General features: G+C 37.7%; 3 protein-coding genes across 3 annotated transcripts; 1 reads left to right on the top strand and 2 right to left on the bottom strand.

The window, feature by feature from the left end:
* Positions 1-18501: 18501 nt before the first annotated feature.
* On the bottom strand, positions 18502-26864 carry LOC147640803 (serine carboxypeptidase-like 43). Its single transcript, XM_086815358.1, has 10 exons — positions 26383-26864; positions 22250-22357; positions 21656-21748; positions 21487-21579; positions 21312-21397; positions 20829-21164; positions 20585-20721; positions 20360-20452; positions 19249-19366; positions 18502-18934 (listed from the first exon to the last, which is right to left on the bottom strand). Exons 1-10 carry the CDS (start codon positions 26666-26668, stop codon positions 18791-18793), a joined length of 1494 nt encoding a protein of 497 aa, XP_086671484.1. The 5' UTR covers positions 26669-26864; the 3' UTR covers positions 18502-18790.
* Positions 26865-49615: 22751 nt separating this feature from the next.
* LOC147640802 (uncharacterized) lies at positions 49616-50781 on the top strand. Its single transcript, XM_086808993.1, has 2 exons — positions 49616-49997; positions 50093-50781. The coding sequence occupies exons 1-2, from the start codon at positions 49790-49792 to the stop codon at positions 50680-50682; spliced, it is 798 nt and encodes a 265-aa protein (XP_086665119.1). The 5' UTR covers positions 49616-49789; the 3' UTR covers positions 50683-50781.
* Positions 50782-65417: 14636 nt separating this feature from the next.
* Positions 65418-66080, bottom strand: LOC147640801 (mavicyanin-like). Its single transcript, XM_086811025.1, has 2 exons — positions 65765-66080; positions 65418-65669 (listed from the first exon to the last, which is right to left on the bottom strand). The coding sequence occupies exons 1-2, from the start codon at positions 65819-65821 to the stop codon at positions 65418-65420; spliced, it is 309 nt and encodes a 102-aa protein (XP_086667151.1). The 5' UTR covers positions 65822-66080.
* Between the last annotated feature and the right edge of the window lie 6009 nt (positions 66081-72089).

Genomic DNA, 72089 nt, shown 5'->3' with positions numbered 1-72089 from the left:
AGGTAGAGCTAGACCTTAAATGCAATTCTATCTCCACCACATGGTAGAGCTAGACCTCAAAGCATTCTATCTCTACAATGTGGTTTAGGTAGAATGCAACTCTACCACAGTTACATTCAACCTCAGCTGATTACATTCATTGAAGTCTAGCTCTATCACATGGTAGAGCTAGAAGAATGCATTCTAGCTCCACCACATGGTAGAGCTAGATTTCAAAGCATTCTGGTCAATACATTTATTTATCTTGCTCTGCCACCTGGTAGAGATAATATCCATTGAAAAACCAGCACTAGAATACTTTGAAGTCCAGCTAGAATGCATTTATCTAGCTCTACCATGTGGTAGAGCAAGACTAACAAATGTATTGAGATCTCCAAGATGGAAATACTCTTCATCTCCTTCATAGTGTTTTCATGGATATATATTGTGATTTTTGAATATGATATTTTAAGTTTTTTTAAAAGTGTAAGAATACAATAACTATAATTAACAATTGTGGTTTTTATCGCAGGTGAAAGATGTCTTAGAAAAGAAAAGTGGTGGAAGTTTCGGACAGTGTTAACTTTGTCTCAATGACGATAGTGATACTTAGATATTTGGGGTCTTCAGGGTTCACAATTTAACAAAATTCATCTATTTGTTGCTAGTGATGTGGGCGTGGATACTTTTGAGGATCTAGGACCAATGACTCTATCTTATATTTTTGTAGTTGATTCTCATCCCGATATTGAATGCATAAATATTGGGATACCTGGGATCCATGAGTATCAACTAGATCCCAAGGCATTCATTATTGAACGAATAGTAAGAGATAAACAAGATACTATGTTCTCTCGAGGGTGGAAGTTAGACTGTGCAAGTCAAGAAATAACTCTTGAAGAGTTGCAAGCTTCCATTGCTTATTGTGTGAAAGGCAAACAAAAAAAAGAGAAAATGCCCTCTAAAAATCCAGTTCAAAAAAAGGCAAAAAGCAGTACATGTATTATGGATGTAGATGAAGCAGTTCTTAAATCTGCAGTAGAGAAAACAGGCTTGGAAAATTCAACAAAAATAAGATTTGTGGATCCCAAAGTTTTGGAAAATGAGGTGCAAAAGGCACTAAAGAGTGATACAGGGGGTATGGAAAAATACTTTAAGTGTTTTCCATTCAAGTCCAAAGAGTATGAGATCCCTGTAGATCAATGCTGGCTAGCTCCTGATCACTATAACTCCCTTCAAATAGAACCTCACCGTGTGGATGAATGCGTGTTATTTTTTGGTGCAAGTGCAATCAGGCCAGGAGCGTGTGCATACTTGATGCTTGTAAAGAATGCTGGCAAAAAGAAAGGAATTCCAATGAAACTAAGTGAGGTAACAGAGGAGAAACTCACCGAGTATTCATATTGGATTATTGATGGTGGCTAACATTCCATCTATGCTGCAAAATTCTTACGGTATCAAGAAATGAAAAAAGATGGTCGTGCTCAAGACTTGATACAAGTGTATGAAAAAGGAAGGCTTGAATTGTTGTAGATCCAGAGCCACAAGTTGCGACGGCCATATCTGCTATAGCTAATGAAGAGGCCCAATCATTATATGTCAAACAACCATACTATGATGTCTTGCAGCACTTGAGAAGTCAGTGGATCTTCAATAATTCTCTGTCAAGGCCAACATTTGGAGTAACAGAGGGCTCATCATCTCGTGTAGACTGGGATGCATGTCCATATCCCTTGCTCTCTTATAATTATATGTTTTGAAAAAAATACTTGATTTTGATCTTTTTTTCTTTTATTTCTTTGCAGAAATTTTTGCGAATGGCTAGAATTACGGTGGGAGCATCCTTCATTTCAAAGCAGTCTCACATGGTTATTTACTCTGATGAAGTTTTCAAAGGCTGGCTTGAAATCATGGAGAAGCAAAGCAAGAAACCAACTGCCACAATTTTCAGATGTCTTGCAGGGCTAGATGAATAAGAAGTCAAGAAATACAATCAGAAATCAAGTCTGGAAAAATTGTTCTTTCAAAGGGTACTATAAGGATGTAGGTGTAATTGACATGCCAGAGCGTATCAAGCAGCTCAAGCAAGATAAAATTATTCAAGATGCATTGCTTGTAGAGTTCAACACTCTGAACAAGGACAAACAATGTCAAGATTGGTCAGAATTGACTATCACCGATAGCATCAATGAGGTTGTATACTCAATTCTTTTGAAGTTATGTGATGTGTATATAAAGTCAAAGCTACAGGTTGGATCAAAGAAGATTGATTTTCCAGTAGAAGCAAGGCAATATGTGGAGTGGAATATCAGCCTTAGCAAAGAAAGTTCAACCTTGTCCTTGGATCTTCCTTGGTGTATTTATGCTGTGAGTCTTCCATTCGATGGGAGTTACTACTTGAAGCGCCACCTCAACAATCCAATTTCCATTGGTTTATGTGTTCTGGATAACACTGAAGATTTGGGAAGAAATATGCATTGGGATGTGGAATCATTTTACAATCTTTTGAACGGCATTATGATCATTACAGCAGCTGGTAGATCTTTGCCATCCCAATATGTGTTACTTACCTTTCTAAATATTATAGATTTTATTCACTTGCAAAATGCTTTAAAAATTTGAGTGGCATAGCAAAGGAATAGTATAATAGGGCATTGCATTTTCGACGTGACAACTGATGCATTGGTGTAATAGAGTTCTTCACATCCCTAGTGTTTTTCAGCAAGGGAGATGCCTTTCAAGGACTAGCAGATGTTCCTGATCCAGGTACATAAGCGAAAATATTGGATACTGGACTTCTTGATATAGATAATGAAGATGTTAAAACTATCCCAGACATTGAGTTTCTAAGAATCAAGAAGAATCTTTTGATCAAGCAATGTATTCGAAAGTATTGCAGAGAAGGCTGCAAGCTTGTTGATCTTTTCAGTAATGGCTATATCGTCGAGCTAGGGCTAGCACTAAATAAGGAAGTGATTTGCCTAGTGGAGAGTATTGAGGTTCAAAGAAAGATGGGAACAAGGCTTCTTGACTTTGCAAAGTCAATAAATGAGCAACCAGTTTCACCTATTACTAACAATCCAAGGAATACCACGGAAAGATCGAGACATGGTGAAGTTCGTTGAGCTCGAGATTTTTTGGATTTTGAAGACAGTATGTAACTTCTTAATGGGCTTTTCTTGTATCTTCAATACTTTGATTTGGTGATGTTTTGACTTGTTATATCCTTGGTTCATTTTTTAGTAGTATTTAGTTCTTTTGATTTTATACAATGCTTTTATTATTTTTGTAGCTCTCTCCAAATGAGCTTTGGAATCTAGAATCACCAAGTTATGGATCCTAACATGTTCATTGAAAAATTCACTTTTTACATAACCAATTGGTGAATTTGAAAAGCCTACTTAGTGGTCGCACAATGGCCAGCTGGTGAATCTGAAAGTCTTGCTTATAAATCTAAGATGATAGAGCTAGAGATCCTCTCATTTACTTCAATCCTACCACCTTGTGGTAGATCTAGATTTCAATAGGTCTACATTTTGGTGGAACTAGCTACCTCTTCAAAGTGGTGGACCAAGAATCCATTAAAGTCTACCTACCTCTTCAATGTGGTGGAGCTAGGCCAATGCACCCCCCCAAAGACAGTTTTTGCAGAGCATCCATTTAAGTCAAGCTCTACCATATGGTAGAGCTAGGCCAATGCATTTCTAGCTCCACCACATGGTAGAGCTAGTTCAAATGCAATTCTAGCTCCTTGGTTCTTGTCACGCGCGATGAGCTAGAACCCATTGAAGTCTAGACCTAGAACCTATGGAAGTCTACTGGCTCCACCCATAAAGAAGCTATCTTGATCCCCAACTCAACCACGTGGTAAAGCCAGACTTATAAATTCTTGCTCTACCATATGGAAAATCTAAAACATCTAAAATTTTAGCTTTACCATATAGTTGAGTGGTTTTGTGTTTCTCACCTCCACCTACCCTTGGAGCTCAAGGATGGATCTCAAGGCCTACTTCCAACAAGAGCTCCCTTGCAAATTGGCTCTACCAAACAGTAGAGCTAGAATAATGGGTGTATTTGAAAATCCATTTTAAACCCTCCAATTCTAGAGTGAGCAAGTAGAATTGATAATTGGTAGCCAAACATGATTTCTTTTTAGATTACACCAATAAACATGTGTTAAGAGTGAGTGTTACAATTGTAAATTCTTTTAGTTTGAAAGATTGTTGAGTCAATGTTACTTTTTTTTCTTTTAGATCCCGAAATTGAGATAGTAGCACCAAGTGAAGTAGCTACGGAATGCCACAATCAAACTTTGGATGAGAGCTTCTCCCACACATTCAGTGATGTCCATCCAGAAGGTTTAAAGACAAATGCTGACAATGAAATTGGGGTACCTAAATCTCCAACAAATGAAGCAATGGGTGAGAGTTTCCGGCCCGAAGAAGAAGTACCAAGAAGTATCGACACTGCTATCTCCAAGAAATCAGTGTTGACAATTATGTTGGACCTGAATGGTCTACTACTGAAACATTGTCAACAATAACCATCTTCAATACATGAAACTATTCAAATGGATTCAAAACGATATATTGTACTAAGGCCAGGATGTATCCAATTCTTGAAGATTTTATTAAAAAATATTAATGTTGGGATCTGGTCAACAACACAGACAGTAATGTTCTTCAAATATTGAGAATATTACAAGATAGAGCAAGAGAGATATTGCCTTTTTTTGTAGTTTGGGCTCAAGAGGCTTGCGAGAAGGATAAAAGTGGTAAAATAGCTAGACCTGATAATCCAACAGTTCAGGCAATGTTCAAGCCATTATAAAAAATCACTTCATTTTTTATTCTGATGCTCGTAGAACGGTTCTTATTGATGACTCTCCATACAAGGGATGTGCTTCTCCTGATAATAATTGTATATATCCTACAAAGTTTGATGAAGAAAAGATGGTCGACAATATTCTCATTGATGAGCTCCTCCCTTACTTATTGCAGCTTGATGAGAGTGAAGATGTGCGTGAGATCATTGGCTCTAATCGCTACATACAACCTCCAGTATCCAATGAAAATGAATACAGAGGTGTGGTAGATTTTTGGAGAAAGCGCAATTTAAATTGGTCACAGAAGACAATCTACACTGATAGGCTACCACTATCAGAGATTATACAAAAGTTTATCGACAATCAAGAGGTATTAGCGAGACAATATGAAAACAAAAGAGAAGAGATAATAGAAATTATGCCAAAAGAACGAGTCAGTATTGCTAGCATGAGGGGACCACAAGTGATTTCTCTAGCCAGAAAATTGGGTTCTACCACAATGCAGTTGAAGGCAGCCAATGCAAGGGCTTTCATAAACAAGGTGTTAAATGAGTACAATCTTCTCCAATGGGAAAGAAATAACTAAGGTATTACCCAACATAATGATAATTATAACCAAATACATGATTTTATACAACAATTTTGTATTCACAAAATGAAGAAACTTAATTTATGATGGTTTCTTATAGATTTATTTCAAGGATATTGTTCCAAGGAGTATTCACTTAAAGAAGCCATTTTGTCACAAGGATTGTATTTTTTTTGGAGGAATTTTATCTTTTTGTAATCATGAATTGATAAGAAATTTTGTCCTATTTTTAAAGTAGTGGCAAATATATTACTCTTCAGATAATTTTATAAATGTTGGAGTGCACTCTACTATAAGGAGCCTCCTAATTTGAAAATGTATCGAAGCTTGATCTTTGCCTTATGATTTTAATTCCTACATATTTGGACTATGGTAGAGCTAGATCAATGCCTTCTAGCTCCACCTCATGGTAGAGCTAGACTTCAAAGCATTCTAGCTCCACGACATGGTAGAGCTAGACTTGAAAGCGTTCTAGCTCTACCATATGGTAGAGCTAGATCAATGCATTCTAGTTCTTCCACGTCACCACATGGTTGAGTTGGACTTCAAACCATTCTAGTTCTACCATGGGGTCTAGCTAAAATATTTTGATACAGCTCTACCACGTGTGCTAGAGCTGGACTTCAAATATTATTTCTAATTTTGCCATGGGATCGAGCTAGAATACTTTGATATAGCTCTATCACATGGTAGAACTACATTTAAAAATATTCTAGCCCTACCACATGGTAATGGTTGAGCTAGAACAGTGCATTATAGCTCTACCACATGGTTGATCTAGATCAATGCATTCTAATTTCACCACATTCTGATACCTGCTAGCACATTTTGTCGCGTCTTTTTAGAATCAAATGGAAAGAGTCTTTGCATCTTGGGTCATTTTGTAATGCAACTAAAGTCAACATTTTGGAATAGTATATAGTTTAATGTTAGCGTGCATAGTCACATTTGTTTTGTAATTATTTGAAATCTATCTTTGCATAAGAGTAGTTGTAACATGCCTTCCCCCACATGCCCACCTTTATCATTAAGCATGCTCATTTTTTTCCAGGTCATGTGATTGATTCTAATTGGCAGAGGCGACTTCTTCGTCTCACAGAGCATTAGTACGTCACATGTCCAAGAAAATCTAGAGTGTACGAAAACAGTTGGTTCAGCGCCGTCTTGACCGTCTACGAGAAATTGATGCAAGGTTGCACTTTGTGCATCCCTCTGAGGGGGTTATCATACTGACATGGTATTTGTCAGACCCAATATGCGTACCCCTACGCAAAGAGGATGAAAGGAGGGCTGTTATTCTAAACCTCAATGGTTTGTTGTGCCATGTTAACGAAACCCAATATGATGAGAAGGATCCTCTTTGCGTACCCCTATGCAAAGAGGATGATATTCTAAACCTCAATGGTTTGTTGTGCCATGTTAACGAAACCCAATATGATGAGAAGGATCCTCCTTATAGCAACGAGTTGGTAAAATATCCAATTAACCAATATAGTTATGTCCTATGTCACAAGGATGCACACATGAGTTCTTATATTGGTGTATTCAATTCTTTTATGTTTTTATTTGGAGCGCATGTAGGAGAACTAAGCTCTCTGGAATAATTGACACAGTATTTCCACAACAAAAGCCCAAGTTTGTAGGTGTTCTCTCACAAGAGCATTGTTCAAAATCCACTTGGGTTGTGCAGAGTAGACAAGTTTTCTTTAAAAAGCTTGAGACCTTTTGGGGTCTCCATCCTTTGTACAATAAGAAAAATACATTGATAATTGATGATAGCTACTATAATGTGTTTAAGAATGAGCGAGGAACCTGGTTAATAGTCCCAGAATTGTACCATCAACCTTCCAAGGAAAGGTATAGTTTTTTGACAGAAGATTTAAGAAATTGGTTATTTTTATGGCTACAGAATGAAGATCGGCAAGAGTATACATGGGATAATGCCTTTGAAGAAAAACCTAACCAATTCTCAGATGATGTGATGAAGAAATGGCTTGAAGAAGAGAAATTGGAAGTAGAGAATAGGAAAAAGGCAGAGGTGTGGAAGCGCAGGAGGCTGATGCTGAGGGCAGAGAGGCAGGAACAACTTGAAATTCAAAGAAAACAACAAGAGGAGGCTGAAGCTGAGGCAGAGAGGCAAGCAAAGAGTGAAAATCAAGCAAAGCAACAAGAGGAGGCATCATGAAAGTAATACACCACCATGAAGCTCATTCTGTTTGTCCCTAATATAATCAAATGTAGAGGATGCAAGTAATTTGGCCTTTTTTTAATGTAATAAAAGTCCATGTATTGAAATATGATATTGTAATCAGGCCTTTTATGGAGCATACTGTTCAAATGTTTGCCTTTGCAAAGCATTGAACAAATTCTAGCACAAGCAATAAATTCATGTTCATTTACAATGTCTTATTATAATTGAGTCATAAATGGAGTGCATCCTTCTCTAAGGGGACTCCTTTTATCCTTTTATCTTTTGGTCAAACTTTGCAAATTATTATTATTTTAGTAGAGTAGGTGAAGACTTTTAACTGTCATTTTGACAAAGGGCATCCTACTGCAATAAATTCATGTTCATTTACAATGTCTTATTATAATTGAGTCATAAATGGAGTGCATCCTTCTCTAAGGGGACTCCTTTTATCCTTTTATCTTTTGGTCAAACTTTGCAAATTATTATTTTTTTAGTAGAGTAGGTGAAGACTTTTAACTATCATTTTGACAAAGGGCATCCTACTGCAAGGAGACTCTTTCTATCTTTAATAATGTTAATTTTTTGTAGTTGTGTATATAAGGAAACTTTCACCATGTCAAATTATTTAGTCTTTGTTCATTACAATGCAGTCTTAAAATTGGAGAGTGCATCCTACTCTAAGGGGACTCTCAATATACAATCTCTTGTATCAATGTTTTTAATTGGGGGTCTAGATTGAACAAATGGTAGATCTTGGTTCTTTCAATGTGTTCTTGCTCCACGTGGTAGAGCTAGCTTAGAATTTGAGCTCTACCATGTGGTAGAGCTAGAATCCCTTAAAATAAAGCTCCACCATATGGGATGGTAGAGCTAGAATTCTATGTCTATATCTACCATGTGGTGGAGCTATCATCCATTGAAGTCTAGCTGTATAATTTCATGGAGCTAGCTAGAATTCTATGTCTATATCTACCATGTGGTGGAGCTATCATCCATTGAAGTCTAGCTGTATAATTTCATGGAGCTAGCTCCACCATGTGGTATCTTATTGAGCTCTAGCTCCACCATGTGGTGGAGATAGCAGCCATGGTCTCTTCATGGAATTTTGGCCTTACCACATGGTGGAGCTAGTATCCATGTGTGGTAGACCTAAACCTTTGGAAGTCATACAATATGACTAGAATTTTGAGTCTAGATCTACTGTTTGGTGGAGCCTGCATCCACTGAAAGTCTAGCTCTATAATGTCCAAGTGGTGGAACAGGATCTAGAATGGATAAGTCATGGATCAAGAAATCCTTTTCAGCTCTATAATAGACAAGTGCTCTATAATGTCCAAGTGGTGGAACAGGATCTAGAATGGATAAGTCATGGATCAAGAAATCCTTTTCAGCTCTATAATAGACAAGTGCTAGATCTAAAGTGATTGACATTGGACTGCTAGCCATGCTAGACACCTCAATATGAGCAACAAGGCAAATATCTCACTACATTGTCCATTTCAGACAAATAACTACACGAGTTTTCTTTAAAAAAGTTCAGATGCGATGGGGTTTCCATGTTTTGTACAACAACAAGAATACATTGAAACTCGATGATAGCTACTACAATGTGTTCAACAATCAAGATGATAATCAAGATAATAATTGGGAGACTAATCTAAGTGTGTGATCTTGTGAGTACACAAAATGAACATGCTTAAAAAGAAGCTCAATACCTCATTCAACCAATACACCCCCATGACACTAGCACATTTTGTTACTCCCTTTTATAATTGAATGTAAATGGTCTTTGTAAATGGTCTCTATTATAATAAAATATAAAGGGTCTTTGTAATCTGGCCATCTTCGGAAGCGTGCTGTTCAATTGTGTGCCTTTTGCAAGGCATTGAACATATTTTAACACAAAAAAATAAATTCATTTTCATTTACAATGTTTTATTATAATGGAGTCGTAGATGGAGTGCATCCTACTCTAAGGAGACTCCTTTTATCTATTGACAAAGTGCATCATACTTTAAGGAGACTCTTTAGTAGAATAAGCTTCATCAAAATGAAATCTTTTAACCGTAATTTTGACAAAGTGCATCCTACTCCAGGAGACTCTTTCTATCTTTAATAATGTTGATCTGTAGAGATTGTATATATAAGTATACCTTCACCACCTCAGTTTATAAAATCTTGTTCATTTTGTCTTGTTCATTACAATGAAGCTTTAAAATTGGAGAGTGCATCCTACTCTAAGGGGAATCTCAATATACAATCTCTTGTATCAATGTTTGTAATTGGGGGTCTAGATCAATCAAATGGTATATAATGGTTTCCTATGGACTGTAGAATGGCCAAGTGGTGGATCTAAAAATCTTTAAATCCTCCTCAATGTGTTGGAGCTCCACATGGTAGAGCTAGCTCAAAATTCTAGCTCTACCATGTGGTGGAGCTAGAACCCCTTAAAATCAAAATTACACCCCCATGATACTAGCACATTTTGTTACTCCCTTTTATAAATGAATGTAAATGGTCTTTGTTGTAAATGGTCTCTATTATAACAAAATATAGAGGGTCTTTGTAATTTGGCCAACTTTGGGAGCAGACTGTTCAATTGTGTATCTTTGCAATGCATTGAACAATTTTTAACACAATAAATAAATTCATAGTTGGAGTGCATCCTAGTCTAAGGAGACTCCTCTTATGCATCCACAAAGTGCATCCTACTTTAAGGGGACTCCTTTTATCCTTTTATCCTTTTATCTTTTGGCTGTTAATGCAAAAGTTTTATTATTTCTTTAGTAGAATAAGCTTCATCAAAATGAAATCTTATAATCGTAATTTTGACAAAGTGCATCCTACTCCAAGGAGACTCTTTCTATCCTTAATAATGTTAATTTGTAGTGGTTGTGTATATAAGGATACCTTCACCATGTCAATTTTTAAAATTCTTGTTCATTTAGTCTTGTTCATTACAATGAAGTCTTAAATTGAAGAGTGCATCCTACTCTAAGGGGACTCTCAATATACAATCTCTTGTACCATTGTTTTTAATTGGGGGTCTAGATTGACCAAGTGGTAGAATCTGATCTTGGGTTCTTATGGACTGTAGAATGGCCAAGTGGTGGATCTAAAAATCCTCTTCAATTGTAAAATATACAAGTGGTGGATCTAAAAAATCTTAAAACCTTTCTATTTCTAAGATCAGGTTCGATCTAGCATCACTTGATAAAGCAAACCATTTTTAAATTTTTTATAGGTTGAAAAAGGTAGATTCTAGATTAAATGCATTAAATTTTTCAACGTGGGAATGGGATTTTTCCCACTTTACCTAATACGGTCTTCTTGTGTGCATACTTGATTAAATATCCTTTTTCTATAGTAATCCGGAGCCTCGCAAGTGGTATCAGAGTGGACTGGTGTCAGTCCAATAGAATTTAAGAGTTAGATCAGAGTTAAGATGGAAGGGGTGGATATAAATGTTATTTTCAATTGAATGGAGGATCAAAAAAATATGATAAAGAACCTTACTGTCGAGAGAGAGACTTACTTAAAACTTAAGCCTAGTTTAGAAGACTACTCCAAAGACTACCATTAGAAGGAGAGGCATTCTTGGAGATAGATATAAACACAAAAGAGGGTGACTTCAGAAATTTCAAGGATAGACATGAATAGAGAAGAAGGTGACTTTTAAAAAAATTTAAGGATAGAAAAAAATAGAGAAGCCAGTAACTTTAGCCCAATTAAGGAGATTGATCCAAAGACTACCATTGGAAGGAGGAACATTCTAGGGATTGACATAAATAGAGAAGCCAGTGACCTCCAAAGCACATTCAAGGCAAGAAGAAGAGAATCCTAATTTAGGAGATGAAGAGACTAAAGGTCATAATGTAGAAGAAGAAGGCTTGGACATGGGGGTTGAAGATGAATTAAAGTTACCTTTAATCTTGAACTAAGAAGGAGAAGGCTCCAAGAGATGTCAAACCCATATGATCTAGCACTCAAACAAGAGGGCTAGGTTAGGAAGACCAATGAAGAGACTAAAGCTTGGAAAGAGGAGTTAGAGAACTGTCTTCTTTGAGCTAAGAGAGTTTGATGAAGTTGGAAAGGCTAAAGTGGCTATTCTTCAACTTAAGATAACATCTTTGTCTATTCAAAGAATCATCTAGAACATGAAACCCATTTGAGAAAATCTCTCAAAAGATTCATCAAGAAAAAATTGGACTCAAAAAGGGCTCTCTAAGAAGAGCCATGTCATCACTTTTCTAGAAACAAGGGGCCGTTGGGGCGAACCTTATAAATCTTACGTCAAAACCCCAAATTTAGAGTTGATATGCTCAAGCTATGCCTTCCCCAATAAAAGGTAGATTTCAACAATTGTGACATCCATGTTATAACTCCAAATTGGGGCATCCATGTTTTGTGGCATCCATGTTACAATCTTCATTTTAGTGTGGAAGTCATAACTTGATCATATCAACTCCAAATTTGTTGGAGGTGGTAGATATAGAATCTACTTTTCAAGGGCTTTCCCATGATATATGCCACATGTGGGGGTTTTGACCTGAGATATATAAGGTTCATGCCCTCTTTTTTCTAGCAAAGTGATGACATGGCTCTTCTTAGAGAGCCCTTTTTTAGTCCAAGTTTTTCCTAATGAAAGACCATAAGTTAACCATAAATTGTATACAAAAATGTCCAAGTGTTTCTTCGCAAATAAATTAGATAAGTTATCTTGGGTGGGTTATCTCAAAAGAGGGAAGAATTCATATGAAGCCAAAAAAGGTTAGAGTATTGTTAGAATGAACTATTTCTAAATGTGTTAAAGATGTGAGAATCTTTCTCGAGCTAGCTCAATAAAAGAGAAGAAATATCTAATATTTCTCCAAGGTAGTTGGACCTTTGACTGACTTGACAAAGAAAAGTTCAAAGTTTGAAAGGTCAGATAAATTTAAAAAAGCATTTGAAACCATCAAAAAATACCATAGAAATTTGTATTTTGAAAATTCCAAAGATTGCTAAATCATTTGTAGTCACATGTGATGTAAGTGAAAACCAAATAGGTTGTGGGATTTTCTCAAGGTGAGAGAATAGTGGCTTATGAATCTTAAAAAAATAGAGTTCATGAGAAGAATTATCTACACATGATCTTGAACTTAAGATTTGGAGGGACATGGGATTTTCTCAAGGTGAGAGAATAGTGGCTTATGAATCTTAAAAATTTAGAGTTCATGAGAAGAATTATCTACACATGATCTTGAACTTAAGATTTGGAGGGACATGGGTACCAAATTTGAATTAAATACTAACCACCAAAGTTTTTAATATGTTTTTACCCAACCTCTTCTCAATAATAATAGATATAGAAAGTGGATGGAACTTTACATGTGACTACATTTGTAGTTAAACATGATGCAAGTGGAAACCAAATAGGCTGTGGTACTTTCTCAAGATGAGAGAATAGTGGCTTATGAATATCACAATTTAGAGATCATGAGAAGAATTATCCTACACATGATCTTGAACTTAAGCGTTTGAGACACTTCGTAGAGACATGGGTACCAAATTTTAATCAAGGAATGGCCATCAAAGTCTAAATTATGTTTTTGCCCAACCTCGTCCCAATAATAGAAAGGAAGTGGATGGAACTTTATGTGATTACGATTTTGATATGAAGTATCTCGCGAGAGAAAAAAAAAGTGGCACAATGAAGTGGCAGATGCTTTAAGTAGAAGACCTCTTTTTGTAATGATGTTTTTGTAGCTAGATTGGAATTCGAGATTCTAGGTTCACTTATAATTTGCAAGATCTTAGAATAAGCACTGCTTTTTTTCATCCATGGAGAGAATGATGGAGAAACTAAGAGAGTTAATCAAATTCTTGAGGACATGCTTAGAATATATGTGAATGAAAAACAATCAAATTGGATTAATATTTTTCCATTTATGGTTGAAATTGCTTACAATAGTTCATGGCATGCTTTTGCCAAAAGGTCTGCATTTGAAGCTATGTATAGACAAGATTGTTGTACTCTAGTAAACTTTTGAGGTTCAACCAATAGAGTGGAAGTGTCTAGGAGTTGGAGTAAATAAAAGAAGAGATGAGAATAAGCAAGTCTCATATGAGAAAATCCCAGGATATACAAAATGCCTATCATGAAAAAACGCACTCCTAGAGAATTTACTCAAGGCGATATGGTCTTTCTTAGGGTTGATTTGAATTTAGGGAGGGACATAGGATTTTCTTATAGATATGCCGGTCCATTTAAGGTGGTCAAGATATGGGAGATTGGCTTACCTTTTGGAATTACCCACTAGCAATATTGAAATACACCTTGTGTTTCATGTAGTATTAAAGTACACCTTGTATTTCATGTAAGCTTGTTGCAAATTTATATTGCTTCCATATCAATGTATTTCATGTAATATTAAGTACACTTTGTATTTCATGTAAGGTTGTTGAAATATATGTTACTAATCCATATCACATGTTGCAAGACATACATAAACTTCAAGAACATGGGACCATAACTACTAAGCCCGAGAGTATTATGGCTAGAGAAAGAAGACTTAGAAGTCTAATCCAGATGAAAAATATACCTAGTAGAAGATGCTACATGTGGGAAGACCATAAATAAGCTTAAGTCAGAGTATCCATCTTTTTCCCTCTTTTACCTTGAGGATAGAGGAGATGTGAGGCCTATTTTTCCTTGAGGATAGAGGACATGCAAGGCCTTAATTAACTACATTATAAATAAAGTGCCGATTAGGGGTGGTGCAAATGTGTACATAAGAGGCATGTTTGGTTATTTTTAAAATAGGCTTTAATAAAAAGTGTGAGTGTGCTCAAGTTGGTGGAGAAAAATGTGAGCCAAATAGTTAGCTGAGATGATAAAGTAATGGTTATAAAGGTATGTGTGTAAGGTTAAGTTGCTTGATGTTAAAAGTTAGGTTTTTTCTAAGATTTAAAAGTGTCTAATGTGAGCCTTAGTTGATGAGAATGAACTCACATGGTAGCCAAGTGGATGAAGGATCCAAAGTGAACTTAACTTTAACTAGAACTAGATGGAGGGGAAGAAAACCTAGCTTGGGAGATGTGCAAATTATTGGTTGGAGGGAATAGGGGAAGAGAGAACTCAAGTTGGGAGAGAGTGCAAAGTCCATGGAACCCAAAAGGGTAGGGGAGAGAGCTAATAACCAACCATGCTGGAAAAGTGAGAAGGGAGAATGTTGCCTAAGAGTGGACACCAAGACCAAGAAGGATAGCCACATTGTCCATGAGGAGTGCACTATGTCCAATAGCCCATGCGAGCAACTCATGCACAAGGTAGATAGGTAGGAGCTCTCTTCATTTCTCTCTTACTTATATAAACAAAAAGGTATGCCTATTCCACTATGCATAGTATTGAATGTGCATGTGGTATAAAGGAGTAGAAGAAATAGATTTTAGGGGGAACATGTGTGGTAGTTTATGAATGAGCATGGAAACTAGAGAAAACAAATATGCATATTAAAGGAAACCTAGTGGACGGGAGAGATTCAAATGGGTATAAGTGGAGCTAGAGTAAAGATTTTTGGGAACTTTCTTTTAGAGCTCTCAAAAGACCTAGGATGGAATCCTCCATGAGTTGGAGATTAAGAGGAACTTTTTAGAGCTCTAAAAGACCTCGGATGGAACCCTCCATGATTTGGAGATTGAGAAGGAACATTTGATACAATGGAGTATGTAATCAGGAAGAGTCTAGGTTGGTAATCATAGGTTAAATGTCTTAATGGGATATAGGCATGCATTAAACTTTTGTTTTGAGTTAGATAGCGAGAGGAGAGAAAGAGTGTGCATGTAATTCTTCCTTTTAGTGTGTATATCATTATGTAAGAGTGATTATGTGTTGTGTGTGTGTGTGTGTGTGTGTGTGTGTGCGTGTGTGTGTCTATTTAAAGCACATTATCTAAATTTCTCTCTCTCTCTCTCTCTCTCTCTCTCTCTCTCTCTCTCTCTCTCTCTAAATAGATACACACACACACAACACATAATCACTCTTACATAATGATATACACAGTAAAAGGAACAATTACATGCACATAGACACAGTTGCATATGCACTCTCTCTCTCTCTACGTGTGTGTGTGTGTGTGTGTGTGTGTGTGTGTGTGTGTGTGTGTGTGTATGTGTGTGTGTGTGTGTGTGTGTACACAATGCACATTCTTTATTCTAAGAGGAAATGCCACAAACCTGTCCACACCTATCAAAGAATTCAACTGCAACCACTGATCTGAAGGATTCCATTTAGTGTGTGCCAACTGCAACCACTGATTTGAAGGATTCCATTTAGTGTGTGCCAACACCTCCTTCCATGAGATCATCAAATGAGAAAGGAGACATGAAGCCACCACTCGAACTTATTGGGAACCATTCACTACATCCCACCATGTACCATCAATCCTGGTATTACCATGCACAAGTGCGACCTCCTCTATGAGGGCCTTAGCCATTACCATCCATCTCTCTCTCTCTCTCTCTCTCTCTCTCTCTCTCTCTCTCTCTCTCTCTCTCTCTCTCTTGTATTATCTATTTTCAGCTTTATGATTTTAAAAATTATTATTAAATTTTAATTTGATATATAAAATATCATCTTTTTTAATATCAAAGAATTAGGTTTTGTCATTATTCTAGTTTGTGTGTATGCATGCGCGCGCGCGTGTGTGTGTGTGTGTGTGTGTGTGCGAGAGAGAGAGAGAGAGAGAGAGAGAGAGAGAGAGAGAGAGAGAGAGAGAGTTTATATCTGTCTGAGAGTGTACACGTGTGTGTGCGCGCGTGTGTGTGTGTGTGTGTGTGTGTGTGTGTGAGAGAGAGAGAGAGAGAGAGAGAGAGAGAGAGAGAGAGAGAGAGAGAGAGAGAGAGAGAGAGAGAGTTTCTATCTGTGTGAGAGTGTGTGTATGCAAGAAAGGTGTGAGAAGAGAGAGAATGCATGTGCACGTGTATGTATGTCAGAGAGGGTTGTGTCTTTGCATGTGACAGAGACATAGAGAGAATGCATGTGAGAGAGACACACACAGATATGTGCCTATGTGAGATAGTCGTACATAGACACATACACACATGTACACATACACACATGTACACATACACACAGATGCACACAGGCATATATATAAACACACACACGTACACTCACTCACTCACACATGCTTGCACACACATATGCATACATAGATGCATACACACTTGCAATACTACATGCATATGTATGCACATCTGCATACAAGCAAAGACTTCATGTGACACAACCACATGTGGGTCACGTACTTGCGTTTAGAGTAATATGTTTTTAAAAGGAGTAATAAGGAAAAAATTTTGATCTATCAATCTACACGTCCAAATTTGACAATACCAACATGGATTGGCCCAATCCCCCACTCTTCACAACATTAGGACCGAAATTTCACACCCCTTCATCGTTTTTGTGAGGTGAATAAATAATATGTATTAGTTCATGGCGCATTCATCCTTTTAGTCCCTAACCTAACCACCAATCCATGTAAGCACAACCATTGTCTAAACCATCATTACACAACTTATGGATCTCTTTCCATGAGAAAGCACAACATCCTTCCGTCCCACTCACCTTATGTATTAACTCTGCAAAGAGAAAAATGGATTCCATCCATGATATCGAGATGGTATCCAATCATAATCTACAGGGTCATAAAATTGGGTGCACAATAGCCAACACCTTATTCATTGGAGGCAGTTAAATCCTGTATGGGCATGCATAGTTGCTTTTTGACAGGCATCACACTGCTTTTGAGCGATTGGCTATAAAATACTTGCGTAAATTATTAAAATGTCTGAAATAATTTACACTAAAATATTACAAAAAACCTTGTTAGTTATATTTTACCACACCCATCAATTTTGAAGGGCAAGGGTGCATGTCAAAAATCAAGCCTATGAGCATGTCTAATAAAATTTTAAGGTGCAAATACCTTAGACAAGATCAAAATGATAACAACCATGTGTAATAACATCGAAGAAAGGTTTGAAGGAGTTTTGATACAAAATTTTATTGGAACTTGAGTTTCACAAAATGTAAATACAACCATACACATTAGTTCTTCTTTTCTAAACGTCACATATACTTGCCTATAATCGTGTTTTTTAAAAGTGTGTATACATTGCATTTATAATCTAATTTTGAACTCTCCTTTTAGCTAAATGGTGTTCATAAACACCACCACCATGTATGATTTGAATTTTCTCTTTATCAAGAGTACGAAATATTAAATGATTAAATGCTATCAAAATTTGTACAATTTATAGGATTAATATGAATCTCAATATTTAAAAAATTCCTAAAATAAATTAAGTTTCTAAAGTAAAATCTCTTAAACTCAATCAAAGTTCCCAAACTTAATAGGAAACTCAAAATTCCCAAAATTAACTAAACTCTCACCAAATCGAATTTCCCAAAGTTTTCTTATGTTCACAAACTTTCTTGGAACATAAGAAAGTTTGGAAGCAAGGTGGTTTATGGAAGCCTCATGGGCAAGGTGTTCATCCTCAATGTTTTACCTAATTTTATTCTTCCAATACATACATACATACATATATATATATATATATATATATATATATGGTGTCGTTGGGTTGGTGAGATCGTCAACCTCTTTCCATGTCTGTTTTTTCTATGTTAGGTTGGTGAGCTCGTCGACCTCTTTTCATGTCTGTATTTTCTATGTGTATGTCTGGGTTGGTACAATAATGTGGGTTGATCTATTATGGTGTTGTTTCTATTGGTGGTGGTGAACCATTTGAAAGCATCTTAGGAGTCACCGTAGAGCGATTTTAGATCATCTGCACGCATCCAGACCAAGTTGCTACACTTAAAAACATGTTTGGCTTGCAACTGTTGATGCACATATACGCTGCATGAATTTGAAGGCATTTGTTCTGGCTTTTGATATCCAAACACAGCAGCGCTACAAAGTTCTGCAATTTTAAGACTAAACATAAACAATATGCAGTAGAGTTGAGAAGGTGTGGAATGATATTACAACAGATTTTTGCAGGGTTTTAAGATCCAATTGTACATATCTTGGCAAGTAAGATGAGGTAGAAAAATCTCCTTTCGTGATAATGTGATCATGTTTTGTCGACCAGTGTTGATTGAAGCCGTTTATAGAAAGGGGACTCATGGTAGGGGGCACTCCATTGGGGCGTCTCACCTTAAGGGTAAAGCAATTCCTCTTATGAATGCCTCAAATAGAACCAGTGCCCTGGCTGGTTGTGCAAATGGGACCATATGGGCTGCACCCCTTACAGTTGCATATGTCAAATTTCCAAAAGCTTGCGTCCACCCTCCCACCTATACCATTAATCAAAGCACCCTATTGAATATTAAGCATTTCCAACGGCCTTCCTCCTAGCATATAGTTTGCTAGGAAATGAAAGTAATGCCTCACTACACACATTGTTGTCCTCCTAGGCATATACTTTGCTAAGAAATGAAAGAAGTGCCTCACTACACACATTGTTGCAATATACATGAAGTTGGAGATGTGTGCCAATCTTGAGCTTTAACTTCGTGAGTGTACAATTTTGCAACATGGACAAGGTATACTTAGATATGCCTTTATGAAAAGTGTTTTCATATGCTTAACATTGAAAGGAGATCAATACCTGCCCCTCTGCATACCATGCACTATATGTAACAGTTGTGAGGAGGCTAAGCTTGCCCGCCATTGAGTCAACTTGGGTCCTAGTTCCAGTGAGTGGTACAACAGAGTCTTGGTCACCACTACACCACACAGGTGTCAAATTTGAACTCAATCAATATCATCTCAATCTATAAAAGCATATACAAAAAGAAGCATCTATAAAATCTTGTACAAAAAGTAACTACCTTTGGACAATAAAAGAACACATCATAGGGATATTTGAAAAATATAATAGAGCACAAAAGGTAAACTTTGATAACAATTATGAATGCAATTGAGCTAGTCATGGATTCTCAAAAAAGTCATGAGAAAATCACCAGACTATGAGCCTGACTCCTAGCCTTTAACCAATGAGAGAGATGAAAATTAGTAGAGAAAGAAAGAGAGAGAGAGTGTTTAAATATATAGCCAAGCCAATGAACTATGTATGTTCCATATGAGGGCACTAAAGTACAAGGAATAGGACCTCAACCCAGGATCTCTCAACTAGGAGCCCAAGCCTAAAATGTTATACTACTAGCACCACCACTACCACTACCACTACCACTACCACTACCACTACCACCCCACACCCACACCCACACGCACACACAACCCAAAACCCCCACACTACCACTACCACCCCACCCTACACGCACACGCACACGCACACACAACCCAACCCCCCCCCACACACACACTCTCTCACTTGTAAATTCAAACTCTTCACCGAGTAGTGGTAACATGTCACTAGGAGCCGGAGGGTAAACCATTTTACTACCACTCTCACTCTCACTCTAACTCTCACTCTCAAAACACTATACTACCACTACTCTTCACCGAGTAGTGGTAACATGTCACTAGGAGCCGGAGGGTGAACCATTTTACTACCACTCTCACTCTCACTCTCAAAACACTATACTACCACTCTCATTCTCACTCTCACTCTCACTCTCACTCTACCACTACCACTCTCACTCTCACTCTCACTCTCACTCTCACTCACTCTCCCAACACTATACTACCACTACCACTACCACTACCACTCTCACTCCCACTCACACTCACTCTACACTCTCACAACACTAATTCACCTGTAAATCCAAACTCTTAACCCCTTTTGCAAGAGATCACCGAGTAGTGGTAACATGTCTTGAAGCTGGTCTTCGAAAAGATAGTTCAACATCCTGCGTTACAATTAATGATAGTCTAAAGTCAGCAGTGATTATTACACTCGAATGCAAATTAGAAAAAGAGAAAGAAATTTCTTTTGATTTCTTATTTCTAGGGTTTTAAAGACGTCGGTAAAATAAGGTTACTTGGAGCAAGCTTCCCAACGATAGGGAAGGCCGGTAATGTTTGCGTGGAGCGCACTTTGAACAGCCGGTCGGTTCAGATAAATCGCAACTTCATCGTCAGTGCAAACATCCACGTGTTCAGGCTCGGGAACAGACATCTGTCAGTTTCCTTCAAATATCAGAAGAACTCCAACAATAACCAATAATTATTATTTATCTTCACACTAATCTCGATTATATTCATTAATTTTTAGAAAGCACCCACCAGCCTTTGCAGCCTTAGTTGCTGCTTGATCATTGCAGGCTTGCATACATCCAGAGTTAAATCGTAGGTGTTGATGTTGCCTATCTCTTGCACAGATTTATGCAGAAAATGTGAGCACCCCATCTGTGTCGTTGCATTGAGATTATTGTTATTATAATTATTATCCTCATCATTTGCACTCCGCCTGTTAATCTCTGCTTTGCTTGGATAGCCGTTGCTGAAATCACAGGAACTCCTGATGCCTTCATAGGTTTGATCCGATATGACTCCATGTGACCATAGAAAAGCGTATGTTGCATTTGTGTCTAAACCATAATTAAGAAGTGGGTTCCCAATCTGTATCGCCAGTATATTTCTTAATTAGATCATAATAGCCATAATATAATTCTTCAATTGTAAAGATATTATTGCGTGGTTATATATTTATTAGTGTTGTAGAAATCTTCTTTCAAAGTGGATTAAGCGGCGTGATGTGTCACTTACTGCAAAGCCTTTGAGATTAAACTTAAACCCGTAATCTTGCGCATTATTCTTAAGGATAAGATCAGCCAGCTGTGGAATGTAATGACCTAAAAAAACAGCTGATTAGTGAATAAACCAAATCAATACTTTCCTAGGTTTAAATACACATTTGATCTAAATTAATTAGTTAGACTACCTGCATAGCTTTCACCAGTGAGAAAAAGCTCTGAAGCTTGGAATTCCGGGAATTCTTTGAACCAAGCCAATAGGAAGGCTAGGTTTTCCATTGCTACAAGAAAATTATGATTTGAATTTATTAGCATTTAGTTGCAATTAGTAATTATTCACGTGGTTTAGAAACTCACCAACTTTTGAGTCATCTGAGTTGTTGTCATTATCTGTGTTTGAGTATGAGAACCCCACTCCAGAAGGAGTTTCAAGGAAGAGTATATTAGAGGCTGCAAAATTTAAAAAAAAAACATAAATATGGCTACACTTCAAAACATAAATATGGCTACAGTTCCACCATATATATGTATATACGTACATACATATACACATATTTAAAGATATATATACATACATATATATTTTTTAAATATGTGTACATATACATAAGTGTATATTTAAATATATATATATATATATCTTTAAATATGTGTATATATACATATACACATATTTAAAGATAATATATATATATATAGAGAGAGAGAGAGAGAGAGATGTATGTATGCATATATATATACACTATATGTATAGTACGTATACATATACATATATCTATATATATGTATGTATATATATATATCTGTATATTATGTACTATATGTATATATGTATAGTACATAACACACATGTACGTATGTACGTATATAACTTCTAAAAGTCCAACTTAATATGCTTATTAGTTTATATTCTCATGGATATTTGAGAGCTTATTAGAAAAATTAGCATACCTTTGTTCCAAGAATAGGGATTAAGGAGGAGGCCATCTCCTTTAGCCTTTGGATGGAAGGGTCCAAGCTCAGTAAAAGCTCCGCCACCCACTGAAGAGCAACCCGGTCCTACAAATTTGAAAACAACAATAAAATCCTTTACCTTTTAGTTACTGTTTGGTCTCTAAATCCTTTACCTTTTATTTTTTATTTTATTTTTAGTGTTAATGCTCCTCTAGATCTCCGGAACCCTCTTTAAAACACCTTGTAATACCTATTTTGTAGATAAAGTTATTATTATTTATTATTACCATGTGCATGAAAGTAAACTGACAAGAACATATTAGTTAAAATTAATACTAGCTGCCTCGCCAAACAAGTCACAAAGCAAATAAGTCAGATACCATGGATTCCCTCCATGAAAATCAGCACGGTTTATAAACTTAAGTAGGCTTCTGCCACTTCAATCACTAGGTCATCGCCGAAGATAGCATACTTGGTGATCCACAAAATATATATATAATAAAAATGAAGCAATGCAAGTATACATAAATTATAGGGTTTTAGTTCACCAGTTTTATAAGTTCCATAAACTCCAGCTATGGCTAGCTTGAATTTCCATGTTTTTTTTAAAAGTTAAAAACGGAAAAAAGTATTAAAATGTTTGATCTTTTAATCTTTTGACAAGCACAGAGTTCCTCCCACAGACCCAAACCACCTCCTCTCTTTCTCTGTCTCTCCATATATTTTTAAAAATCTCTGCTTCATTTTGGCCTACCTTGTAGAAATTCGGACTCAAGAAAAAATTCTCAAAGAACTTAAAACCTAAAAGAGTCTCCCCGTTGACTCTCTAATTCTGTCTCCTGCTTGAAGTTCATTTCTCTCTCCCTCTCTCTTCAAGCTAGTGTAGCTTCTTGTTAGAAAAAGACATGCGTTAATGTATTTTCAACTTGTAGATTTCTACTTATATTTCACCAAGCCTGTCAATTCTTAAGAGAAAGGGTTGTAGTTGCTTTTTGAAGGGCGTCACGCTTATTTTTTACCATTTTGATTGTAAAATACTTGTAAATTTTTAAAATATCTATCAAAAATTATACTAAAATATAAAAAAAACTTGCTATTTTTTTATTTAAAAGGTTAAACATTACTCAAGATTTTTTTCTTAAAGAGCATACTAAAAGATATTTTTTTATTTAAAAGGTTAAACATTACTCAAGATTTTTTTCTTAAAGAGCATACTAAAAGATTTTTTTTAATTTTTTTTTCTTTTTGTGCAACTAATTCTTAGTTGATGAGAAGGCTCCTCTAAAAACCTCGCATGCATTTTTACAAACACCACACCCGAGAGGCAACATTACAAGTCGAAGTAACGAGCAAGGTTTGAACCAATAACCTCGGGCAAATCAACCAAACACCATAGCACTGGGTAACAAGCAAGGTATGAACCCAAAACCTCGAGCAAATCAACCCAACACCATAACAATGCGCTACTGTCCCATGATTCAAAATGGAGCTTTTCTTTTCAAGGTAAAATTTTATGTCCCTTTACTAAATAAAGGGTAAAATGCCTCAAGAAGGACTGCTGAGGCTTCAAATGTGAGGCTTGAGTTACTATTACTCGTCCATCGTGCCTATGATAGTGGCGAGGGTGCCCGTCAAAAATGAAGCCTGACGGGCACAGTGAGCACTGAGGTGTGTCCTCGTAATGTTAGACTGCTAGTAGTAGTCCACGGACTTGGACGGTCAAAACAAAAAGCAGCGCATCCCGTACCGAACAGATGGTGGGGGGGTCCACGTCCAATCATTTTTCGTGGCCCAGAAGCCCCAACCAAACACATCCCTTGAACCAGCGGATCATCCGCTCACTTTTTTACTCCTACCCCCATTCACCAATTAAAAAATACAACATTTATGACATCGTAGAAAAATTAAATAAAAAAATAAATTGTGTTTCTCTTAATTAAAAAAATTCTGCTAAAAAAAGTCTCTAACTTTCAAGCTCACGGTCAATATATATCAGCACAAGAAGAACAATAAAATATCTGGGCTTCTTGTAATTTCTTCTTTAAAAATTTGTTAAAATGCATTCAAATTTTAAAACCGCTTTAGAAATTCGGAGATTTTGAAAGAAGTTTAATTTTTAAAAATCCCACATTTTTCTTGGAGCTGTTCTTTTTTCCTTTCATAGAAGTAAGAGTGTTTACCTTTGTTTTTCTTTTGTGGAAAGCACGGTGTTTATCTATGTTTGTTTGTTTTTTTTAAAAGGGCAAGGGTATTCCACCATTATAAGTAGAAAAAAAGTTTATTTGGATATATGGGGCGGTAAGAATAATGATAATGATAATGATAATGATAATAATAATAATAATAACATAGTCAATAAGAAGGAGAATGAGAATTGTACTATGCAAGTAAGATTTTGCGTAATGCGAGGATAGTGGGGAAGTGGGGGTCGGGATGTGTCGCAATGATGATGAATCTTTTGTTGACTAGCTAAGCTGAGATAGAGAGCAGTCTTTCTTCAGAGCTTTCAAGGGTGTACTGTGGTTGAGACTGATGAGATTGGACAATGGAAGGGCATCAACATTGAAGGGAGTACGCACGGCCTCCACGCCTTTGCAGCCTCCATTATTAGCGCACACAGAACAGTCTGCGACTGTACACTTAACCGAAGTACATGGTAATTCTCATTTTTATGTGTATATATATATATATATGTTTATATATATATATATAATATAATGGGTGTGTCTATAATTTACCTTATATATATATATATATAATATAATGGGTGTGTCTATAATTTACCTTATATATATATATATACATGTATGTGTGTATGTAATTTAAGTGTGTATACATGTGTGTGTATCATATATATATATATATATATGTATATGTATATGTATGTGTGTATGTAATTTACGTATTTATACTTACATAGTTATGTATTTGCGGGCTAATTGCATGGTATCTACATGTGATGAATTGTAATGCAACCTACTTACATCCCTAATCTGAATTTACATATAAATATATGGATAATGCTACCATTATACAACAACGCTGCCAAGAGATCATCGTTGAGGAGCTTTTATACAACCCAGAATTACCATTATTAATTAATTAATATTACTAAATACCATTATTAAACTATTTAGATTATTCGACTCCTGACTGTTTTTCCTTCTTATGACCTAGAATTGAATCCCTAACATACTCAATTGTCTCCGAAAAAAAAAGTATTTATATTCCTGCAGGGCTGCAGCTCCCACGTCGAAGTATCACGCCACAACTTTCGCCACGTCATGCTTCTGCTTCATAATGCGATACTAATCACGAGTCTAGACTATGGATTATAACTTAATAAGAGGTTAATTACAAAAAAAAGGATACTATAAATGCAAGGGTCCTCAGCTAATCATCTCTAACGGCTAGATAATTGCAAAACATGCGCATTGACGAGAGTTTTCCATTACGCTATAAGCAGCGGGAAATCTGTGTAATCAATTTAACGAGAGTTTCTCAGTTTCTATTAAGCTACATAAACATTCATTAGGAAGTATTGGTTGGCATCAATGATAGTTTCCACTAGAAAACCTTTGATGGGCCTTGAGTGCGGCCCTTGAGTACTTCCATTGTGCGCAAGCTTTATTAAACTGCTGCAAACTTTTTCTCTTTTCTTAAAAAAAAACAACTACTGCAACTCTTTTATAATAAAAAACCACTGCTGCTCTTTTTCCTTTTCTTAATGCTTGAGGGTAATTGATTAACGTCGTAGCTGAGTGCTGTTGTACTCGTCTCTAATATACCTCCACTAACGTGAATTACATTTAGCCACAAAGTTTAGCTTGCTTCAATTATCGACAAATACACAGACAGGAAATCCAATGCACAATAATCTTCACATAATAAGCATATTAACTCTAAGCCTATGAACACTGATACTTGTAGAGCATCTAATCTCTCTCTCTCTCTCTCTCTCTGTCTCTGTCTCTGTCTCTCTCTCTCTCACACACAGACACACACAAATCGCAATGTCGTGGAGCGAGTGAAATTTGCTGCATCAGTGCTAATATCTATTATGCCTACCCACAAACACAATGCAGTTTAAAGAAATAATTGAAAGATCTAGAATTAAGCTAGTAAAGTACCTCCATTGAGCCAAAGGGTGAGGGGCAGCTGAGACGTCATATTTGCTGATGCTTCAACGAAGTAATAGAAGAGGTAGCGGCCAGCCTTTTGGTCCACATTGATATAGCCAGCATACTGACGAAAATCCACAGGAGGTTGGCCGGGCAGGCTATGGACGAGGTGAGAGGGAGGGGCCCCAAAGGCTGGGGGCGGAAACGACATTAACAGGGGCAATGATAACAATAAGAAGGTGGATAGCAAGGTGAATGATGATGCAAGATGCAAAGAAGCTCTCGCATGAGCCATGATAGCTAGATTACAGTGTGTGCGCGCGCGCGCGTGAGAGAGAGAGAGAGAGAGAGAGAGAGTGTGTGTGTGTGTGTGTCTCTGAGAGACAGAGAGTGTGAGAGCTCATCCAAATAGAGTAATGAATGAGAAAAGAATGGCTTGTAGTGGGAAGAAAACTACGAAGTACCTACAAGCTACTAAACCCCCCACCCCAAACACGCATGCATGATGCAGCATGTTCAATGCCTTTGCCACCTTTCCCTCCTCTGGTCAACCCTCTCCATTTCCCAAAATTCTACTCTTTTTGAGCCGCCTCGATGTATTTATAACTTTATTATCGCTAGCGGCCTCAATGAAATCTCTAGTAAAGTACTTAGACCCTTGTTCCTTTGGGAATCCAACCCGAGTCAAAGGCTTTTAAAGACAATAACATTAACAATTACATTGGTCAGCCATATTACACCGATCACAAAGCTGAAATGACTTAATGTTGAGAGAGGAGAGGAGCACTGCTCGAAAAAAATGTTTTTTTCAACCACCCTTCAAATTAAAGGTAATGCTTAGGCTTATTTGGGATTTAGACTTAAAAATCATTACAAATCGTCCAAATGCTGCGATTTATAACTAAAATGTGCAAGTTTCAACCCTTAGAATTAAAGGCAACGTGAGGTTTCTAAACTTCATGCTGAGAAAATTACACTACAAACCGGGTTATGTGAGCATTGGAAACAAGTTCAATCTTCCCATCACAATTTTCAAAGACAGGCTACACGTTCCTTTCTCATCTCTTAATGGCCTTGCTTAACTTTGGAAAAACCTCACTCTTCAATAGGGGTTGTATAATGCTCAAGTAGCAACCACATCCCCTTGATTCTTAGGGGGTTTAAAGATCATATCCCCTTGATTCTCAGGGTGTTTAAAGATCACATCCCTTCCACACCCATGAAATGTGAAATGGGAGGATCCTATCATATGGGAGATAATGTGTGGACTCTTTCATAAGCACTATGTATTGTTTCATCTTGTTCACATCATTGATTCCATAGTTCATGTATCTTGCCGAGTTTGAAATGAAGATAATGACCATTGCATATAATTTTCATGGCAAACATCATGATCAAAATATCAACCTCCTTTTAAAAGGAAATTATTGTTTTCAAAGTTTGAAACATGCTTATCTCAAATAACTAATGAGACCTCTTGCAAAAAAAATGAACTCAACAACTTTTTCTTCTTAGATGTGACTCATGGCTAGCTCTATGGCAAACCACAAGATGTATAGAATCTTAATACACAAACACTTAGAGCACTCATAGCTTCATGATGGTACATGTTTAACTTAGTGTGTGTCAATGACTTTACACCTCAAGTATGCTTAAATGAACTTTATGCATATTGGTGGTTGGCATTGTATCTTTTTGCTAGAACTAGTTGAGGTGTAAAACTATCATAGTTTTAAAGGTGTCATTTTCATTTAGCTAGTAAGTAAAAATCTTGTCACACATATTCGAATATGATGAAATGTTTGAAAGTTTTGCATATTTGATACACACGAAGCATTAAACCTTTTTCTTACACTATAAGATATACCGGCTCAAGTGATAGGGGGATAGCGACAAAATTTACGGGAGTCGTAAAAAGACACTCTTAACAACACTTTTGGGATTATACTACCAAATTTTTTAAAAAGCTCACCAATGTCGTTTAGCGATATTTTGTGTGTCGCTAGAATTATGTCACTATGTGACATTGTTATTAGCAACAAGAATCTCATTACATACGAGAGTTATATTGTAGCATGTGTACTTCAAGTTTCATTTCTCTCTCGCCCTGCCTTTTTTTCCTAAGAGTTCCCTCTCCAGCTTGCGTTGCATCTTCTCTCTAGTCTCCATTATATACATTACACATATCTATATTTTCCCTTCCCATGGGCAAGCATGCAAGCCTATGGCGAGCATGGAAAAACCTATGCAAGCCATGGGCAAGCATGCAAGTCTATGGCGAGCATGGGCAAACCTATGCAAGCCATGGGCAAGCATAGCCATGTTATTAGGAAAAATTTGGACTCACAAGCTGACCCTCTAAGGGCTTTCTCTCTCTTCCATTAATCAAGGAAAAGTGCAAAAATAATGTTATAATATTGCTCCTCTCTTGTCTCTTTTTGAATCTTGTACATCTCAAAATATTAGTTTTATGATAGATTCACTTATTATTTTATTCACTGTCCAAGAACTGTACCAAACTTGCTCAGAACTCGAATATCTCAAAAACTATTTCTTTATTTGAGGTGGTTTCGAATATCTCAAAAGATATGACATTCTTAAATGCCCAGATTCATTTATGACTGAAGAAACAATCATTTCGTGATTCTAGAAGGATTTCATCTTTAAAATGGAATATCTTGATTTGTACTTTGTATTTCATAATTTCTTTTTACAAGTACGTAGATCCGTGCTTTATCTACATGGTGGTGCGTTTTTATGTTTTTTTATAGAGATTTGAAGATAATAGATAATTTTTAAGATTTTAAGAATGTGTTTAGATTTATTATTTTACAGAATAGTGCATTACAAATTTTTCTTTTTTTGTGATAGAGCTTCTTCTTCTCTGTAGCTCATTTCTTCTTCTATTTTCAAATTTGCATCTCCAAACAGTTTGTATTTTCCTCCATCTCCAAATAGTTTGTATTTATCTCCTATTCTATTGCACTTGTTCACACAAAGCTAGAGAATGAAGAGTGATTTGATTTTTTGGTGCCATTTTCTTGGAGCCAACAAACCATTTCCCTCTTCATTAATCTTTATAACAAGGAAAGAAGCAACAAAGAGACAACATAGAGCCAACACAGAGAAGCAACAGAGAACAAAAATGGAGGTTAGCAATGTTTTGATGTTGGTTATGTTCAATTGAGTTCTATAAGTTATGTTTTCCTATTGGTTATGTGCATTAATATTCATAAATAATAAAGTTAATAGTAAGATATATTTTACTGTTGGTTAATAATAATAATATGTGTTAAAGTTGCTGTTAAGTTACACATATGTGTTAATAATCTCATGAGATAGTGATGTATCTAAGTGTTTCTAGTTTTTTGATGTTTTAGGAAGCAAGAAGCTCTAAGACGAGAAGTATACACTTCCAGCTAAATGAAGAGTATGCCCCATTGTACAAGAGAATTGAGGTTTCAATGATGAATCCATCGGTGATGCAATTACACAGAATATCAGGGAAAAAACATATATATCTTTGGGTTGATGGGTCTATATATCCACCTAATCCTGTTACACAACAATCTCCCCAATTCTCAGGACTAACATCATTTGTCAAGTATGTTTATGAGGGTAATGCAGGGTTACATGGTTATACTTGGAGACTTGTAACCCAAGCCCATGTTTCTACACAACAGATCATGAAACTTAATAGATCATTGTTGGCAAAACAAGAAGAGAAGATTTTTTTGCAAGATGCTATGCAGTGACATGGTAATGCAAAATTCCAGTTTGATTAACGAGGTTAATGATTTACATGCTAGCAAAAGAAGAAGATAAAGACAATGCTAGAGAAGACTGTCACTTATGGGCCCACAACGACACAGGAGGTACGTGAACACCAAAGGTCATATAAACCTATGCACATGTTGGCAAAGACAGGTGGACAATACAGGCAAAGGATCTATGCACAATGTGATAACATGCAAAAGATGTTTAGCAATCTAAAACATGAAGTGAATCAAGGAATTGAAAAGGTACTCACGAAAGATATGGTGAAGTCCTCCCTTCAATGCCCAAAGTTTTAAGTCAGTTTTGGTGATGAAGTTATCATACAATGCTTACAAGAGGTAAGTAATTCCTTCACATCAAATGATATGCAAGGAATATGTGATAAGGTAGGAATAAGTTCTAAGTCTTTTGGCATGATATATAAACATTTAGATACAAGGTTTAAAAAAGTGTTGCAAAAGAAAAGGGTATTGTCTCTTCCTAAACCTTTTCATGTGGTGCAAGTACGACAATCATTAAACAGTAAGGTGGAACAATTAATTTGGGAGCGAATGCACTTATGTCACAGACATGTATGCAAGTATGGGTCAAAGGAAGTGCCATTTGTCTTGTACACAAATAAAAATTTTGTATTAGATGTATGCAAGTTACAATCTCTAATGGTAAATTTTTATAGTATATCTGTTGTTTGCAGAATGTGGAGGCAAGCTAAAATTTGTTTTGAAGCTTGATGAAAGTGAGGTTATTAAAGGTCAGAAGTTAGAACGTGTTAGTCTAACTCTCATGAATAGAGAACTAGATCCTAATATCTTGCCTGGTCATCCTGATTACTTTAGTGTATAGTCTGAGAATGAAATTTGGTGGCTTTCTGTATTTGAAGTACCAAAGAAAGATCATGAGATTTTGAAGATTTTCTTTAACTTGACAAATACAGTGCAACGTTAAAATCATGGTGAAAGTTTGCACATGGAAGGTTATGGTGAGTATCAAGTGGAATGGCACCTTACTGGAGATCTCAAAACTTTGAAGTGCATGTTTGGTGTGTCAAATGTAGCAAATGCAGAGTTTCCTTGCATATATTGTATGCGGTTTAGAAAGAAAGGTAAGAATGGGAAGAAACAAGAAGAGAAGGGTGTCAGGACTACATGTGATCAATTTGTTTGCCGTGCGGGCCAAATGGTACAAGTAGATCCTAAGTGGGATCCTATTCTTGACATCCCCTTGACAAGAGTACACTTTTGCACTTTGCATGCACTAGTAACGATCATAGACGAATTGGTTTATAAATATGTGTGTTTTGCTTAAAAATGCAGCCAACTTCTAATGCCCAAGAAACATGTAAAAGGGTGGAAGAAGTATTATCTAGGATGGGTTTACATCGAGGCCGGGTAGAAACAAAGAAGGATGAAAAAAAGTCCGGAGCAAGCGGCAATGTACCATAGAAGCCTTGCTTTGGGAGCTCAAAAGCAACAAAATTCCTCTCTTCTGCACCACGAAATGAAAATGGACAACTACTAGTACAACAACTAGAAAAATATGAAGCGTAGAAAAAGTTACATATGGCCGTTCCTGATCGAAGCAATGGAGGAAAGACTAGAGTAGCAAAAGCAAATGTGTGGATTGCTCTTGACAAATTGGCAGTGCTTTTGCAGAAGATGACATTTGGACCAGATGATTCCAAGGAGTTTAAGGAGGTGATTGGTATATTCTATGCATCAGTTTTTGAAGCTTGGACTTCAAGTAATATAACACATTTCATGGTAAGTGCGACATTACAATTAATTTATATGGTTTTAATTGATCCCATGAAGGTCAGACCCCTAGCACTGCCCACACATCGCAAACATCTGGCACCATCACTCTTCGAGAAATAAGAAAGTATCAGAAGACGACAGACCTTTTTATCCTAAGGAGACCTTTTCATCTCCTTGTTAGGGAGATCATGGATGATTTGAATGAAAGCCGGTTATCTCGATGGCATCGTCGAGTCGGCAATAGTGAGGCTCCCACACGATGGATAGCAGTAGCTTTGGAAGCTCTTCAAGAGGTTGTTGAAGCTTTTTTGGTGGACATGTTTGGTGACACAGTGTACACAATAGTCCTCCATGCCAAAAGAGTCACCATCACTGAGACAAAGATATGCAGCTAGTTCTATTATGCATGCGAAAGTGGAGGGAAGATTATGGTGATGAGCTGCAGATTTAGAGAGATCTTGTAATCTCATGTATATGCCACAATGTAATCTCATGTGATCATGATGTAAATGCTTTACTTAATGAAAATATATTTTTTTGATCCTTGCCAAGTGTCTACTTGATTATATCTGGAAATCATAATTGTATTGTGATTTCAATTTCAAATTAATGATTAAATATTATTTGTTAATCCCACGAATACAACAAAACTTAAAAAATGTATTTTTATTAATATAGAAACTGTTACATCATGACATAGAAGCAAGTACAAAAACCCTAAACTCTACACCTCTTAGTACTAGGCTTAGCAAAGTCAGTAGGAGCTTTAAGCGAAGGAATTACAATAAAATTTCCTTCGAGCTCAAGTTGGATAGCATGAAGATCATCTTCCTGGTAGCAAGGCCTAGGCCAACAAGTGAATGAATCGTCCCTCAACCACGCTGAGCTTCAAACAAATATAAGAGCTTGGAGCGCTTCACAAGCACCACCTTCTGATGTCATAGTCATGGACTTGAATGCAACACCCTTTGTTAAAGCCTTGGTCGTTCATGAGAGAGACTTGTTCATCAGGGGAGCATACTTTGTGAAAGACAATGATGTCTTGGAAGATCTTGCCAATATACTCCTTCAAAGCCGCATCTTAGAGTCTTCCTCTACCACCCCTTGTTCCACCAGCTCTTGATATGCAAACTCATTTGACATAGACAATTTTCTGAAGAAAAGATTTGCATGCAAAAATAAAATATAAAAAATTATTCCAAAATACAATTGCATGAAAAAAAATATTTTCAAATGAGTTGAAATTGTCTGTGCGGGGCCTCAGGTTCCTAGGGACCCCATCCATGTAATCTGGCATGCATCAAGGCCCTCTATGGATGGCCTCGATGCAGAATCAAGGCCATCCTCCTTGCCAGCCTTCAGCTGGCATGCCTAGAGGGCCCCGATGCATGCCAGATTATATGTGTGGGGTCCCCAGGCTCCTGAGGCCCCGCACAAAAATTTTCAAGAAGTTTTAGAAAAAATTTTACATACCCTCTCAGCCTCGTCATTCTGTTTCCCAACCGGTGCATCTAGGTTTGCCCCAGTGATCACTCTATCACCATGTAGAGGGTCTGAGAGGTCAATGCGTGGTCGAGGTCCAAAGAGCTCCTCCTGCAACCTCTCAAATTTTTCATCTGAGATATCATAGTCAGGAGCAGCTTCTGCAGCACTTCTTTGGATGTGGATGATTGTAAAGACATCACCCATGCTCATGCCATCGTATCGGCCAATCTCATTTAGTTGTGGAGGGACATCCACAATGTCAAAGTCAATGAGGTCTTCAGCAACATCCCGGACAAGGTGGCAGTACAGCTCTTCCTCCCTCAAATCCAAGACCTCAAGGACATCCTGCATGAGCAAGTACTCAACACCATCCATAGTGATGGCGCTCAATGATGCAAGTTCTGCATTCTCAGTAGGATGAGCTGCCTCCTGGTGGATGGTCGACAAGTCCAAAGACAAGCTATGTGCCTCCTCCTCTTGCTTGTCCAGGACTGTCTTCTCTGGCTCCTTCTCTTCATAGGTGAGAAGAGGCACCGCTGGCTCCTCATCATTCTCCTCTTCAAAATCAGAGCATAATATACAAATACCAAAGGTAATATCCTGGTTGATGAGATCGATTAGGTCTACCGACTCAAAAGTGAGGGGCATAGAGTAGATCATCGGAAGAGGGGGGGGGGAACATGTGCAAGTGCTCTTTAAACAACCTTTCTATGGTTGTCACCACTCTTCATAGAGAAGAGGATTTTTAGGGATATCCACCGAGCAGTGGAGTCCGGGATAAAAAATGTGATATCATCACATTTTTTAGGGGTATCCACCAAGCAGTGGAGTCACGGATAAAAAATGTGATATCATCACATCCTGCATAAAAAGACGCAAGCACTGAGCTATCGGGCTCTAGAGTCCTAAATATATTCTCTAGCTCAACAATATAACAAAACCTAGGGTAAATCTGGTCCCACATCTGACAATAAACGGGTTTCACTCATCCACTGTGCGAACGCATCATGATGAGAAGCCATGGTGAAGGCGTAAAGGGAGGAGCAACAAGCAAGGTGGATAGAAAGTGAGATAGAGAATGCAATAGAAGTGAATGAAAATAACCCCTACTTATACTTATAAATATAAATTTATAAATTATTTTATTAAAACTTTCATAAAGTAATATATATTTTATTAAAATTTTAATGGAGTAATATTTATTTCATTAAAACTCCAAGAGCTCCAACACATCCTACATGAGGAGGTACTCAACCCCTTCAATGGTGATGGCACTCAATGAAGCTAGTGGTGGGTCATGACTTTGGGTTTCGTGAGGCTGGATAGATGCAATTTATACTTATGTTTATTATTGTACTTAAAATATCTATAAACTTAGATTTATTTTAATACCTTATGTTTATACTTTAGTAAATAAAGGACACTTTAATAAAATATAATAAATAATAAATCATACTTCTATTTCTTATGTTATAAATTATTATTATTATTATTATTATTATATTATTTACAAAGTTACTTATATTATTATTTGCACTTAAAGTTATATTTATTTTCATACTTATATCCATAGACTTAAAATTAATGACACTTCATTAAGATATAAGAAATCATAAATCATATTTATATTTCTAGGATAATTAATTATATTATTGTTTACACTTAAATATATATTTATACTTATATTTACAATTATACTTACTTATACTTATCTTTATTTTCTTACATATTAATGGGTTTGAAACACAATATACTTTAAAAATCACTACAATTTATGAAAATGAAATAAAATTAAATTTAGAGCACTTTTAGAGAAACGGTTTTTAATATTCCCTTGGAAGAATGAGAATTACATGGACTCTACCTCAAGGATGTGTAGAACAACACAGTGCTTGCATGTTGTTTTGCAATGTTCACTTCGACTCCCAACCTTCTACCATCATCCAACTTGAAATAAAAGTTACAAGGGGGATCATTGGACATGAGTTGGATTTCCTGCCTCAAAAAACTAAGGGGCCAATGACTTTCTACATTAATGCTAAAAGGTTCATGACCCTCCCAAAGAATATTCACATCAATGAGTGGTGCTGAATGCATGCCATCTCGCATGTCTTGGTCCAACCAAGCTAAGCCACTCCCCTCGTAGAAGTCGCCACCTCCTATACTTGAAGCGAATGCACAAAGTTTGTCTTTGTAATGAAGTACCTACTATCATAAAAAACAAACAACCAACATAAAAACATAAAAACAACAATCAACAATCAACAACAAACATAAAAACATAAAAACAACAACAACAATCAATAATCGGTGTCTTGCAATGAAGTACTTATGAATAAAAACTATAAACAATCAACAGCAGTCTAATCTTACCTAAAGGTAACATCTCACATGTCTTGGTCCAAGCTGAGCCACTCCCCTCGTAGAAGTCAGCAACTCCTATACTTGAAGCGAACGCACAAAGTTTGTCTTTACAATGAAGTACCTATCATAAAAAACAAACAACCAACATAAAAACATAAAAACAACAATCAACAATCAACAACAAACATAAAAACATAAAAACAACAACAAAAATCAATAATCGGTGTCTTGCAATGAAGTACTTATAAATAAAAACTATAAACAATCAACAGCAGTGTAATCTTACCTAAAGGTAACATCTCGCATGTCTTGGTCCAAGCTGAGCCACTCCCCTCGTAGAAGTCGCCACCTTCTATACTTGAAGCGAATGCACAAAGTTTGTCTTTGCAATGAAGTACCTATCATAAAAAACAAACAACCATCATAAAAACATAAAAACAACAATCAACAATCAACAACAAACATAAAAACATAAAAACAACAACAACAATCAATAATCGGTGTCTTGCAATGAAGCACTTATGAATAAAAACTATAAACAATCAGCAGCAGTGTAATCTTACCTAAAGGTAACATCATCTGACACAGTGATTCTTCACTCAATGATATCATCATGGTGAGTTCTCTGAGATGCCATGACTCACCTAGTAACTGAGTCATCCAATCCTCAGATGGGTACTTGCATTGATACATAATCTTAGTTTTCTTTACTACTTTTCACAGGATCCAAACAAATGTGCAAACAAACCAAATGGAGATGCACATCTCTAGAGCGTGTGGAGGGTTTCATGGAAGCATGAACATCAGTTTTTATCTTTACCCTACATGCTTCTGACATGTCTAAGCTAGGATTATACCATTCCTGGATAGACAACGGTGGTAGTCGAATGTACTCCAAACTATGTCTCTTCACAACATATGTGGAATCATAAAAGTAAACATTCTGAGATCATGCCAATTCGGTTGCACTCTTGTTGTCATAGATCAAGGCACCTATCTCTGCATGTAAAACATTTAGCTTTCCACTTAAGCACTCTACATTTTGTAATTCATGCAAAGTTGATGTATATAAAGTTGCAAGCAACAAACATGCTTGTATTAAAACTCTATGTAATAACCATGGACTCAAAGCACAAGAACACAAAGCATAGAGATATAAACTTACTGTTAGGGTTATGTCTCACACTGAAGTTATCATGATGCACTCGAATCTCTTTGTGCATATAAACATGCTGAATGAAAGCCTATGTTATTATACCATTAGTGCGTCTCCTGAACTCTATGATTCTACCTTTCCATTGTTTGTTGGGGTTTGTTACATCTGAGCTTGACCTTAAAACTTCCACGAGTACTTGGTCTCATTAAAATCCAATTTAACTTACTGTATTGATTAGGGATCCAATTACCTTCATCATCTCTCTTATTAAACACCTCCACTGTGTGAATATTACTGATATTCCTCCTCCTCAAAAACATCTACAATAAAAAACAAAGCACCAAATTAACAAAGTTAGACTGCATGATTAATAAATATCTATGTTAAGTTTGTAAGCAACAAAAACATCTACAATAAAAAACAAATCACCAAATTTAGACTGCATGATTAATAAATATCTATGTGAAGTTTGTAAGCAGCAAATAAACATTATAACAACAAGAAATAAACCTCAACCTATTGCTTTGATTCACACAACCTTGTTCCTTACAACCTACGAAAATGAACATAAACACATCAAAACAAAACAAAAACAAACTCTAAAACTATGATCATTACTCACAAGTATTTTATGCCACTTAAAATCAAGATAGTTATCTGTGGTGTAGAGAAGATTATAAGCAACAAATAAAGATTAAAACAACATGAAATAAACAGCAACTTACTGCTTTGATTTGCACAATCTTGTTGCTCACAACCTTACTCCTGTGAAAATAAATAACAACACATCAAGACAAAACATAAACAAACCTATCTTACATCAAGACAAAACATAGACAAACCCTAAACATATGATTCATTACTCATAAGAATTTAATGCCACTTCAGATCAAGATAGCTATTTGTGGCGCAAAGAGAAGAAAGTTCATGTGAGAAAACGTACATAACTCATATAGATTTTGTCCAAATGAGATGAAATTTTATGAGGAGAGAGTTATGGTGGAGAACAATATACCTGTAACATTTCGTGAAGAAATAACTAGAGTTGCAGAAGATATGGCAAAATTGAATTCCACTAAAAAAAGGAGGGAAATGAAAAGATAGTGAAATGCAAAAGGAGGGAAAGTAAAAAGTTAAACATTAAAAAAAAAATCAATTTTCAAACTTCCATGTGCGTCAGACCACAAGGTACATCTAACCTGAAAGATATGGAATCTGACATTTCTCTATTTTTTTAAAGATATGGGCTCTATTATTTTATTGTCTTAAGAGATTTGGGCAAAGATATGACAGAAAGATCCATGTTACATGGATCTAGAATCCCAGGTCTCTCATTGGTCAGGCCAATCTTTTTTTATTCACTCCTTAAGGGGAGAAATGGAGAGTCCATATTTTTTCTAACGCATGCGTTCCTACCCAACTCTCACACATATGGGGCACTTCACAAGCGAGACATACGCATGGGCCCAGTGGTTTTGACAAGTACAAAAAATTAATAGCAAAATAGCAAAGAGAGGGTGCAACATACCTTGCAAGCGCTCACAATGGTTGAGGGATTATGGTGGCTTAAGCAGTCTTCTTCTTCAACCGATCTCAACCTAGGCTAAAATCCAATAAAAAATGAGTTAGTTTTTAAGCATAAGACCACTTTTCAAAACCCTACATTACGTTTAAAAGTTGTCCTAAACTTGAATTGAAGCACGACAAATGTACAAATTGGTAAAGTATGTAGACAATAAAAAAAGCATGATAAAATAGCCAAAAAATGCATGTGAGCAAGCGTTCTAGCTCTCTAAAATTCCAAACAGCATGTTGGACAGCTAGAAATCGTGCCCACCTTGCATTATGCCAAGCAAGGTGGGCATGCAAAAATGGTACACCATGCATGATAGCCTACGCATAGTCAAGGATATGCATAGCCTACACACATGCATAGCTATACACACATAGCTATGCACAGCCATGGACTACACATAGCCTATGCATAGCTTAAGTGCATGCATGGCTATGTGTAAGCCATGGCCATGGCCATGCATGCATGTAGGATACTCATAGGCATAGCTATGCATAGCCATGGCTATGCGTAAGTCGTAGCCATGCATAGGACTTGCTATGGCATATCACAGAGCTGTCTATGCATAACTATATGTATGCATAGCCTATGCACATGCATGGCCATGGCTTATGCATAGCCATGTCTTATGCATAGGCTATGCTTAGACATGCCTATTCATAGGCTATGCATGGTGTAGCCTATGGATAGCCATGCCTACGCATAGGCTATGCTTAGACATGCCTATGCATAGGCTATGCTTAGACATGCCTATGCATAGGCTAAGCACGGTGTAGGCTTATGCATAACAAGATCCATATAAGAGTCTTCTTGCATATGGGCATACTCAAGAGCCATATGCTACTAGAGGCTTCTTGCAAATGAGATCTTGCACAAAGCCAATGCATATGGGCTCTTGCAAGATCCATATGAAATAAGCATCTTCTTTATATGGCCATATGCAAAATCCATATGGAAGAGCCCAAATGTATATGAGATATGAAGACTTGTTCAATAGGAAAATTCCACTTTCATACTTAAGAGATCTATTCATAGGTTGATAGAGGACATAAGGACATATGCCCTCTATTCTACCCATGATTAAGGGCATATGGACATATGCCCTTGAGAAAGAGGCATATGCCTCTTTTCTTATCACTCAAAAGATTTGGTCTCTGTTTGGTATGTATTTAATAATGTATGCAATTCACCCATTTCTCTTTTCCTCAAAGCTAAAATTTGCAATATGTAAACAAGAAAAAAGACTAGAGGGTATACCTTGTAGAGATGAAGTGGTTGAGGAGCATGTTTAAGGGGAGGAGAGTGCCCCCAAAGATTGCTTTGAAGCTACATAGAAAACACACACTGTTGTTTATAGACCTCCATAACCATAGCTTCAAGCTTTGAAAATAAATATGAAGGAGATAAATATAGCAACTATGCATGACAAAGAGAGTGGGTTCAATCTCCCCCCATGCGCATGAGTGAGCACGCTTCCTCATGCATGTATTTATTTATTGACAAAAAGCAAGTGCTCAAAAATAGCTTGATACATTCCACTTTGAGCCATTAATATCAAAAAGTAACTTGCTTCCTAAGCTCGGCTATTTACATTTAAATTGTAGCAAATTAATTAAATAATACTATGGGCAAGCGACCATCGGTGCATACCAAAATCCGATGACCACACACTGGAAAAAATCCATCGCACCCACACTACTTCGTGCACTGATTTGCTCGCCAAAAACACATGACACATTAAATCTCGCTTATCCACTCACCAACACGATGCGACCACTACTCCACGCTCTTGCGCGTAGCCAATCACGATCGTGTGGTAAATGAGCATACCATAAATATCACATAAAATATCAAACAATTCCACAATTCTCATTTCCATAATATACCGCGGAGTTAAAAAATAACTTACCTCAATTGTGTGAAATAAACAAAAGCAAAGGTGGCCAACCTTATGCTAACGTGCTACCTCAGTTGGTGAATCGGCACTAAATCAATATGTTGCCTCAGTTCGGCGAATCGGCACTAAACTAACATGCTGCCTCAGTCAGTGGATTGGCACTAAATGAATGTGTTGCCTCAGTCGGCGAATCAGCACTAAATGAATGTGTTGCTCCAATAGGCGAATCAGCACCAAAACATGTGAAAGAACTATAACACTGCCTAAGTCCGTGAATCGGTGTCCATAAAAGAATCAATGTGAATGTGAGTGGTATGCTAGAATTAAGTGTCAGTTGTGTGGGATAAGCAATGTTTCAAGGATCCATTGTGACTCCTCAATAGAATGATTCTTATACTTCACCAAATAAACGATGATACACAGTGCCAGTATGGGTGGTTGTTTGGTCATGGTGGTGAATAATACTTTCAAGTACTAGAACTTCATAATCATCCTCTAGGAGAGGAGGGTCATCAATAATAGGGTTAACATGGGTGGGGCCTTTAAAGGGTCTCGATAAACTAATGTGGAACGAGTTATGTATCAATGAGTGGGAATGCCCAAGCGGAATGCATTTTCATTATTTTTTTGGATAATTGTGAATGGTCCATAAAATCTAGGAGCCAAGTTGATCTTAGGATGCTTGGAAATATTCTTTAAGCTTCTTTTCTCTATGCATAGCCAAACTAGATCATTTTCTTTGAATTTCATTGGTTGTCATTTTTTGTTGGCTTGAGCAGTGTATTTCAATTGTGCTCGCTTAATAGATTCAGTGACTTGAGCTAGAATAGTAGCATGGTCATGAGCTACAGTGTCAACAGATGGAACATCACTAGTTATAGAAGAGACATGAATGGGAAGTTTCTTGCCATAGACAATTTGAAAGGGAGCTCAACCAGTAGCCGAATGGGAGGTATTGTTGCATGCAAATTGAAGTAGAGGCAAATGTTGATCCCAAAAAGAAAGTGCTCCAAAATAGCTTGATACATTCCACTTTAGGCCATAAATATCAAAAAGTAACTTTGTCCCCAAGCTTGGCTATTTATATTTAAATTGTAGCAAATTAATTAAATTGGCTATTTACATTTAAATTATAGCAAATTAATTAAATAAAACTATGGACGGGCGACCATCAGCACACACCAAAATTCAACGGTCATGCATGGGCCAAAATCCATTGCACCCACGCTACTCCATGCACTGATCTGCTCACCAAAAACACAAGACACATTAAATCTCGCTTATCCTCTCAACACGATGCGACCACTACTCCACACTCTTACGCGTAACCAGTCACGACCGTGTGGCAAATGAGTGTACCATAAATATCACATAAAATATCAAATAATTCCACAATTCTCTTTTCGACGATTATTTTGACTACTATTTCGACTGCTATTTCGACTAGCATTTCGACTGCTATTTTGACACTTATTTCGACTATCATTTAGATGTTATTTTTGATGGATGCAAGAAACTTTTGATGCTTATTTCAACGCGTGCAGGTATTAATTTTTTTTTGGCATAATGGTGCATCCAACTGCAGTCTTGTAACTGGATGCACCATTATGCCAAATTTATAGAGTACCAAAGGCAACTGTACTCTAATGTGAAGAACAAAGCGAATTTGTTAAAAAAGTTAGAGAGAGTGCAATAACGTTTTCGACATTACAAAGTAGGTACACAATTCACACAAGTGCAAACAATGGCCAAACTATACTGCAAGATGTGAAATTTACATATCAAGCTCTGATGAGATAAGCCAAAATTTGCATACAATCTATACAAGCTCAAACAAAGATGTGAGCTGACCAAAATGTGTATGTACAAGGGGAAAGACATGGGCAAGGCCACTCTATGCGGAGCCCTCACTCAGGATTAGGCATTGGTCCCTGAAAAACTATACAAGATACTTTTTTTGGTATACCAAAACAACGATCTAACATGACAAGGCAAAGCAAGTATACAAATCATAAGGTTAAGGCTTGCCGCACTTACCATATCTACAATGCACCCCCAATTGAGGTTGGCACCTTCTCACTCAAGCTTCTCGAAAAGAAAGTACGTGTTATGGTGGCGAGCAATGTCCTTCTTTTCTCCCGTTGCCGGCCGACCAACCACTTGATTCTAAAAGTACCAAAACAACAAGATAAGAATTGATACTTACAAAGTAGACATAACATCAAATGAAACATACAAGATAAATGTTGATACTTACAAAGTAGACATGGAATGTGTCCCAACCACCGCTTCCAAGGTGAGAGCTTCCTACGCTCTCTATTTGGGCTTTGGCAGCATCCTCTTGTTTCTTGTAGCATTGGGGATTTCGAGCATGCTTTTGCTTCTCCTCATTCCAATCCTCGGTGCTCATGTACCAAGGCTTCTCACCCCTTGCCTTCACTCTCCTAGTCACATCTCCCCGCCAATGTTTCATGATGTCCACCATGTGGTCCTTTATCCACCTTATGGGAATGACATCACGACCGCTGACTGGCTTGTACTCATCCTTGATTTGATTTATGACTCTATCTTTCTTGTCTTTATCCAACTTTGGCCATAAAGTCATAAAGTCATTTGCAAAGATAATGTGGCAAAGTCATAAAGTCATAAAGTCATTTGCAAAGATAATGTGGCAAAGCTTGCGGATGCGACTCTTCATCTCTTGCCCGACATTATCCAAAACCACATTGCCATTGACAACTGTGTAAAATTTTTCTCCATCGGCGGGTGTGGGCTATGTGTCGAACGTCACGATGATCGCTTCTGGCGCTAGATGGGGAAGGACGCTCACATGGGGGCGTAGACCCATCGGTGTCCCCACTTGGACAACAACCGCCTCCACGTCCACTACTCGAGTGTTGTCCCCTCTGCGAGTGGACGAGCAACCTGAGGGAGGGGTTCTAGCGGCTCTTTGTGGGGTTGAACTAGGGTTAGCGGTGGTGGTACCCGATTGTGTGGCCGAAGTGCCCGCCTGTTATATGTACATTATGTGTGCTATGTTATATACACATTATGTGTGCATATACTAGGAGGCTATAAGGTTAGGGTCAGGCATCCAAGGGTCACACATGGGGAATGGAAAGTCAAGAGTCACTTGAGGGCCCTCCTATATACTAGGGGCATGGGGCACACTCAAGGGGGGCTTGGAGGCTTGGGCTTATGAAGCCAAGGCTATGTTATACTCTCTTGTGTACAGGTTTATATCTACTCATCTACCATTTCACACTATAGCTACATGCTATTGGATTGGAGTTATACCTCTTGATGGTATGGGACATCAAGGTAGAGGTATGATGTATTTCATTATTATTACAATTATCTAGAGAGATCTTAGGGCTTTAACAGTGGTATCAGAGCAATCTCTATTTAATTGTTGATTTTTTTAGTAAATTTTAATATCTACTTATAAAATGTTATTTTGTTGATTTGTGTTTATGAATTGCACGTGGATCATCGATATGGTGATTGGAACTTGTGTTACGACAATTTAAATGGACGAATCGACGTTGCGGGGGAATTCCGTGAGTTAATGCTATTTTTTTCTATTTTTTATGGTTAAAATCAAGTATTAATGGAATTTTTTACAAAAATACCATAAATTTTATGGTTGATATTTTTGATAGAATGGATTCCCGGAATTTCTAGAAATTTTAGAAAATTTTTCTAATTTTTAAGGATTTTTTTTGAGCTTTTTTTTTTAAATTTAAAATGTATTTTTATACATTTTTACGGGTTTTTTCCACGAGAATGCGATCAAATTTCTATCACTGAAATTCAGTAGGGGACAGCGTGTTGATGCACGAGATGCTCTCCCGTGTGCCTGGGACTCTCTTCGCCTCTCAAATCTGATTTTTCCTTCTTTTTTTTGTGAGAAAATCTCTTAAAGATGATTTTTTAAACATTAATCATAATTAATGTTAATTATGATTTTAAAAAATTTAATTAAAAACTTTAATCATGGATTAAAGTTAATCTCTCTGATTAACAGAGAGAGAGAGAAGAGATGGGAGGAGAAAGAATGAAATGGAGAGGAAAGGGAGGAGAGAGGGGAGAAGAGATGCGCAGGCGATGGGAGGGGGGGCTGCGCAGTAAAAGCCGACGGAAAAAAACGCCCCCCCTAAAAAAATCAAAAGCTTAAAAGATTATTAAAGCTTTTTTTATTTTTTTTAAAAAAATAAGTTTTTTGTTATTAAAAAAAAGCTTTTGGAGATTTTTCAAGAAAAAAAGCCAGAAAAATTGAAATTTGAGAAAAAAAAAACTCTGAAAATTTATAGAAATTTCTTCTTGAAAATTTTTGGCTTTTCATCTTCCGGAAAACCTTTGGCTTTCCGTTTTCCGGAAACCTTTTGGCTTTCCGAATTCCGGAAAAACTTTTGACCTTCCGTATTCCGGGAAACTTATGACCTTTCACATTCCGATTTTTTTTGTCTTTTCATTTTCCCAAAACTTTTGGCTTTCCGTATTCCGGGAAAACCGTTGGAATTCCGAAATTTTTTGACCGTTCGTATTTTAAACGCGTTCGGGGTAATTTAAAAATTTTTAAAAATTTCTAAAAATTAGTGATAAATTAGACAAAGGTTATTTTAAATTTTGGAAAATTGTGGGGTTGGTGTTTGGCATGTGGTGTGTCCATTCGGGTGCCCGTGACCATTCAAATTCCTTTAAAAATATATTTTTTGACCCCGAAAAATAGAAAAATCCATTAAAATTATAAATTTTCATTGGATTTGAGAATTGTCGGGCGGAATTGGAAATTTCGTGAACGATGGGATTCTCAAGAAACATTAGGAATATTCTAGATATTATTTTTAGAAATCCTAAAAATTAGTATTTTTTAAATATCAATGGTATTTTGGTAAATTTAATTGATAAAATTTTTTTGGAAAAATATAGGTTTGGAATGCCATAAGATAGGTTTAGTGGAATTCAAAATTGTTATATTTTGAGGTCCTAGAAAATTAGGAAAAATTAGAAAAAAAACATGATAGTTCTTTTTCTCAAGAATTGAATATTTTTGAGAGTTATTTAATGTTGAAGTACGTTTTCTTGTTCTGATATTAGATAGATGCGGGTTATTCACATATTATTAATACGATTATATCTCGTATTAATGGATATTTATGTTTGGATTAATTCTAAACGATGTATTCATGATTTTTTACCATTGTTTAGCCATTCTTTTTGGACATGTTCCTTAATTTCTTTTGATGGCTATAATTTACGTTCAAAGTGTGTTTCATCTTTGACACTTTTTCATGATAATTTATTTTGACACTTATTAAAGTGTGGATTGTGCTTAATTTCTTAAGTCTAAGACAAATTCTATCATGGGTTAGTTGATCAGTTTGTTTTAGTGGATTTTTATTGGATGTTTTCCAAGTTTTATATGGACTCATCAGGTTCTGCCTAGATCACTTGTGTTTAGAGGTTTTTTATTGAGTGCTACACTTTCTTACTTTGGAGTTTTATTTGAACAACACAACGTTCGTATACTCCGGGGATTGATGAGTTGGCCACCAATTTTAATGCTTCTTTTGGCATGATTTATGTCCACTAGATGGCATGCATTGATTTTTATGATCAACTATGGTCTTTATGGATTTAAGGACCTTCTATGCTTTTATCCATGGTTTTATAAGGATCTTTTGATCTTTTGGATAATTTTATGTGCCTTGAAGGTAGCACTTGCCTTCGTTTTTTGCACATAATTTTGGAGTATATTTCTTATACTCTTGTATATATTCCAACTCGGATACCTAGTTGCTTATGTATCTAGGTGAGTTATTTTTCTACCCTAACTTTATTATGTTTTTGGGTAGTTATCATTAGAAAGGCACCAATAATTCCAAATTCTTTTCTAATGATGTACTCCATAAGGGTTATTCCTTGATGTAGTCTCAGGTATATAGAGACAGGTTTTAGTATGTGAAAGTTTGGATAAGGCCATCTTATTCCTTTTATACAGGATTTTATTCATATTTTCCTAGACAGCATACTAGGGAGTTTCAAATTGTTAAGGTATGTATGGGTGGTATGGGACGCTAGTGATCCCTCACATATATTATCTTATGGGATAACTTGGGCTCAAGATTGTTGCTTTGCTTACATCACTTAGCATGTTGACCTCAACATTCAAAGACAATCTTATTTTCTAAATTCACTAGAAGTTATAGTGTGGGCATTCTCTAGATAAACTTCTTTTATCTATAGCCTGCATGTTTTGATGAGAGGAATCTTGTCGGTATTTTTACTTGTTGAAATCTCTTTCTTTAGAGTTCAAAATAGTTTATCTTGTTGTGTTTGGATAAGGAAATTTGGATTCTTCCTTTGTTGGCATTTCTTTCTCTAGTTCCGTACTTTAGGTGATTTATATAGTTAACCTGATTGTTTACGGATGGACATATGTGATTCATCGAGACGTTGATGACTCTCTATGTTGATATGGGTAACTCGGGACGTCGATTATTCCATATGCAGATGTGGGTATGTCGGGGCGCCGATGAATCCCTGGTTTCTGCTGTTATAATGCCATGTTTTTCCTACTTTATTCCGAATGGTTTACAACAAGAAAGTTACTTTGAATGTGAATTGCTCTGATCATTCGCAGTCTGATGGGCAAACAGAGCGTATGAATCAGATGCTTCGTGCATGTCTCTAGAATATCATCATATTGGAAAACAGATCTTCCAATGATGGAATTTGCCTATAATAGTTTTAAATATACGGCTATTGGTTTTAATCCGTGCATACTTATGTATGGGTATCAACCTAGGGCACCTATTGATGTTGGTCTTAAGGACATCGAGCTTGATGTATCGAGGGATTTCTTGTGTGATATGCAAGAAATGCTGACCGAAGCTCGGGATTCTATCAGGAGTGCTCAAGATAGGGCACAGTTTTATGCTGATAGGGGACGCTCATCTCGGTCTTTTGAACGAGGAGTGTTGGTTTATTTTAATGTTCCTAAAGATTTTCAGACTTTGTCAATGAAAAAATGCTCGAATTTATCTCCTAGATATTGTGGTCCATTTTCGAGTTATACATCGGATTGGAATGGTTGCGTTTGAACTTAAAACTACCTCCACATGTTAGAGTTATCCAGTCTTTCATATCAATAGATTGAAAGGGAAACTGGGAGGTGAGGATAACACAGTTACTCCTCAAGAACTCGTTGAAGTCGAAGATTTATCCTATGTTCCACATGAACTTGATAAGGTTCTTGAATTCAGGGAAAGGAACCCTGAGGTTAAAATTAGATGGAAAGATAGGGAAATTAAGTTTGAAGAAATTACAAAGGTTAAGTGTAAGGTCTTGTAAATTTAAGTAATGAAACTTGTGCATGGTCTAAGGGCTAAGAGTCAAATTTTAAATTATTGAAGTAATAGGATAGAAGGGAAAATAAATACCAAGACTAGAACTGTGACTAGTAAAGTGGAGTTGAGAACTAGTTGAACTCAATTTCATACACCTAGTTAAGTGAAGAGGGATTGTAGGCTAACCTAACACTTGGGAGTTTGGTTGATGCATTGCTTGGGCCCCCAAATAGAATAAATACCCCTCTCCCCTCTTATTTTTTCCATGCCTATTTCAAGAGAAATTAGGAGTGAATTTTGATGTTATTTATAATTAAGTCCTCCAGTCTAAGTTACATTGCCAATCTTTTCCCCTGATCTTAGGTCTCAATAACCCCTCCTTTATGAGTATGTGTTGATCTTCTTGTAACCAAAGGATGCTTGTAAATGCAACTTGTCCCATTCTATCTCCCCCCCCCTCCAATCGATTTGTAGCTTGTCCCATTCTGATTTTTTTTAATAGAGTGCCACCATAATCGTCAATGTAAACATCAATTATAGTGATGATTATTATAGCAAAACAATCATAATGATGAGGATTGTGATGCTTTTAAGAGTTTAATATTGTCAGTATAAGGGTCACTATGCCCATGTCATGTAATAGTGAAAAAAGGTAATTTTTTCAACATTCATAATTACCCATTCGTTCTCAATAGTATTATTAATGCACAAAGCTCTTATGTCTCGGCCTTATGCTTATGCTTAAGCATTTATGGATAAAGCACAAAGCTCTTTATGCTTATGCTATGGGGACGTAGAATGGGACAAGCTATAGTGCAAGGGTTATTGTTTGCGAGGCTTTTGATTTCAACACAACATGTCTTTTAAGGTGTTACCCTTTCTCCAACACACCATGTGGTGTTGCCCTTATTCCAACATAGCATGTCTTCTAATTGTGTTACCCTTCGTCAAAATATGCCTTGCTATAGTCTTGTACAATTGTAGTGCAATTTAAATGAACCCTTGGATTTATGTAAATGAAAATTTTAAAAAAGGGATAACGTAGGGGATTTTTTCAATCTATAACAATTTATGTTTTGGCCTTTTTACAAGCTTGTTATAAGTGCCGATATAAGCATAGCAAGAGCATTAATATAAGCGTTGATATAGGCACCATATAGTAATATTATGTAAAAAAAGTGTTGCTTATAATGGTTAGGGCTCACAACTTTTTTTCCCTTCATTGAACTACCAAGGTAAGTGCTAAAAAAGGGCCCATAGGTTGAGTTGTTTTGTTGATATAGAGATATCTTGCACGGTTACCCTTACACTTAAAAAACTTTCTAAAATCTCTTTTGAAAATGTGTGGGGGAAGGAGAGGAAGGGGCAATGTTTGCTAGAGTGTGTGATTTTTCTAAGATGTAAAGAAGGCAGGGAAATGTCTCTTAGAGTGTGTTTGTAAGCAATATATGTTGGTGGTGTGTAAGGATAAAAGAAGAAAAGCCATGCATATGCTACACACTGAATATATGGTTGTGTTTTAAGTACAGTAGAGGTTACACCTATCTGCCTCTCTCTCTCACTCTCTCTCTCTCTCTCTCTCTCTATATATATATATATAGTTTTTTTCTCTCTCACACGTGTGTACACATAGATATATAGACACATTAACTTGACACCGTACACACACACACATTGGGGTGGTCACTGGCCAAAAGCGAGCTTGCGCGGGTGGCATGCACTGTTAGACACGCCCAAACGTCACGCTATTTTCCTCTTACACGCTGGTGCGCTAATATGCGCGCGTGTGCGTGTGCGTGTGCGTGAAAGAGAGAGAGAGAGAGAGAGAGAGAGAGAGAGGGAGCGAGCTTGAAGAGCGTGAATGTTGTAGGTTTGGAACGCCATCCCTCTGATCATGCACGCAGTGAGGGTACTGTTGTTGTGTGTGTACTCACGCTCACACTTGTCTCGCACTTCCTCGCTTCTTTTTCTACCCGCGTCGGACACACTGTAGCTGCACTTATCACTCCTTTCTGTTCTGCAGTGGGCAACTTCGATACTGCACCGGCATAAACACAAATGGCTCAACGCTGCGGCCTGCAAGTGCCCATCATGTTGGTGGTGTTTTCGCTCTTCACTGTGTTGCCTTTAATCCCACATGCAATATCAGCAAAACTGCACGTCGTTGGAGACTCAGCCGGGTGGACGATGCCGGGGGGGGGCTTTGGGAATGTCAACTACAGCATATGGGCGCAACACAAAAGCTTTACTGTGGGCGACACGATCTGTAAGTATATCAGGCTTTCATACAATGCATGCTGGCTGGGCTTTACTGCACCGACGCTTGACGTTGATGCTAAATGGTGGCTTTCAACATGACAGTGTTTGTGTACGAGTCTGCTCTGCACAATGTGCTGCAAGTGGAGAAGAGTGACTACGAGAGCTGCAATTCCGATACGCCACTGGTTAGCTTCGCCGATGGCAACACTTTGGTTAATCTCAGCAGAGGTGGCACGTGGTATTTCATCTGTGGGTTCCCGGAGCACTGCTTGGCAGGCCAGAAAGTAGCTTTAGCCTGTGTGGATGCCCCACCCTTCAACCCTTGGACTAGTACTCCACCCACTTCTACTAACCCCCCATATGTTCCTAGTACACCCACTTCTACTAACCCCCCATATGTTCCCAGTTCACCCAACACAAGCCCCACTCCACCCTCTACAAGTTTGCCCTCCTTTGAACCCCCAAGTGCCCCTAGCCCACCTTCCTTTGACCCCCCAAGTGCCCCTCATTTACATGCTCCGTACTTTCCCTTATTCCCTTGCCATCATGCACCTCCCCCCAATGCCTCTACCCCACCTCCCCCCCCACCTCCCCCCCCCACATCAACATCCCATCCACGAGCATCTCGTTTTGCCACACTCCTTCTCGAAGCACTCATCCTGTTGCCATGGATGGCTTCAATGTCACTTTGAAGAAACAATCACATGTCATAATAACGATGCAAGCTTGTAAGTAGTAATATAGTAGATAAAGCTCTTTATCATGACATCATGTTTATTAGTGAATGGAAGAAGTTAAACCCTTCATCCCATGTTTATCAATAGATAAAACTCTTTATCCCATGTTTATCAATAGACAAAACTCTTTATCCCATGGTTATCTTAGTAGATAAATCTCTTCATCCCATGTTCATTAGTGGTGGAAGAACATATCAAACAAAGAAGCATGCAAGAAAAAAATCAAAGATTAACTTCACATCAAGACATGTTAATCTCATGCCTCCTTAGTAATTCAAATAATATCATGTGCAAATTAAATGATTATCCATGCCATAGAGTGGAACCACACTTCATAGTTCACATTTTTAAATGATCTCTCTCCAATGAAAGTCTCAAATGCAAGTTTAGGATCCACCACTTGTTGAACTACCAAACAAATGGAGTTTTTTTAAAATAGATTCTTAGTGGTATCACAATGAAAAATTGTCATAAATAGCGAATTCTTGACAAAGTCTATCAACATAGCAGTTTAGGGATCACATTTTAAGAAAACCCATGATCTAAGGATTCCATGAAAAAAAATATCTTTACACTACTATAACCTTCAATGGTAAGTTTCGAGAGTATTCACGTTATTGAAATAAATGTTGAAATGACTGTCAAAATAACCTTCTATATTCAAGCTGGAAAGAGTGTCGAAATGTATGTCCAGGATAACGTCGATATTGGGGTTGATAAAAGCGTTGAAAAGCATGATTTATTTTTGCATTTTGTTTCGTATGCTATTTGAAAAAAGTTTAAGTGTTTTTAGTTCTCATAGTCCTAACCCAATTTTTAGCTACTTTTCAAACAAAAAAAAAGATATTATATGTTGTAATATTTATAAGAAATTAATATGACAATATTTGTCTACCAAAGCTTGCACTAATGATCCCAAATACAAGGATATATGTAGCAATATTTACAAGAAATCATGAGAAGTGTCTGCCAAAGCTTGCATTAATGGTCCCAAACAAGATAACTTTGACAAAAATGTATATTACTTGTATAAAAAAAAGATGTTATAACTCATCATTAACTTTCTCATCCTCAGCTAGATACATGGCTCCAAATACATCTATTTCTAGAAAGACCTCTTCATCTGCATCTTCGTTAATGGGTGGAGTCTTGTTTGTTTATAAGAGCAGAAAGTGGTTCATTCATATCATCCTCTTCTATTTCTTGCATTGGAGGTCTCCGTGGTTGTGTTGAAAGTTGTTCTTCTATTTCTTCTGCGAATTTTGGATTAGTTGTGTTTGCTTCTGGTTCAAGCTCTAGTTGTGCAATTATTATACCTTCATTTAATCCTTCTTCTACAACTAGATCACTATCTACTTCTCGTGCTTCTTAAGCGGGTTCCTCCTGAAACTCTAGTTAATTTGATATTTCCATACCTTCAAATATTTGTTTATTGTGTGGATCAATTTGGATTACAAACAACTTATGATTTCTCTCCCTTGAAGATGACCTGTTCACAATGCTTTGATAGCACAAATGTGTCCCTTTAGTCTATCCATATCTTTAACGTGCGTAGCTTGTCAACTAATGGATCTAAGTAGACGTCCATGTTCTTCACCTTGTACTTCTGTGGAACTATCAAGGAAAGTAAAAGCTACCCCTTCTTCGCTAACCATGGTGGTAGGTTATAGTTGACTAGGCAAATGGGCCATATACTCCATGATGAACTTTGTAAGCCAAATGGCTTGACCCATTGCTAGTCCGAGAGGCAAATGTGACGAGACTCTTCTCCAAAGTCCACTCACTTCTCTTCAATATGCCTCCATGCTAGAGAATCACCAACAACGGACACACACAACGTCATTTATGGATCTGGTGTTTTGGTGCCAAGTCATTAAAGATGTAATGGATTTGCATCTGGACATTGCTTGAATGCGTGGAATGATGGGGAAGCGTCGTAAAACTTTACCACGGACCCTTTGTCCTTGGACATCTTGCTTATATCTCAATGAACCACACCTTGGACACTCATGAAGAAGTGGCATACTCTTGCCGAAAGAGAATACAATTCTTTAGACAAGCATGGTGTGTGTTGTAGTCCATCCCTGTGGAGTGTAACCTTGATTTCGCTCATGCATGGTCCAAAGGCATCTCATTGTCTTCTAGTAGAATTTGATCCTTCAATAACCTATATGATATAACACAATGAACAATAAAAGAGAAAGAGAAGACATTCATGTGGCATCCACTTTAAATACCAATTATGCAAACATGTGAAACATAGATAGGGGAAGGGACACATACCCCATAAATCTTAAAATGCTCGTATATCAGGCCACCCATATATTGATTTGCAAACATGTGAAACATAGAGAGGGGAAGGGACACATACCCCATAAGTCTTAAAATGCTCGTATCAGACCACCCATGTATTGATTGCAAGTTCAATATGGAGAGGCAAGTACACGAATTAGAAACACGTGCTCCACGATAAAGTGGTAGATGAGAAACCCTACATAGCTCTTGTTCCTCTCGAGAAGCATGCTCCACACATCGTCTGATGTCATCTACTGCTGGCCATTTCATGCTCCGCATCATGAATGCATGAATGTCTACTCCATGTATTGTGTCATGCAAGGCATATATCATGTTATCCATGTGATGCTCTAGAACTTGCTCCAACTCTACCAAAGCTTGCTTAGGTTCCAATCCCACGGAGCTTGTCTCTACCATTGCTCATTTGGTTCGCTCAGACTAGATATCCATGTGATCAATCCGTTCATTATTTTGTGGGCACAAGTTAAATCCACTAATTAGATGTTGCAAGCGCTCCACTGGAAATACGACCTAATTTTTGTAATGCTCGTTGCAAGTTCTTTGACATCGGGAAACTTTTGCTACTTGCTAAATGACTATATGGGCACAACATTTTCTTCTCTAAATTGACAAAATGTAAAAATGTTCATAGCACTCACAGGCTCCATGTACGTTGAATATGCATGCGAATGTGGGTTTAAATGAGGGGGAGGTGGAGCCCCTTTTATATTTCATCCATGACCTAGTTGATACATTCTAATTTTAAATGGAAAGGTGTTGAGTTGCCAAAAAGTTTCAAATTTTGAATCAAAGTTTTCATGTTGAAGTGACAGGTAGTGAGGGTAAAAATAAATGTCGAAATAAGTGTGAAAAATATTTTCAATGGATATTTCGACTCTGGGAATTTTTAACAGAGCGACACCAGGTCACTTACCCGCATTTTTGGGAGAAGTGGCTTATTTGCAAAGTTTTTTCTTCTCTTTTCACCTCCCTCCCATCCCTTAGGAATTAACCTAAGCCCTTCCCCTTGCTCTTGCTTTTGATTTTGTGTGTGTGTGTCTATGGGGTGTGTGTGTGTGTGTGTGTGTGCTCTTTCAAAATTGCTAACATGTTTTATTTTGTTTGTTTTGTAGGCTCACAAGTTCTCGTTGGTCTCTTATGTTGTAAGCCCTCCAGCCTTGAGACTCTAGCTAATAGGTAGTCCTTATGCTTTTCCCTTACTTTTGATCATGTGTGTGTGTGGGGTGTGGGGTGTGGGGTGTGGGGTGTGGGGTGTGTGTGATTTCAATGTTTGGCTAATATGTCTTGTTTGTATTTTTTTTTTTTTTTTGCAGGGTTTTCACTGAATTTCTCTCAAGGCTCAAGCTCTCTCTTGGTATCTTCCATTCAAGCCCTCCCTTGAGACTTTAATTAGCTTACAATCTCTTCGGTAAATGCCCTAAATGCATCGTCTTGCTTTTTTTAAATCTTCTTACTTTTGATGTTTCCCCTTGATGTGGGCTTTGGGTAGGTAGATCCTTCAAGCCATGCACCTCTCCTTATTAGAGTTATGGTGTAAGCATGGGCATGATGATGCCCATGCTTATGCCATGTAAACCCCTAAGCCCTAAACACTAGCACCCTTGCATAATCATGCACATAACCACTTTTATCTATGTGTGTGTGGACCATGGATCACACACCAACACATAACCACTTTTATCTATGTGTGTGTGGACCATGGATCACACACCAACACATGACACACCCACATAATACAGTCCTAATATCTTCACCGTGCGCCTATTCCACAAGTAATGTACCCCAATCACTTTTTCAATTTCATCTCCTAAATGAGCCCTAAGCAAAGGGCTATGGCTCAAGCCTACTTTGAGGGAAGGGCTTAAATTTCTGCACAACCATCACAGTCCACCACCACACAAGTCACACTTATGGTGGACACAACATGGCAAGTTACACAAACCTCGCCCATATCTCACTTGCTTAATTGCATTCAGAGAAAATGGAATCGCTCATCGAGTTTTTGCTGTGGTGGCTGCAGACACTCACTACAACAGAATCATTGTTTTTCGATGCTTAGTTTCCATGCCTAGTCGTGCGTGCAAGATAATTTGAAATATCAAGGGGGTTCAAGATTTGGAAAGATTTTGAATTTGAATGAAAAGTAGGGAGACTACCAAAATAAGCATCGAAAAAGCCCTCAAAATATACGTCGAAAAGAGCGTGGAAATTTTATTTTTTTGACTCTTATTTCCACACTATTTTCCACGTATTTTTCGATGCTTTTTTTCACTCTTATTTTGACGCTTTTTTCCACACTTATTTCGGTGGCACAAGTTTTTACAGTAAAACAGAACCTCTCTTTTTCTGTGTTTTTTTTCATGCGCGTGTGTTCTGCTTGCTTTCTCACCAGGTATGCCTCCTTTTCCCTCACTCCCATCTCCTCTTGGTTATATGTACATGTGATGTAAAATGTCTGTGTGTAATTATCAGTAATTTTCTTGTTTTTTTGCTTTCTCATTTATTTTACACGTTCTTTCTCTCTCCCAAACTCTTCTCCACCTCCTTCTTTGCCCTCCCTCCCCTCCCCTCCCCTCTCCTCTTCTCTTGGTTGTTAAATTGGTGTGTGTGTGTTAAAGGATAATTTACCTCCTTGTGTATCCATGCTATTCACACTTTTAGGGTTTTGTATTACTAATTCTTTTCTCAACTTTTTGTTTTGTTTTGTAAGTCTTCTAATCCTCTCTTTCAACTTCACCAAAAAGAGGTAAATTTTTTTCTCTCTTTCCTCTCTTTTTGATTTTTTATGTATGCATTAGGTTCTTAGGGCTTTTGTATGTATGTATGCATTACTAATCCTTTCCTCACCCTTTTGTTGGTTTTGTACGTCTTCTAATCTTCTCTTTCAACATCAACAAAAAGAGGTAAGTGCTTTCCTCTCTTTCCTATCTTTTTATCCTCTCTTTTCTCTATTTTTATCTACCAAAAAGAGGGGTTTTGTTTTGTAGGTCCTCTATGCGTAGAGCTTAATGCACATGCATAGAGCTCTAATCATAGAGCTTAATCTATGCATTAAGCTCTATTCGTATAGTTTAATGCATAGATTAAGCTCTATGCATGCATTCATAATGCATAGAGATATATGCATAGATTAAGCTCTATGCATAGAGCTCTACGCATGCATTAATGTATTAAGCTCTATTTATGCATGCATTAAGCTCTATGCATAGAGCTTAATGCATGTATAGAGCTTAATCTATGCATGCATTAAGCTCTATGCACATAGAGCTTAATGCATGCATAGAGCTTAATCTATGCATGCATTAAGCTCTATGCACATAGAGCTTAATGCATGCATAGAGCTTAATCTATGTATGCATGAAGCTCTATGCATGCATGCTTAATGCATAGTGCCAGGGTATGGTTTAGTTTAGGATAGCATGGCTTGCATAGTACTTTATGCATAAGCCTCATGCATAACTCTTTATGCATAAGCTTTATGTATAAGGCCTCAAACATAGCTTTATGTATAAGGCCTCATACATAGCTTTATGCATAAGGCCTCATGCATGCTTTATGCATAAGCTTTAGCATAGCTTGCATAAGGCTTGCATAGCGGCATAGTTTGCATAAGGCTTGCATAAGCTTTTGTATGTATGCATTAATAATCCTTTCCTCACCCTTTTGTTGGTTTTTTAGGTCCTCTAATCCTCTCTTTCAACATCACGAAAAAGAGGTAAGTTCTTTTCTATCTTTCCTCTCTTTCCTCTATTATTATTTCACCCTTGGGTACTGGGGATTTGTTTTGTAGATTTGCGCATGAGCATTATGCATAATGCTCATTCATGATTTATGCATAAGCCTCATGCATAGCTTTATGCATAAGACCTCATGCATGCTTTATGCATAAGGCCTCATGCATAGTTATATGCATAAGGCCTCATGCTTAAGGCCGTATGCATAGTGCTTTATGCATAAGCTTAATGCATAAGGCGCATGCATAGCTTTATGCATAGGCTTTATGCATAAGGCCTCATGCATAAATGAATGAATGTTGAGGGATAATTCATGTGTTTGCTCTTATTAAAGTGTCCATGTGGGCTTTGTTATGTGTGTGTAGAAACATGTCTCACACTCCAGATGAGACACCGGCTTACTCTCGATCCTTCTCTCAATATGCCATGTCGCCTGACCACTTTATGGGTTTTTTAGCACAAGCCATGCCCGAGCAAAGAACGATGGCACAACACTATTTTGGGAGAGGGGCGGTGTTAAAACCCTAAGATCTCTCTAGATAATTGTTATGCATAAATCATACATAAACTTAACCACCCAACCACCCCCGAGCCCAAGGGGTGCACACATGAATAATAATGAAATACATCATACCTCTACCTTGATGTCCCATACCATCAAAAGGTATAACTCTAATCCAATAGCATGTAGCTATAGTGTGAAATGGTAGATGAGTAGATATGAACCTCTACACAAGAGAGTATAACATAGCCTTGGCCTCATAAGCCCAAGCCTCTAAGACCCCCTTGAGTGTGCCCCATGCCCCTATTATATAGGAGGGCCCTCAAGTGACTCTTGACTTTCCATTCCCCATGCCTGACCCTAACCTTAATCCTTAAGGTTAGTCCTAACCCATGCTCCACTAGAGCTTGTTCCCATGCTCCCATGCTCACAAGCCTAATGTGGGTTAGCCTCCTAGTATATGCACACATAATGTGTATATAACATAGCACACATAATGTACATATAACATACTTCCCCTCTCTCAAAACATTGCACTCTTGCAAATGAAAAGAAGGCGAACTGCGCTAAACAATCTCAACCGACTCCCAAGTCAAATCCATTCTTCCTAACAATTTTAATATTTTAATCCAACCTTGGCACAAATAAATGTACATCTTATTAATTATTCACTAGTCCTAGATTTATACACTATGGATACATGAGTCCACACGGCTAGTTTTCACATGGAACCATTAATTCTTATATCATTTCCAGGTTCTCAATTAAAAAACCCTATAATTTTTTACCATGGAACCCACATTTCCATGTTCAAGGTTAGTGTATTCTTCCACATATGTACACACATGCACATGTGAATATACACACCATGTGCACATCTTGTGCAAATCAATTTACAAGGATTAATCTCTAAAATAATTAATAATTTTTTGTTCACATCAGGCACAGTTTATTTCATTCTTAAGAACTGTATATCATCTAATCAAAGTCAAGCTCTCAGGTTCAAATATGCACATGTGCACCTATCCACATTTTTCACAATTGTTTTGTTCTAATTAACCAATTTCTCACTCTTATTTCTTAGAACTTATTTTTTGAATAATTTCATGAACTTTAGACTACCCCCATTTTGTTTTACCAAATAAAATTGTGGTAATGTAATTTTCTCCCACAGAATAAAAACACTTGTTTTACACATAGCCGTGTAGATATGGATGTGTACAATGAGAGGGATCTTACATTCTCCCACATTTGAAAATCCAAGATGTCCTCATCTTGCAGATTGGGGATAAATCTCTTACTATATCTTCTTTCTTTTTCCATGTAGCATCTTCAATCGGGAAGAACTTCCATTTAATCAGATACTCTTTCAAAATTTTGTTCATGATTACACTAACAGGAGGGGTTTTTTAATTCAATTTTAGAAAAAAATCCATTAGTTCATAAGTAAAGAGGGTTTGTTTTATTGGAGGAAAAATTTTAGTTAAGGGGTTTTTTCAATACCTCCCTAGAGTTTTCTAGTAGTGCACCCCCCCGAGATACAGACGGTCTAACATCTCATCTATCATGGACATAAGAATCTAAGATACTTGATAGTTATTCAATCCATGATAATCAATGCACAATATGAGAGTATTATCCTTCTTATTATGGAATAGAATTGGTGCACGATACTTGAAGTGATGAAGCTCAATGATGATGTCTACATTGGCTGTCGGGCTGATGATTTGTCCACGAGATAGAGTCAATGGCTGTTGCAGTGGTAGGTTGATGAAGATGTGTGTTGATCAATCGCGTGGGTGGTGTTGTTGTGTGAAGGAGGTGTGTGAAGGAGGTAGAGTCCACAGCTCGATGGTGTTGATCAATGATGTAGATGATTGGAGCACATCGTTGGCTGGTGTGCTACACAGGGTTGCAATGGTGATGTGTGTTGATCAATATTTTCATGAAGGCGGTAGAATGCTGGCTTCATATAGCATAGGTCTTCCACCTAACCAGTTTGACAAGGCCTAGTTGGCTAACTTGGCCGACCTGGTCAAAGAAACCTTTTTAGGCATTTTTTATGAGGGTCTTTTGGTGGGCAACCTTTTTCAAGCATTTTGGGCTGGTTTTCGCGCACACCCCCTCTCAGGCTAAAATGAGACCATGGGAGATAATTAAGAAGATGGTAATTGGGTGAAGAGAAACATGATGAAGTATTTGGTTTTGGGTATGTTTGTTTGTTGTTTGCGGGTGTAGATCATTCGTTCTTCTCTTCGTCTTTTGAATTTGGTCGTGTATACTGGCTCAATGCCACAATGCAAGGGGTTTTCACATGCATGAATGCCCATTTGGGATTTCATTCACACATGCATTCCAAACACAAAAAATAGAATGTGATGCAAAGGGAATGCAAGATGGTAAATGCTACATATTCATGAGTCTTATTGTTTTCTATGTCCATCCCTCTTCCCTATAATTTCCCTTCACACACAAGTTCTTATGCACACACTAAAACTAAAAACTTAATCTCTAAACAAGGAACATCCACGCAAAACCATGGCTCGTTATCTATCCTTGCAACATAGGAAACCTAGAAAAAGTGACCTCTGGATCTGATCCATTTGCTAAAATTGCAATCATAATAAGGGTCAATTTAGGCTCCCTAGACCCTGACATGCTCCACAAATTTTGAGGAACCCTACTTCATGCTGCCTATGACAAAAAACCTCTTGAAAGTCACTTTAGGGTTGCGTATCCATCATCCCAATCTCTACATTATCCACTTTGGCTGTACTCCACCATCAAGACCATCATACACCCACCTCCATGAAATTATCAAAGATGCTATAGAAGATGGGTCTCTTATGAACCATCTTATTCTACGTGACCGAACACATAAAGACCTTCTAGCTCCTTGTATCTTCTTCTAGATTCTTCGAGCTCCACCAAGCACTTCAAAAATCAACAGGCACTAATGAGACGGGCTTGGTGGCATGTGGCAGAGACTTTCCAAGTGGCACATCCTCCAATAACAACATGAACTCATGTGTTGAGATAATTCTATCCAAGAAGAGCATCGATAGCTTAACCAATCCCAAAACAATTGCTTTAGGCTACCAATGACAAGAGTCCCAAACTAGAAGCTAAGCTCAAAAACCAAAGAGAAATCCACAAGCTTTAAAACAAGCTTGGTGGATCTAGCCCAACACTCACAATAAGCCTGACATTGCCCTCTAGCTATAATAGTAAGCATTAGAAATAGCCAAGTGTGTTGTAGCCCAAATTGTATAGGGACCAACTTCTAGATGAGGTCAAACAAGCTAAATCTTAAGAGTCCCAAGCCATATGTGCAGCTAACCAATTATCAAAGCTAGTACACTTATTAAGATTGTTCATCATATCATCACATAGAACAAGGTCAAAAACAATGATCAACTGATGTTATTCAATCTCAAAGTTGCTCCTTTTGGATACAATAACTCTTGAGTTCTAGAATACTCAATTGGACTATTACTTCGAGATGGATGCAGGTTTTAGAATTATTTTAGCAAAATGGTACATCCAGGTGTAGTCCTACAGCTAAATGCACCACTACAATAACTGTACTCAAATTTACAAAACATGGATTTTTATTACTTAGAAGAAGTTACATAGGGTCTTTTATTTATGTTTACGATATATGCTCAAACACATAGAGCCCACAAAAAAAATTACTTAAAGGCATTGCTCCTGTACATACTGCCTTGCGAAGAGCAAGGCCAAACCTAATCATTGGTGGACTCGAGGTTTGGCATTGGTCCTTGCAAAAAACATTCATAATGCAAAAACTAAGAACTGGAAAGTGATGCAAAACTTTAGCATGGGTGCAAAGTGTAGAGTGCTTACCATATCGACCACATTTGTCCAATTGACGTCAATGCCCTCTTGCTCAAGTTGCTCGAGGAGGGCATATGTGTCGTGCTTTAAGACATACCTTTCCTCTGTATCATTCATTACACGACCCACCACTTATTACTATAAGCATGAAAACCAGCAATAAATACTTTAAATAAAATGCACATTATGCCAAAAAAAGAGAGTGAGTGTGCTATTAATACTTACAAAGTACATGTGGAAAGCATCCTAGCCATCGCTCCCAAGATGGGATCTCCCTACGCTCTCTATCCGCTTGGTTGTAGCCTCCTCCTCTGCTGCTTATACCTAAGGGGATTTGCATTGTGCTTCCTCCACTCCTCATCCCAAATCTCTTGTATACAATACCAAGGCTTTTCTCCCCCTATCTTCACGTTACGTGTAATCTCACTTCAATACCAGTGCTTCAATACATTCACGATGTTATCTTTGATCCACCTAGGATGGACCTCTTCACTGCTTCATGCTGGCCTAAACTCACTCCTGATTTGATTAACAATGCGGCCCTTCTTTGCTTGATCGAGTTAATGCCATGTATTCATAAAGTCGTGGGTGTATATGGCATAAATCACAAATTTGAGTGCTGACATCGTTGAGGACCATATTTCCCTCTACTACTTGGTATTGGTTTATGAGCCAGATTGGGCGTAGAGGGGTTTATGTTCAAGCGTCAGGATGAGTGTGAGCGTGGTGTCCCCTCCCAACTAAAAATGGGTGGGCGCACTGAAAATGGATGGGCGCTTGTGCAAAGGGGTAGAAGTGTCTGTGGAGCCACCACAGCAAAAACCCAATGAGCGATCCGATTCTCTCTGAGTACAATTAAGCAAGCGAGACATGGGCGAGGTTTGTGTAACTTGCCATGTTGTGTCTACCATTAACGTGACTTGTGTGGTGGTGGACTGTGATGGTTGTGCAGAAGTGTAAGCCCTTCCCTCAAAGTAGGCTTGAGCCATAGGCCTTTTCTTAGGGCTCATTTAGGAGATAAAATTGAAAAAGTGATTTTTGGGGTACATTACTTGTGGAATAGGCATGGCGGTGAAGATATTAGGAATGTATGGGAGTGTGTCATTTGGTGTGTGATCCATGGTCCACACACGCATAGATAAAGGTGGTTATGTGCATGATTCTGCAAGGGCGCCAGTGTTTAGGGCTTACACTTCTGCTCGACTACAGTCCTGATTTCTCATTTAATCCTACACCGCGCAGGGCATGAGTTCCCAGGAGTTATATGGTTTTCTTTCGTCCATGACTCCAGAGCAGAGAGCCATGGCTCAGAGTTATTGGGGTTTTGGAGCAGGGACATCTGCCTCACCATCTGGCTTCCCGACGCCAGTTCCCACACCCGTATAGGTACGCCAGCAGCTCCCACACCTCATACCACACAGCCATCCACTCCTCTTACAGCTCGATCTACCACCTCTTCACATAGACGGCGCTCACGTAGTAGGTCTTCAGGGGGAGGTTGTTGTGGTGGTAGTGCCACAGATGCTGTGACACCACCACCACGTGAGCGTCGTCCTTCACTCTCATCTGTTGATAGCACACCCATAGGTTCACCTTCCACTCCCTGGGGTGCACATGACCATGACAACAGCAAGATATACACAATTAGGGATGGGGCACCAATAATGAATAGTGCAGGGAAGGCAATGAAGACACGCATTCGACAATTGTGCACTATACAGTTTCACAACTCTGTCATGACTAAATGGGATCAGCAAGATAAGGAGAAGAAAAATTATATAAATACAAAGATAAAGCAAGAGTTTCAGCCATCTCACCCTATGAATGTCGTCTCTAATGAGTGGATACAGTATACAGCTCGCATTTTTATGGGGCATCGTAGGTTAGAGGCGAGGGATGCATTTAGAGAGGGGAAAGAGAAACCTGTTTGGCTAGATGACAGGGAGTGGGAAGCCATTGCTCAGGAGCTCACAGAGACACCAGAGAGGTTTCAACAACAAAGAGAGGCGGCAAGGGCAAGACTCTAAACAGTAGGGGCTTCTCATCTTGGGAGTGGTGGTTACGAAACCATGCGCCATGAATTCGTAAGTATTTGTAGCAATTTTATTTATGTAAATGTATGTATGTGGACTAAATGTTGATTTCTAAAAGTTATAATTGGGCTAAATGTTGATTTCTAAAAGTTATAATTGTTAATCGTTTATGTAGGAGTTGGCCATGAATCGCCCACCAAGGCGAGAGGAGAAGTACGCTCACAAACATGGCCTTGTGGCCTTATTTGAGATGCTTGAAGAAGAAGGAGAGACCGTCAATTGGGAGGCATTACCATGATGTAAGATGACCTTCAAACTAATGGTATATGATCAAAAGATTCTTGAGTATTAATGTTTAATTTAATTTCTTGTTTATCGATCTGAAAAATAAAAAAACGAGCACGGTTGTTTTTGTGCTCTATTTTAGATAGAATGGTGCTGTCTGTTTGCTGTTGTTGATCCTGTTCATTGCAGGCAACAGCCAGGCAACACTATTCTGTCAAAAAAAAAATTTCTGCTATAGCGTCGGTATATTCCTCGGTATAGACGCCGGTATAGTCATCGGTATATATGCTGGTATACATGCCGGTATTGTCGTCAGTATAACGCCGATGAAACGTCGGTATAGGCACAGGTATAGACCTCGGTATAAGTGCCGATATAGTAGCCGGTATAAACGTCGGTATACTCATCGGTATAGGCACCGGTGTAACGTCGGTATAGACACCGGTATAGGCGCCGGTATTGTTCCCCGATGCTTATACCGATGTCGTCGTTTCGGCGCATATACCGGCGTTTATACCGATGACGGGGCTTTTTTAGACCCCGTTCAATGACGTAGGTATAAGCGCCGGTATTAGGCTACCATGTAGTAGTGGCGCACTGAAAATGGATGGGCACTTGTGCAAAGGGGTAGAAGTGTCTGTGGAGCCACCACACCAAAGACCCAATGAGCGATCCCATTTTCTCTGAGTACAATTAAGCAAGCGAGACATGGGCGAGGCTTGTGAACTTGCCATGTTGTGTCTGCCATCAGCATGACTTGTGTGGTGGTGGACTATGATGGTTGTGCACAAGTGTAAGCCCTTCCCTCAAAGTAGGCTTGAGCCATAGCCCTTTACTTAGGGCGGCTCATTTAGGAGATGAAATTGAAAAAGTGATTTTTGGGGCACATTACCTGTGGAATAGGCACGGTGAAGATATTAGGATTGTATGCGGGTGTGTCATTTCACACACACATAGATAAAGGTGGTTATGTGCATGATTATGCAAGGGCGCCAGTCAGGGATTTCACTGACGTAAACGAGAACATGTGAACATGTTAATAACATATGTTAATAACACAAAAAATCTTGTGATCACATGTTATATTCACAAAGCTTTCACAAGGGCCTAAAAAAATTATCTTTGTCGGGTATAAAAAATCTTCTTAGGTGGCCACTGACCTGCTATTATGTGAAGATGGTAACATGAGAACATGTGAATAGCTTATTCCCATGTGTAGCCAAGCTTTTAAGGGGTTCCCAAATGGCAAGTGACCTGTTATTTTGTGAACGGTAACATGAGAACATGTGAATAACTTGTTCACATGTGTTATTATCACAAAAAATCTTGTGATCATGTGAATATTAAATCCTTGACGCCAGTGTTTAGGGCTTAGGGGTTTACATGGCATAAGCATGGGGCATCATCATGCCCATGCTTACACCATGACTCTAATAAGGAGAGGTGCATGGTCTTGAAGGATCTACCTACCCAAAGCCCACATCAAGGGGAAACATCAAAAGTAAGAAGATTTAAAAAAAGCAAGACGACGCATTTAGGGCATTTATCGAAGAGATTGTAAGCTAATTAAAGTCTCAAGGGAGGGCTTGAGTGGAAGATACCAAGAGAGAGCTTGAGCCTTGAGATAAAATCAGTGAAAACCTTGCAAAAAAAATACAAACAAGACATGTTAGCAAAATAGTGAAATCACACACACACCCCACACCACACACACACATGATCAAAAGTAAGGGCAAAGGATAAGGACTACCTACTAGCTAGAGTCTCATGATTGGAGGGCTTACAACATGAGAGACCAATGAGAACTTGTGAGCCTACAACAAGACCTTGTTGATGTGGGAGGGGAAGGTGGGGGGGGAATGTGGGGCAGAGGCATTGGGGGGAGGTGCATGATGGCAAGGGATTAAGGGAAAGTACGGAGCATGTAAATGAGGGGCATTTGGGGGGTCAAAGGAAGGTGGGCTAGGGGCACTTGGGGGGCAAACTTGTAGAGGGTGGAGTGGGGCTTGTGTTGGGTGAACTAGGAACATATGTGGAGTACCAGTCCAAGGGTTGAAGGGTGGGGCATCCACACAGGCTAAAGCTACTTTCTGGATTAACCAAAGTGTTGCCATCGGCGAAGCTAACCAGTGGCGTATCGGAATTGCAGCTCTCGTAGTCACTCTTCTCCACTTGCAGCACATTGTGCAGAGCAGACTCACAAGTACACAAACACTGTCATGTTGAAAGCCACCATTTAGCATCAACGTCAAGCGTCGGTGCAGTAAAGCCCAGCCAGCATGCATTGTATGAAAGCCTGATATACTTACAGATCGTGTCGCCCACAGTAAAGCTTTTGTGTTGCGCCCATATGCTGTAGTTGACATTCCCAAAGCCCCCCACCTGGCTGAGTCTCCAACGACGTGCAGTTTTGCTGATATTGCATGTGGGATTAAGGCAACACAGTGAAGAGCGACATCACCACCAACATGATGGGCACTTGCAGGCCGCAGCGTTGAGCCATTTGTTTTTATGCAGGTGTATCGAAGTTGCCCACTGCAGAACAGAAAGGAGTGATAAGTGCAGCTACAGTGTGTCCGACGCGGGTAGAAAAAGAAGCGAGGAAGTGCGAGACAAGTGTGAGCGTGAGTACACCCTCACTGCGTGCATGATCAGAGGGATGGCGTTCCAAACCTACAACATTCACGCTCTTCAAGCTCCCTCCCTCTCTCTCACACGCACACGCACACGCACACGCGCATATTAGTGCACCAGCGTGCAAGAGGAAAATAGCGTGACGTTTGGGCGTGTCTAACAGTGGTTGCCGCATGTCTAACAGTGTCTAACAGTGGTTGACGTTTGTCGCGCGCGCGCAAGCTCGCTTTTGGCCACCCCAATGTGTGTGTCTATATATGTATGTGTACACACGTGTGAGAGAAAAAAAAAACTAGAGAGAGCTTTTCTTCTTTTATCCATACACACCTATATTGCTTACAAACACACTCTAAGAGACATTTCCCTTCCTTCTTTACATCTTAGAAAAATCACACACTCTAGCAAACATTGCCCGTTCCTCTCCTCCCCCCCACACATTTTCAAAAGAGAACTTAGAAAGTTTTTTAAGTTTTTTCGCTTATATTAAAGCTCTTGCTATGCTTATATCGGCACTTATAACAAGCTTGTAAAAAGGCCAAAACATAAATTGTTATAGATTGAAAAAATCCCCTACGTTATCCCTTTTTTTAAAATTTCCATTTACAGAAATCCAAGGGTTCATTTAAATTGCACTACAATTGTACAAGACTATAGCAAGGCATATTTTGACTAAGGGTAACACTATTAGAAGACATGCTATGTTGGAAGAAGGGCAACACCTTACAAGACATGGTGTGTTGGAGCAAGGGTAACACCTTAGAAAACATGTTGTGTTGAAATCAAAAGGCTCACAAAACAATAACCCTTGCACTATAGCTTGTCGCATTCTACGTCCCGATAGCATAATCATAAAGAGCTTTGTGCTTTATACATAAATGCTTAAGCATAAGCATAAAGCCCATACATAAGAGCTTTGTGCATTAATAATACTATTGAGAACGAATGGGTAATTTGACATGGGCATAGTGACCCTTATACTGACAATATTAAACTCTTAAAAGCATCACAATCCTCATCATTATGATCGTTTCACTATAATAATCATCACTATAATTGATGTTTACATTGACGATTATAGTGGCACTCTATTAAAAAAAATCAAAATGGGACAAGCTACAAATCGATTAGGGGGGGGGAGATAGAATGGGACAAGTTGCATTTGCAAGCATCCTTTGGTTACAAGAAGATCAACACATACTCATAAAGGAGGGGTTATTGAGACCTAAGATCAGGGAAAAAGATTGGCAATGTAACTTAGACTGGAGGACTTAATTATATCATATTCACTGGACATGTTTGGTGATACAAGTGTAAGAATATTGTCAAAAATGGGTGTCACTGAAATGTCAACTTTATCACTCAAAGATTTTAAATTGGCTATGGTAAGAGCTACAAAAACATCAAAAGTAAAAAAAATGGTCATAACAAGATGAAGAGGGAGAGAGTCCAAGAGAGTGACAAAGACAAGAACCATGGGATTGCGTACTCTAGTATTCTATACTTCCTATGGGCAATGATTGTTCCAACATTAGTAATGATGACTACAATTGAAGAGCCACATTTGTAACCCTACCAAGAGTAAGTGTTACTCCTAGAACCACACCTTTTTTACCTATGCCACCATTTTTACCTAATGGTAGTACCCTCCAACTGCAACCCATGTTGTAGCACATGTGTTGAGTGAGTAAATAAGAAGGGGGTGGCTAGAGAAGCTGGAAGAGAAATGCAAACAAACCAAATCAAGCCATCTCAAGCAGCCTAAATTCGCTAATCCTAGATAGGAATGTTTGCCAAAGTCTATAAAACCTATGATAATATTGATGAACTTGAAGATTTGGCCTCTCACAATTGGAAGGTAGAGCAAGTGACTGGTTAGAGCTCTAAGAGATGAGGAGATGTTTATCGACATTGCACCAGTGTCGTGGAGAGTTTATTGAACTTCCAAAATCATCTCCTAGCTATATATGAGTCAAGGATTTTCTAATAAGATGTCTCCCAAAATCTGAATATTTTCTTGTCATGGGTTTTTTGTCGAAGAAATCCCCCAAAATCTGAATATTTTGAACCATTTTTTTTTGTAAACCTTGTTTCTATAAAAGGCTTGGGTAAATTTTTTTCTTATTTTCCCTACTTAGAGCAATGAGCTTTATCTATGGATAGACTGATGTAGGCTCCAAAAAATAAAGAGTTCTGTTTCCATTCTACCCTTCGTTTATCCTCATAATTCTAGAGAAAACATTTCTCTATTTATTGAACTCTTACCCTTTAGTAGGTTTTAAACCTAAGGTCCTGAATTCCCCTAGATTAAAAAAATCTAGGTCATTATTTCTAAACTCATGTGCACCTAAATACACATTCATTTCCATGAACTCCTATGCACATGTAATTTCTCTACACATGGTTACTTCTTAATTCTAACCCTACATCAATTCATAAATTCAATATATGTAACAAATTAAAATCAAATTATAGGTTAGACTATAATTTGATTCACATGTAATTTCTCTACATATGGTTCCTTCTTAATTCTAAGCCTACATCAATTCATCAATTCAATATATGTAACAAATTAAAATCAAATTATAGTTTAGACTATAAAGGCTCAAACTATGCATTATTAACCTATACATACAACCTTACTCTAGTCCCAAAAATTAATCCAGTACTTTTAATCTTGGGATAGATTTATCCATTTATATCATAAGCCTTAAAAAGGTTATTGTAAATAGACCAAAGTTTGACAAAGCTCCAGTTCTAAGGTTAATTGCACTTAATTTATTGAATATGGCATTATTCAATTCCCAAAATTTATTGAATATGGCATTATTCTATTCCCAAAATTCATTCTTTTTCCTTGTAAATTATCTGAGAATTTTTCAGTGAATAGATTAATCTAAATAAATAAACCTAGGCTTTTCTCCCCATTTAATATCCCAACTAAGGTTAATTTAGGAATAAAAGAGACATAGAATTGACTAATTGGCCATTTTCCTTTCTTTGTTAATAGATAGAGAATTCAAATACAAGAAGACAATTTAAATGCCAATTATTTCACTTCAAAAATGAAGAAAGTACCAATTGTATATATATATATACCAATTGTACTTCAAATTTTCAAATTTTAGCTTAGGATATGATAATCAACCTTGATGTAAGCTTGGCCTTTAAGAAGACGATGTGCACCAAGCATAAGAACCCGTGGGTTTTTCTTCCTTGGAAATGGATCCCGAAATAGCCAATATATGATGTAAAGACCGTGCTAATGGTACTAGTACCTATGTATTGTAGCTAGGCATTAACTAAGCAAAATAACATCAAAATTCATTCCTAATTTCTCTTGAAATAGGCATGGAGAAAATAAGAGGGGAGAGGGGTATTTATTCTATTTGGGGGCCCAAGCAATGCATCAACCAAACTCCCAAGTGTTAGGTTAGCCTACAATCCCTCTTCACTTAACTAGGTGTATGAAATTGAGTTCAACTAGTTCTCAACTCCACTTAACTAATCAAAGTTCTAGTCTTGGTATTTATTATCCCTTCTATCCTATTATTTCAATAATTTAAAATTTGACTTTTAGCCTTAGACCATGCACAAGGTTCATTAATTAAATTTACAAGACCTTACACTTAACCTTTCGAATTTCTTCAAAAGAGTAACACTAATTTAATTTCTTCCTAACAATTTTCATCTCAAACGTTTGTCTTAGCTATGCCATGATATAAGCCACTTTGGTTTGATTTGAACCAAAAATGATAAGATCATCGACATACAACACTAGGTAGCATATCATCCTCTGATCTGCATGGATATAGATATTGGGATCACAGTGGGATGGTTGAAAACCTTGGCTATGTAGAAATTTGTTGATGTGATGATACCATGCTTAGGGGACTTGCTCAAGCCCGTAAAGAACTTTATGCAGGCGGAAGACTGTCCTCATGCCCTGGGAGTGAGAATCCCAGAGGTTGGTCAACATAGACTTCCTCCTCGAGAATGCCATTTAGGAAGGCGCTCTTGACACTCATCTGGTAGAATGGCCAGTTGTGGTGTGCGGCTAGATAGAGTAAGAGACAAATGCTCATCATTTGAGATGTAAGTGTGAAGGCCTCATCAAAGTCAATACCTTCTCTTTGGCAAGAACCTTGAACTACAAGCCACGCTTTGTACTTGTCCAAGGTACCATCGGCTTTGGTGTGGAATATCCATTTGGTTCCAATGACCTTCTTATGACAACAGTGATCCATAAAGGACCATGTGCCATTATGGTCAATGCTTTGGAGTTCTTGTTCCATAGCTTGTTTCCAGGCGGGTTGTTTGATTGCCTCTTTCCACCATGTTGGCTCATCATGCGCCACATAGTCTAGTGAAAACACACCGAAAAATGAGGCCACGAGGGTTGAGCTTGTTGGACCGACAAGGACAGTCCAAGGTGGTATCGCTGTGAAGCATGCTTGAATCTCGCATGGTCTATTGGTACCAGCAGGGTAAAGGGTCCCTGGGTGGCTGTCGGGAGCAAGAAGGCTTCTCAAGTGGTGGAGTAATAGTCAACTCATTAGGTTCGTGTGGCACAGTCAGAGATTCTTATTCAGGTGGTATGGGAAATAGAAGGCGAAGTAAGTCACTCAATAATTTAAAATTTCCCTTCTATCCTATTATTTCAATAATTTAAAATTTGACTCTTAGCCTTAGACCATGCACAAGGTTCATTACTTAAATTTACAAGACCTTACATTTAACCTCTCTAATCTCTTGAAAAGAGTTAGACTAATTTAATTTCTTCCTAACAATTTTAATATTTTAATCCAACAATAGCACAAATAAATGTACATCTTATTAATTATTCACTAGTCCTAGATTAATACACTATGGATACATGAGTCCACATGGCTCATGGAACTATTAATTCTTAAATCATTTCCAACTTCTCAATTTCACAACCCTTATAATTTTTCACCATGGAACCCACATTTCCATGGTCAAGGTTAGTGTATTCTTCCACACATGTACACACATGCACATGTGCATACACACACCATGTGCACATCTTGCGCCGCATAGCAATTTACAAGGATTAATCTCTAAAATAATTAATAATTTTTTGTGCGCATCAGGCAGAGTTTATTTCATTCTTAAGAACTCTATATCATCTAATCAAAGTCAAGCTCTCAAGTTCAAATATGCACATGTGCACCTATCCACATTTTTCACATTTGTTTTGTTCTAATTAACCAATTTCTCTCTCTTACTTCTTAGACTTATTTTTTGAATAATTTCATGAAATTTAGACTACCCCCATTTTGTTTTATCGGATAAAATTTCTGGTAATGTAATTTTCTCCCACATAATAAAACCACTTGTTTTACACATAGCCGTGTAGATATGGATGTGTACAATGATAGCTTCTTGTACTTTCCTAGGGAAAGAGAACTCCTCTTGGGTCATACTTAAAGAGAAACCGTATCACCTTCTTCGAATTCTCTAGAAGTAAGCTTCAGATTGGCATATTACTTTTGTTTGTCCTAGAGCATCTTTGATATCTTTCTTTATTGATTACATCTAACGATCCATTTTATCTAGCATCTATCTCAATACTTCCACTCTTATCAGTGGGTCGAACCAATTCAAACGCATCACATAATCTTGTCCGTGAAGTGCCTTGAACGGAGTCATTCCTGTGCTCCAATGATGGGATGCATTAATCATATGCAAGCTCAACCAAATGAAGATAGCTCATCCATATTTTAGACACTCACTCACAAAACGCTCAAAGGATATCCTCAATTACTTGGTTCTTTAACATGGTGCAACACATCTCTCCTAAGTCCATGCCAAAAGAAACTTTTCTTTACTGCCATGAAAGTCTTCACATAGGTAGGCAAAAACCTTGAACTACAAGCTGGGATTTGTACTTGTCCAAGGTACCATCGGCTTTAAATTTGGTGTGGAATATCCATTTGGTTCCACTTACCTTCTTATGACAACAGTGATGCATAAATGACC

Source organism: Cibotium barometz, chromosome 2 (assembly GCF_041138505.1).
Source record: "Cibotium barometz isolate CiBa-2024 chromosome 2, ASM4113850v1, whole genome shotgun sequence".
NCBI classification, from domain to species: Eukaryota; Viridiplantae; Streptophyta; class Polypodiopsida; order Cyatheales; family Cibotiaceae; genus Cibotium; species Cibotium barometz.
Note: the sequence above shows the minus strand (reverse complement) of the source record. Positions and strands in the feature narration are given on the sequence as shown.

Bases quoted from the DNA above. Each gene is read 5' to 3' on its own strand.
- LOC147640803 (XM_086815358.1), bottom strand. From the start codon at position 26,668: ATGGCTCATGCGAGAGCTTCTTTGCATCTTGCATCATCATTCACCTTG. The intron at 22,358-26,382 runs GTACTTTACTAG...TCAAATTTGTAG, and splicing joins CACCCTTTGGCTCAATGGAG to GACCGGGTTGCTCTTCAGTG. The intron at 21,165-21,311 runs GTAAGTGACACA...CTGGCGATACAG, and splicing joins TTAATCTCAAAGGCTTTGCA to ATTGGGAACCCACTTCTTAA.
- LOC147640802 (XM_086808993.1), top strand. From the start codon at position 49,790: ATGGCTCAACGCTGCGGCCTGCAAGTGCCCATCATGTTGGTGGTGTTT. The intron at 49,998-50,092 runs GTAAGTATATCA...TCAACATGACAG, and splicing joins TACTGTGGGCGACACGATCT to TGTTTGTGTACGAGTCTGCT.
- LOC147640801 (XM_086811025.1), bottom strand. From the start codon at position 65,821: ATGTCAACTACAGCATATGGGCGCAACACAAAAGCTTTACTGTGGGCG. The intron at 65,670-65,764 runs GTAAGTATATCA...TCAACATGACAG, and splicing joins TACTGTGGGCGACACGATCT to TGTTTGTGTACTTGTGAGTC.